Genomic DNA, 60,948 nt, shown 5'->3' on the forward strand with positions numbered 1-60,948 from the left:
GGCATTGCCTTCCTACAGCAAGCTCAGTGCAGAGCTTGACCCACATTGCCCTCTTACGACTCCCAGCAAGCTCAACGCGGAACTTACTAATGACAGTGCTGACTGGATGAACAATAGATATCTGATGATCAAGTTCCATAGAGCCTAATGATCAGGCATGTTAATGGAAAGCTTTTTAGAAAAGTTACTGAATGTAAGAATGTAAAATCCAAAATAAATGATGTAGCGTTTTAGATGGACCTAGTGGACAGGTCTAAACATTTTTATTTCTATTTTTTAAATCTGTCCTAGTCACTTCCATTTAATTGGTGGGCCCATCTAAGCAAAGCCTACACATTTAAGCACAATGGGCCTGTTCCCAGCCTCCAACGTGCCTTGATACAAAATTCCGCATAACTGTACCCGACTCCGCCCATTTATCAATCCAAATTACAAACCATAGCTGGGCCCGAGACATGAAACTTTATTAAAGGCCTGGGACTAACCCTGACTTGGCTGGGACTGAAACCACAGTGCTGACCTGGCCGGTTGCTAGCCATGGATACACTATCTGGATCACCAAACCATGGGATGCCCTTTGTAGACCTACCAAAAATCTGGGCTTGGGTTGGCTTTCAGCTCGGATTCTAAAAAATTTTGGCCCAGTTCCAAATGGAATTTTCCTCTGCCGAGGCCCAGCTACAGCCCACGATCCAGCATGCGGGGGGCGGGGTGGCTTCAGTGGATACCCGGATCCACCGAGGTCGGTGGTCCCTGACTGTGGGGCCCACCTTGACGTCGTATATTCCTTACATTTATGCTATCCATATGTTTTGACAACTCATTTTAGGTTATTTTACCAAAACGGAAGCAGATCCAAATATTAAGTGGACCATGCTGCAGAAATAGTAATGATTAAATACTTACCATTAAAAACTTCTTTTATGCCACTGGAATGTTTATTTACCATCCAACCTGTTGATAAGGATACAGAGACCTGGATGAGGGACCACACAAATCTCAGCTTGATCCAAAACTTTTGTGGCCCCCGATAAGTTTTTAACGGTCAATCACTACTGTTTCCTGTGGTGTCGTCCACCTGAGAATTTTGTTTTCTTCATTTTTTATGATCATGCTGTGAACTAAGCTGTCAAAATGGATGCACGGAGTGGATGTAAGCTACATACATCAAAGTGGGCCCCACATTAAGGGATCCACAGACCTCGGTGGAAGCCGCGCCCCGTTGGGGGCACCCAATCCCAGCCTGAGAGACTAGGAATGGGAGATCGAGAGTGGCCATTTCTAAGGGAACCGGGAATTTGGTAGAGCTATCTCTCCACGGCACGTGCCAAGGTGATCCGGACCGTCCATCCAGCAACCCTACTAGAGATGTAAAATGGCTCGAAAAGAGTATCTGTCCATTTTATGTATCTGGTCCTGATCGTGTCTTGAAAGCGAAAGTCGAATAAGTGTATTTAGGACGCGGATTCCCTGCGAAAGCGTCTGGAAGGAAGTTCCTGCGCTGGGATGTAAGGTGGGCGTACTGTGATGTTTGTGAGAAATCCATCCGTCCATCTTTCTCCTCATTCTAGTATGTGCCACCGAAAATGAGGTAGATCCAAAACTCAAGTGGGCCATACAAGAGGAAACAGTGGGAATTCAGTTGCCACCGTTGAAACATATGTACGGCCACAAAAGTTTTATATTAGGTTAATTCTTGGGTGTTTTCACTTCATCCCAGTGGGAATTACCTTATAAACGGTTTGGATGGCATATAAAAATTAAGGTGGAGCTTAGGAAGTTTCCAACATTAGGAGTTTCTTTTCCCAATTTCCCCTCTCGCGGGGCTACTTTAGTTTTAGATCTGCCCCATTTTCAGTGGCACGTCCTCGCAAAATGGACGAAGGGATAGATTTCTCACAAAAATCACGGTGGGCCACTGGGCCTCACCTTGCATACCAGCGCAGGAACTTCTTCCTGCCAGAGGCTTTCTTTGGGAATCTGTGTCTGCGTGTTTCCAAAACTATGGACCCTTCACGATGGTGGCTGCTAGATGTCCGGTCCTGAATTGTATGGCTCTCTGCTAGTAGTACAGTGGAATAATGGGTATGAGATACTCTACAGTATCATCTTCCCGTCAAATTTTCTGGTGTATGCTAAATCAAGGGTGGACTATTCTCTCCCAACTGTTTCCTTTGATGTGGCCCACCAGATTCAAAGGTGACCTTAATATTTTGTATTTGAGCCTAATATCAGACTAAATATCTAACGGTCTGAGTGGATCTAACATAAAATGTGTGCATTGGGCGCATCACCACCATCTTTTAAAAGGCGAGAAAGGTAAGAGTCTATGGGCGCGGATTGGGTACTCACTAAAACTAGCTATAGACGGCTTTTCACCCTACAAAATGGTGGTGACTCATCCTCCCACATGTGGCCCTGATTTATAGTTATCCGGGCCATCGAAACTTGTGAATCCCATTGTGATGGAGCATGTCACATTGATTAAGCAAACCCAACCGTCCAATCAAGGAACATAAAAAGGGATGGTTAAGAGTAAATCAAATGAATGATGGGTTTGGGGGTGGCTAACATGGAGTGTGTGTACTGACATGGGTGGTGTGTACAAACTAGCTAACAAAAAAATAAATAAATAAAATTTGATGATGGCTCACTATTTTTCATTTGTATTAGAAGTAAGGAAATTTGGTAGCGCTGCCCGGTTTTTGGTCTGAATATCTGTAGTTAGAATAGAATCCATGCAAAGAAGGCGTCGCTACATGAACGGTCAGGATTTAAGTCCACGTGGTCCAAGGTATGGTACGGTCTTCCTGCAAGGTGGCTACTCGACAGTGCCCTGTGGGCCCACCATGGTGTATTAATTTTATCCACTGTTCATTTATTTTTTAAGATCACTTTAATGCACAGTACCAAAAGTGAGGAAGATCCAAATCTCTAGTGGATCACAGTGCAAGAAAACCGTGGTGATTGAGATTCCACCTTTAAAACTTCTTAAGCCCACTGTGATGTTTATATTCCATCCAACCCATTGATTATGTTACACAGACATGGAAAAAATAAGAAAATACAAATATCAACCTCATCCAAAACTTGTGTGGCCCTTTAAAAAGTTTTTAACGGTAAACATTTAATCACCACTATGTCGTGTGGTGTGGTCTACCTAAGACTTAAAATCTACCTTATTTTTTGGCCAATAGCCTAAAATGGCATGAAAAAAATGTGTGAACGGAGTGGATAAAAAACATACATCATGGTGGTGCCCATAGACGACCGTCTAGTCGCTAATGGCTGCTAAAAGCATCCGCAAGCAATCCCTGTCGTGGTATGGACAGCCATTAGAGCTTTACACGAGCTAAGCTAGCTCGTAAAGCTCATTCGATGTTAGATCTAGCTGGGCTTGAGTGATGACTCGAGTCGTGCCAAGCTTCATATGGCCCAACTTGTTTTGAAAACAAATCAAGTTCGATAATAGTGGATCTTGAATTGACTTTACTCGAACTCGGATTGGTTCGACTTGAATATATATTATAATTTTTATATATATTTAAATAAATAAATAAAACTTAAACCCTACTTTAATCATCTATCCTTTTCTTACCATTTTCATTCCTTACCAAACTCGCCGCGCCTAAACTCCACAGTCTCTCTCTCAACACCAACAAAAAGGTACCTCTATGGCTTTATTTTATATATATATAATTGACTATTTGATTTGGGATTTGGGTCGGGTGTGGGTTGGGTCAGTTGGGTCGGGGGCTAGGTTGGGTTGGATAGCTAGGTTGAATCAGGTGTGGGTTGAGTCGGGTGTCGGTTGGGTTAGGTTGGAAGCAAGCTCGGCTCAACTTGAGGTAAGCTCACCTCGACTCGATCTACCAGCTCGCCTTGAGCTCGACTTGAAAGGTTTGGCAAACAAACCAAGCTCTAATGGTAAGCTCGAGGCAGAGCTCGAGATTGAGGAGACCACGGACGAGTCAAGCTAAGCTTGGCTCACATCGACTCAACTCGGCTCAATGTACAGCTAGAGCTGGGCATTGGTCCGAATCAGATCGGATTGGGTTCAACTCGATCCGATCCGAAATGTCAATGGCTTAACCCGAACTTGATCCGATCCGGGACCAAGTCCTGGTCACCTAACTCGAACTGATCCAATACATGGTTGGCCTGACCCAAATCGAGTCCGACTCGGTCAAAGAAACCGAGTCAGATCGAGTTGGGTGCGATTCGGATCGTATGAATTTAATCCAACTATTTCATGTGGTGTAGTCCACTTCAGCCATTAATATACCGCCTTTTTGTGCTCAACACCTAAAATGATATGTCAAAATGGATGAACGGCTTAGATAAAACATATACATCAAGGTGGGCCCCACATGACTCTGAAAGAGTTTTCCATCTACCGTATTCATGATATTACCGGACTGTTGACATGCATAGCACAAAACCAGTGACTTGCTTTTCAAGCAAGCACAGCTTGCAGCCTTGCACAGTGTGACTTTGTAATTTGTATTGACATTAGTGAGTTATGTGGGTCTAATCATGGGGTATGTGTTATATCCAAATCACTCATCCATTTGGCGAGCTCGTATTAAGGCTTGAGATAAAAAATAAGACAGATCTAACTATTAAGTGGACCACACGAATTATTTAACGGTGAAAATCATTCTTTACTACTATTTGTGGTGTGGTAGAGATGATCTTTGGATATTATTCATTTTTTGGATAATGTTCTATAATGATCTCTAAAAATATATGAACGGTGTAAATATAATAAATTGTAACATCCTGAATTTTCACTGTTTTGAATTTTTAAAAATCCTTGAATATTTATTTTATTTTTATTTTTTATTATTAATTAACTTATTATATCACTTAAATGATCAATAGCACTTAATGTTAGTCTATACAGGGTGTACCAGTGAAGAACCGCATAAGTCCGGTTAATCATGTAACGTCCCATCCAACCAGAACAGTGTACTGAGGCGTTCTCGTAGGATTTGCCGCAGGACCGTTCGTTTAAACTACTCATGGTTTGGTGTCATAACTAAATTAAGTTAGGATTAGCCCATTAGAGTAGACCAGCCGGGTTGTGATTAGGCCAAGTGCGGGCCGTCAAACTAAATGGCCATTTACACTTGGCACCAGCCCGTGCGGGTTATACCGCGACATGGGAAGGTCAGAAAATTATAAAAATTCAAGGGAGCATAGATCTCACTGGGCTTGGAGACCATTGCGGACTACGGACCCAGTGGACACCCAGAAGTGTAATCTGGCACTTGCCAGATGCGCCCCACCAATGCTAAAATTAGAATCTGGCACGTGTAAATAAAAACTGAAATGTAAGACATTTCAGCCATCAGATTCTTTCATAATTTACGATGAGTGTCTAATATATTTTTCTACACCCGCCCACAAAATCTGGGTCCCGATCGTGGCACGGTGACAGTTGATCGCAAATCAGACCCGTGCGACCAAACCCCATATCCGATCATCTCTAAATTTTGCATGGCCCTTCATTGGGCCATGGAGCATCTATCCTATAAGTTTCATGGCCAGAGGACCACCAGAACTGCCTTAGTTATCTAAACAAACTCTAGACCGCTCGTTGGTGGACCACTAGTTCCAAAACTATAGAATAATGTTCGTCTCATTGGGCTTGACGTCTATTGCGGGAATCGGACCTGGGTACGGTCCAGAACCGGTCAACTTGAGCCGAAGGACGAGTGCATGAGAAGTCCAAATACCCTAAAGGAAGGAGTTGGAACTTAAGTGAATTGAGTCGTCCACTCTTATGCAAAGTTGAGGATTTCGGACCGTCAGTTTGCGACCAAACTTTACCCATGGAGTAAGGATATTTCCCTGCTCATATCCGTATAGCCGCGGCCCTGATCAACTATCAGTGACCGTTGAACAGACTTCTTATCATATATGTCGATCGGCGCATCCAAATGGCGGGCCGATCATATCCATACGTAGATCATCACTAGGGCTAGCTATCCTACGGTGTATATTGACTTGTACACCCCATAGTGGGCCCTAGAGGCTAAAAAGACCCTCTCATAGGTCTAGTATAGTGAAAACACATCTCTTAGGGTCATTTACACCAAACCTGAGACTATATAAAGGCCTCATTTGAAGCACCCCTCTCCCCATACGAATTTGCCCTAGAGAAAGGAAAGAGAGAAGGGAGAAAAGAGAGAAAGGGAGAAGAGGAAGAGGAGAAAGGAGGAGAAAGAGAGAGGAAGAAGAAATGAAAAGAGTATGTGGTAGGAGGTGGGGCCCAAGGAAGCTCAAACTTGCAAACTCTCTACCCATTCTCCAAGGAAACCTCCACCAAACCCACCCATGCCAATAAGAGGAGGTAAGAATGGTATATTTTTCTTCAATAGAGCAACTTAGTGTAGATTTATAGGCATTAATGTTGTCTTTTTTATTTTGATTTAGGAAATGGTGGTTTTACCCAAATCCCCAAACCCTAAGATCTCAAAGAATGGAAATCTCCTCTTAAGGTGCGGACTATTACTCTTAGGGACCTAGCACCAATTTTAATACAAGATTAATGATTTTGATTGCTTGGATGTTATTTTTGAAAGCCTAGGAAATCCTAGGAATTGTATGTTGGTTGATATGATATGGATTTATATGTTTTGACTCTCTCTGTCATGATGTCGTTTATGTTTCTCACATGATTTGATGTATGGATGATCATATGCTCATGCCGTGTTGATTTTTTTATACGTTGTTGCTTCATATTTCGTATGATTTCATTACTCTTGTGTGTATGATTTCTCAACATGGAGGAAGTGTTAACTTCCCCAATAACCCACACCACACACCTACACTTTATTCATGATATTAATAGTTTACTTGCTAGAGAAGTTTGGATTGTATGTTGAGTAACATGAGAACATGGTGTTGAATACGTTTGATGTTACATTGGTAGTTGGCATGCTATGAGTCACAATTCCTACCCTTGGGTTGGTCAGGAACATGAGGAGAGCGAAGGTGGTTCCGTTGGTAGGACCACCTTGAGGCTAAACCCATGGGTTTGGGTGAGTACGTGTGGGCGGCAGTAGTTAGACTACATGGGTCGCTTGTACCCGATGTCGTTCCGCTACATACTTGCCTGGGCTTGTGCAGTTTAGTCCACTAGCTGACCCACCTGGTTTGTTAACCTTGTTTGCTCACATATGTATGGAAACTGGAACACCCTACTACCATTGTAGCCTATCGATACCGGATGGAATATTGATCCACAGTCTCGTGAGCCAGGCATGGTGGAATGGGACACTATGTCCGAGCTGTCGGCCTATGCTGGGGTGACGCGCCTCCCCGTAGTGACCGCGAGCGACCCCACATTCAGCACCCCCATGTGCTTGAAGTCGGGGATGGGGGAAACCCGACGGGGTCAAGGATCGTGGGGTCTCGGCCTCACACATTGAGGGGTCTTGGCCTCGCAACTAGTTCAGGGCATTTGATACGTGGGGTGTATCAGATTCTCAAATCTGCTGGATGAATGGACTTAACTAAGAACCTGGTTAACATCATCATTGCATGGCATTAGCTAGGTTGGCGACTCGGCAGTCGAGGTCGCACTGAGGGAGTGTTGCATTGGCGATCGTTAGATGTTGTCGCACGAGGGAGCGTTGTGGTGAGGGCATACATCATATCATCCTGCATCCATGCACATTAACAAGACTAGATAGATGTTTATGATTGATTGTTTTTCATTAAATTCTTATTATAATTAATGCTTGTTGCGACTTAAGGCTAATAGCACCCACTGAGTTGATCACTCACTCCCACTCTGGGACGGTGTTTTAAAACACCAACCAGACCCGTTCATAGATGCAGTGATACAGACTTCGTGGAGCCTGGCGATGCGAGCCTTGAGGAGGAGGACCGGTTCTCTTCTTCCAGCTGATGAACGGGTCCTCATCGGACCTGTAGATGGGTTGTTGAATCGCTGCGCAGAGGGCTCAGCTTTATTCCTTTTTAACATATTATTCTTTTGTGAATTTGTTGGGCGTCACCTTATGCGCCCGTTTGTATTCTTTTAGGCATGTATATATAAGTATAAATGATCTATTTTTCATTTCAGCAGACTAGTTGTGATTGTGCTTCATGTTTCAAGTAATTCCATGCGCGCCTTTTAACCTGGATTAATCGCATATTAATGAAAACCGATTATAAGTGACCCCGGGAACTCGGGTGTCGAGGGTATGCACGACCCCCGATTTTCAGGGTGTTACATAAATACATCACTGTGAGGCCCATATAACTTTGATCTCCTTTGAACCGTTTGTACAACTCGGAGTTTGAGGAGCGCCAGACGCCCTACTGGAAACGGATTGGCTACTCCCCCTGCCACCAGCCAATGGCCGGTGGTCGATGCTCTGTGGGCCGCACCATGATGTATGTGTTTCATTCATGCCCTCCATCTATTTTTATAAATCATCTTATGTTATTATATAAAAAAAAATGAGGTATATAAAAATCTCAAGTATACCACATTATAGGAAACAGTGTTGAATGAACGTTGACCATTAAAGACATTTTGGAGGCTATAAAAGTTTTTGATTAAGCTAATATTTATTGTTTCCCTTCATCTGGGTCCTTATGACCCAATCAACAGATTAGATGTCAAATAAACAGTACAGTGGGCCTTAGGAGGATTATAATGGTGGATATCCAATCATTATTGTTTTCCTGTGGTGTGGTTGACCTGAGATTTATATCACTATCATTTTTTTTGTATGAGGCCCTGAAATGATCTGTAAAATGGATGAACGGAATGGATGAAACACATACATCATAATGGGGCCAGATCGGATCTGATTGGATGCAATCGGATCAGATTCCGGATCGGATCGGTTTGAGTAGGTATGGATCCGAACTCGACCCGAAAATCTTTTGGATTTGGACTGCCCTACTCGATCCGCACCGATCTAGGCCGTCGGATCGGGTCGGATTTAGTCAAATCAGGTTGAATTCACTAGATCGAGTCAGGATTGCCCAGCTCTATGTACAGCCCTAATGGCCATATGGAAGCAGATTTCCTGGTGGTACGTCACTGGGTGTACACCTAAGGGTAGGTCTCATGGGCTAGTATATCTACACCGTTTATCTGCTTTATTGGCTCAAAAATGAAAGAGATCTGAAACTCAAATGGACCACACAACATGAAACACTAAGAATAATGACACACACCGTTAAACCTTCCTAGGTCCACCATGATGTTTATTAGTCATAAGACATTTTTTTAGCGAAGGGTGTTCAATCACCATTGTTTTCGATGGGGTGGTCCACTTGAGCTTTGGATCTACTTCATTGTTTTTGCATCATCGCCTAAGATGAGCTGGAAAATGGATGGATGGCGTGGATAAAACAATTTCATCGCGATGGATCGCATAGTGTCTGCAACTGGGGTATCCCTGGTGGCAGGGTCACCAGCCAGTTCGCTTACGGCCATACTCTGCTACGTGTGGAAACTTTTTCTTACTGAGAAATGCTCCGGTGCTCTCACAGCAGTATAAGTTATAGTGCTCCTACTTGCACTGGGCCACTTGAACTGTTCAATCCGTTCATCTAGACTGTTCATTAGGTCCAATGTGTACATCAAAGGAAGTCGTGTACGCATCAAAACAATATGAGAAATATTATCCATTCAATCAGTTGTCTTTTAATATTATAATGAGCGGTTCTGATTTCGATCAAGCAATCAGCAAATGGATAACGTCAAAACCCAAAAACCTGTACTCGTTCTGATTGCGACTCCTGCTGACGCTGATTGCGTACTGAATAACCCAGCACGCGAGTAAACTCCCTGGGGCCCACCGTGATGAATGTGTCTTATCCACTCCGCACATACGTTTTTTGGGATCATTTTAGATATGTTTGCAAAATTGAAGCATATCCATAGCTCAAGTCGGCCACTTCACAGGAAACGGTAGAAATAATGAGATCCACCGTTGAAATCGTCCTAGGGCCTATATTGATGTTTTTTTGTCATCCAATCCGTTCATATGGTCAGACAGACATGTATTAACTATTAAGGTAAAAAACAAATATCAGACCGATTCAAAACTTATGTAGCTCCGAGAAATTTTCAACGGTAGGAGTGCGAATATTCCAACCGTTTCCTTTTATGTGGTCCATTTGAGATTTTACTATAATTCAAATTTTGGATTATGTAATATTATCATATGTAAAAACCGATGGACGGCATGGATAATACACATACATCACGGTGGGTCCCACGGAGTTTACTTAGCGTGGACGCAATTTGCGTCCATGCGTTTCAGAAAAAAAAAATGGATACTTTGGCAGAGTTAAATCTTCTGTAATCACGCAATTGAAAATTACCGAGTGACCTTCATGCAACTCAACATAAATTCCAAGAATCATATAACCTACGTAAATAAAACTTATCGTAATGTAATTATACACTGATATGATGTACATTCGCCGATTGATGGACATATCTAATGAATGGCTATGATGGAAACTTTCCAATGCCTGATTCTAGCAAAGTGATCTCCATCATCAGATATGATCTTTGTTCGGTAAATATAACTATACAGAAAAAAATCTAAAGATGGGCCCACAATTTTAACGGTTTAAATTGAGTTACACGTGATATCACGTAGGGTGAATGAGTACAAAAAATCAATACTCCGACGCGTAAAGAAGCATACAATTCACGGTGCACTCCTTCCCTCCTTCAGTGACCAGAGGCCTCTCTCTCTCTCCACGGTTTATGCACGGAAACCTTTCTCTCCCAGCGCCGAATGCAGCAGCAAAAGCCAAGCGTCCTCTCTTCAAAGCCAAATGTCAATTCCTCCATTTGTCGTTACCAAACAGCTGAGGCGGTGTTGTGCATCTCCACCTCAAAAGCTTACCCACCAAGAAACGAATATTACTAAAACTTATCGACGAAGCATCATGCGTATAAAACCCATCTCAGTCTCCTCCTACTCGGCCCATTTTCGCTGCTTTCCATGGCTTTAGACCCAAGTTCCACCTCATTCCAGTCCTTCTTCGAGGAATGGCTCGTCCATCAGGAGCATTTTCTCGAACAGATTCTCTCCGCCCAGAACTCCTCTTCCACCCTACCCGATTCTCAGCTCAAGGACCTCATCTCCCGCGTCTTCCAGCACTACCGGTCCTACTACGAGAAGAAATGAAAGACCGCGAGATCCGACGTCCTTCTCGACTTCTCCCCCACATGGCTGACCTCGTTCGAGAAGGGTTTCTCTGGATCGCGGGATGGAAGCCGTCCTTGATGTTCAGGCTCGTGGAGTCCTCAATCGGGGAGCTGCTCGGCCCTGACCAGGCGGAGAGGATGGAGCGGCTGAAGGCGGACACTAGCAGGGAGGAACGGGAGCTGGCGGAGGAGATGGCGAAACTGCAGGAGACGGTGGCGGCTCCGACGGTGGTGGAGATGGCGAGGAATGCGGGGAGGGTGAGGAATGGAGAGAGGAGGGAGGAGAACTCTGTGGTGGAGGCGCTACTGGTATCGCTGGAGGTGATGTTGGAGGGCGCTGATTCGTTGAGGGCGAAGACGCTGAGGAAGGTCTTGGAGATCCTCAGCCCCAGCCAGACAGTGGGTTTCCTTGTAGCGGCCGCGCAGCTCCAGCTTCGGATCCGACGGTATGGATTGGAAAGGGACGCTGCCGCTGCGACAGATGCGCAGCAGTGAGTGACGGGGAAATGTAGGGTCTTGTGGGGCCCACCTAAACACGACCGTTGGCTGAGGCTCCAGTAAACCGTAGGTGTGGGGCGCGCGATTCGGTGGCATGGAAAGAAATTTGAGTGATTGCCCGGGAGAGAAATGCGATGTAGTGCTGCTCGAGTGCACTGTGGGAGAGTATACTCGCTTCGTACGTGTCTCAGAAGTTAATCTACACCGTGCATATGACATGACCTACAGATCTGGCAGATCTGGTCGTCAGTTCGGCTGCGCGTCTATTGCTTTTTGTTCATTTTGTCCACGCGTGGCCCAGCTTATTATGATTATATAGGCCTGATATTCGAGGCATGGTATCTGCACGGTGGGGATTGCCGATGAATGGCTGAGGCACGTGTGAGGCAAGTTCACTTACAAAGTGCACTTCTCATCGCCCAAAGTGTCCCAGATGGGGAGCTCAGGAGCTTCGTGTCTTTCAACCCTTTCGCTGATTGTGGTCTTGTGCAACTTTTCTGTTATTCGTAAGCGATCAAACGGTCAAGATCCTGTAATCGGGGAGAATTTGTGGGGGCATCCCTCAATGGACGGCAGGACAAGCAGGATCACGGTCTAGATCAGCGAATCATGGGTCCCACATTGATGGAATTGTTAGGCTCGGCGAACAGTTATTTTTGTGCGGCTCAAGAACCAAGCATTTTTCCGTTTATTTATAGCATTACTAGTAGAAGGAAGATTATAGCGGCATATGTAGCCGAGTATCTATCGGTCTATCACGACTCTATGATAAAATAAAAATGAATTGATGTAGTACCTAAATTAACGGTTGCGGAGTGTTGGGCACAAATAATCCAGTGAAGGCCCATGCCCAGGGATGATTGGAACCGTCCAAGAGGTAGGTCCCAATGAATAGCCCGACAACGAAGTTGGCTTGTCCGTTCAAGAGTTGTTTTGAAGCTTCTACAACAAGGGAACGGATTGGGTGGAAGCGGATTGCCTGTGACCCCGGGCACAGAGATATTCCTGTGACCGGGCTTGTATGGAGCCCGCGTAGATGTCTTTGATAAATCCACTCCATCCATCTGTTTTAAAAGACCACAATATGACATGATTCTAAAAATCAGGCCGATCCAACGCTCAGGTGGGCCATACCACACGAAACAGTGAACGGTTTGGATGTGGCTGACAGAAGTTGTGTCAGTATATTTGTTCCTACAGAACCCAATGAACGGTTTGGATGGCATAAAAACATCATGGTCAGCCCCGGGAAGGTTTCAACGGTGGACGTTTCTGTTCTCACTGTTTCGTTGGTGTGGCCCACCTGAGTTTTGGATCTGCTGTGACCGAATCCGGAAGCGGATTGCCTGTGACCTGGGGCACAGCGATATACCTATGCCCGGGGCCGTCTCGGCCCACATAGATGTCTGTAACAGATATAGTGGGGCCACCAGCACCTACTTAGAGGCAGACGGTCCTTGCAGAGGCTCTGTGAGGCCCACCGTGATGTATGTGATCCCAAAAAAGTGGCAGATTGAAGGCTTTTGAGAGGACCACACCACAGAAAGCAATGGTGACGATGACACCCACCATTGAAACTTTACGAGGGCCCACCTTGATATGTATTTCATCCAATTTGTTCATAAGATCACACTGACATGGATGAAGGATGTTTACAAGGTCACACAGATCTGCATGAGGCCAAAACATGACACCCACATTTGAAACCTTACTAAGGCCCACCTTATGTTTATTTGCCATCCGACTTGTTCATAAGGTCACACGGACGTTGAAGTGAAAACATAAATATTAACTTTATCCAGCTTTCAATCACCAATGTTTTCTGTGGTATAGTCCACTTGAGCCTTCAATTTACCTTCCTTTTGAGCTCAAAAATAACCTATCAAAATGAATGGATAGCACAAATAAAACAGATACAAAATAACCTGTCAAAATGAATGGATAACACAGATAAAACAGATACATGAGGTGGGCCCACATAGCCTTATCCAGGACTGTCGGCCTGTATCTAGGTCCTGGTGGGGTAGTACTCAATCCCGTACACTACGAAGACTGTCAAAATGAGTTGTCCATTCATTTTGGCAGCTCATTTTACGGCCCAAAGGTAGATCCAAAAATCAGGTAGACCACACCACAGGAGAGAGCAGTGATTGAGCGCGCACCTTTGAAAAGCTCTCAACCCCAAAAAGCTTTTATCTTATAATGGTAGGTGTTCAATAGCCGCTGTTTGCTGTTTCCTGTGGCGTGGTGTGCCAACTGGAATTTGGATCCGCATAATTTTTTGGTCTTATCTTTGATCTTATGGCTTAAAATGAAGTGGAAATTTTGATGGGCGGTATAGATAAACACATATACATCATGGTCGGGCTCACAGTACACCACTATCTCTCACCTCATTAAAGAGTTTGATGATAGGACCATATGCTATGATACTATGTCAAACAACCATTTACTCTACAAGCTTAAGCTATCAAGTGTGGTGTATTAATGTATATCAAGGGACATTCCAACAATCCCATCCCATAGTTCCCCGTGAGTTAAAAGTTCTGGCTGATATTTATCTTCGCTGCAATTATCATTCCTGCCCTGGGAGCAAATGGATTGTTGGCTTGGGTTGGCCTCACCATGAATTTTATGTATAATCCACCCTAATCACCAAATGCTCCAAACCATGTTATGCAGGGCGCCCAAAAATTATCTCCTTTTTTTTTTTTTTTTTTTTTGATGGACTACATTATTGGAAACAGTGTACAGGCATCACTCGTCATCCAAATTGTTTCCATTACTGTGGCCCACATGAATAATGTATGGGTATGTCCTTTTAGCACACAACTAAATATTTGCATGAAATCTAATGGTTGAAGTTGATTTTATATAATTATCGTAGTGGGCTTTATAAAAATCACCAGTGGATATTTCTTTCACAACTATTTCCTTTAAGTGTGGTCCACCAGATTCACAGGTGAGCCAGATATTTTGTATATATCTGGGCCTAATATGAGACTAAATATCTAATGGTCAAGTTAATCTTACATAAACATCAAGGTGGGCCCATTGAAATCAAAAATAGCATACAATGCAATTTCATTTCTTTTTTCTAAATAATCTCTCCATACACAGACCGAAGCCCCCACTCAATTTTTGGCAGGGCACATCATGATGTGTTTGCAACATTCAGTGTGACCATTAGATGCACAATCTCAATTTAGGCCTAGAGACAAAATGAAGCTGACTTGTGATTAGGGGCCCCCATCAAAGATGGTAGTTGGGAGAGAGATGTCCACACTTGAATTGTATGGAGGTCTCCCTGAATATTAGGGGTCATTTGGATGGTGGTAAATCATTTACAACTAACATTTGGATGCCCTAAAGTACTTGTAAATCGTTCAGTAGTTGTAAAACATTTATCACATTTTTCTCATTCTCATTTGTACGTTTAAAGGTGGAATTTCATTTACTAGCAAATGGTTTGGTAACGAGAACCTTCAAACAGCTCTTTTCTTCTTCTTTTTTTCTTTTAAAGCTGGGAAACATGCACCTCCCTCCCGCTATTGTATTAAGAACTCCAAAGGCTGTGAGGTCCCCCCTATTCCCCTGCGTTGTGCTTGTGGCATCTACTCGGTCCATCAGTAGATCCTTCTCATGTTCAGAGTACAACAAAAAATTCACTTGATCCAAAACTTTAAATAAATAAATAAATAAAAGGGCAACAGCATGAGTAAAAATGTAAAAGCAATATAAAAAAAAATTAAGTAAGCCACACCATGGAAAATTGCTATAACTAGATTTATGTGGATGTTAATTGCATGGCGACCCTAACACCATGTAGGTTGTGGCTCCACCATAATGCATGTTTTTTTATGGACTCTATTTTTTTTTGCTAGCTCATTTTAGGGCATGAGCTCAAGATGATGCATATCTAAAGCCCAAGTAGGCCTCACCATGGGAAAGAGGGGATAGTGACTTCCACTGTGGAATCCTTCCTAGGGCTCGAAGAGATGAGCTTGATTGACTAAATAACTTTGAAACATGTTTTGTGTGGACTCTATTAACTAGGACAGTGGCAGGTGGCTTAATCAAATCCTTTCACGTCCTGGCACCACTGACCTAACGTGTTATTAGATTCACCATGCAATCATGTCACGTCCTGGCACCACTGACCTAACGTTGTGCTAGATTCACCATGCAATCTGTGTTTGATTCCTATAACCACAAAAGTAAGTGACATGCTCAGGTGATTTGCAATTTTTATTACGCCACATCAGGTATGGCTCCTTAAGTTTTGGATCAGGCTGCTTTTGAAGGTGCTGTTCATCCCTTGGCTGGTGTCCCCCACAAAGGAACACATGGCTGGCATCCTCTTCCAATTGTTCCCTGTGGTGTGTCTCAATTGAGTTCTTTGACTCCACATCTTAACTATGATTGATGCACCATAGTATAAATGTCACAAAAAGTAACTCGTTGGACCTGCAGAGCTCGGGTTCAGCAGGCGCTGGGAGTTGTTCGCCAGGGCTGGAAGTCAGGCAGGTTGGTGATCAACCCCAGCGCAACTCAAGGTTTCTATAATTCAACCCTAGCCCAACCCAAGGTTTCTATACCTCAACCCTAACTCAACACAACTACCTCAGGTTAGGAATTCTCGACCCAAGCCCAATCCATGCGGGCTCGGCCGGGTTGGTCCTTGGATATATGCTAATATTTTCATTATTACATTAGTCTATTATATTTAATACACATCTTATTTTTTGTACCCATAATTTTATTAATTATATACATAATTATTTATAAAAACGAATTTCATTTTTTCTAAACAAACAAGCTAAAATAAAGGACAACTACTCCTTTAAAAGTCGTGTTGTGTAGCACGCGATCTATTTGGTAGAGAGAAATCTGGCATATCTTGTTAGCTTGAGCCATCGGAAATGACATAGACCAATGAGACCCGACGACACTGGAATTTCTTGTGCCTTCAACAAAGACCATCCGCACTCAATTATAATTTAGAAGTAATTTATATATTGGTTGGGTTGGGTTGGGTTGGGTTGGGTTGGGTCGGGTCGGGTCGGGCAACCTGAGACCTCAACCGGAGCCTGACCCAAGTTTTATCGTGTTGGTGTTTATATAGCCCAAGCTTGAGACGAAACCCGATACATCCTGCCCAAGCCCCACCCAATGTTGGGTCTGTCGGGTTGAACCCGCCCAACTTTCAGCCCTATTGTTTGCACATGTTTGCAAGGGCCAATCATTTGGTGATCTTAGACCATTCATCAGTTGGGCCATGCCATGCATGAACAAAACTCTTCAAGCTTCGGATACCTGCATGTGGTCATGTGCCATGTGACATCAGGCCATTTTTTGCATGATGCCAAAATTCAGACCTTTTAAGGCATGCAAAATCTGGCAGGTCTGCTGATCAGGTGGTCCACGCATTAATAAGAAAATGGTAGGAAAAATAAAATAAAATTTGTGAATAGGCTATATTCGATGCAGTTGTGGCCCAGTTGATAAGTGACCTTTTTGGTTTTTCCTGAAACAGAAGAATTGAAAATCCGCAGACAGTGAATTTCCACGCAACTGTAACTTATAAGCTGCTCTGGCTCGGCGAACCTTTTAGTGCAGCCCACTCATGGCCGTATTTTCACACGATATCGAAGCCCATGGGTTGGACACGAGTCTAACGTTTGCCCAACAACTAGTGAAGTTGGCCAAATCTTACATCTGTGAATAGCCCAGAGTTAGGCCGGCACAACCCAGGCAAGCAAGACCCATAGTGAATAATGGCAGGTGAGTTTTGGACAAAGGAGTCACTTGGTCTGATCAAATGGCTGAGCTCTCGCCTTCTCAGTTTCTAAGACAATCGGTTGGAATTGGGCATTTTTCATCCTGGCCCACGGGCACTTCTTTCCTAGTTTTTCATGTGGTATGAGTATGACCAACTTGAATAGCGCTCAACCTTATTGTTGGGCTTACGTGACCGGTTCAGATGACCGACGGAAAGGGGATCCCACCCATCGGTATGGCCCACCGAGCTTCCTTCTCGAAAACATTTCTGGGTCTTACTTTCGCTGAGGATATTTTAGTCATTTTCTAGAAAGGTCTCGAGCTTCTGGTCTTTTCTGCGGCTTACGAGTCGGGTCCAGAAGGTTCGAAAAGGCATCTCCCGAAACATCAACCCACTCTCTCTCCTCCCTATAAATATCCAACCACTGCAAGCGTCTCTCCCAACAATCAGCAGCATTCGATACCAAACGACTATTCGCTAATCAGCGCAGCTCAATATCCGCTCTCGCTCCTTGCATAACTTTTTTACTTTCCTATCCCTCCCTAAGACGAAAGATGTCGATCATTCCATCATTCTTCGGTCGCCGAAGCTACGATCCCTTCTCTCTTGATCTATGGGATCCTTTCGATGGCTTTCCCTTCAACTCCCTTGCAACAGCGAACCGAAACAGCGAGACTGCTGCATTTGCAAATACCCAAATAGACTGGAAAGAGACGCCAGAAGCCCATGTATTCAAGGCAGATCTTCCAGGGCTGAAGAAAGAGGAAGTCAAGGTGGAGGTTGAAGAGGGCAAGGTCCTCCAGATCAGCGGAGAGAGGAGCAAAGAATCGGAAGAGAAGAACGACAAGTGGCACCGTATAGAGAGGAGTAGCGGCAAGTTCCTGAGGCGATTCCGGCTGCCGGAGAATTCCAAGGTGGAAGAGGTGAAGGCAGCAATGGAGAACGGGGTGCTGACGGTAACGGTGCCGAAGCAGGAAGTGAAGAAGCCCGATGTGAAGGGCATTGAAATTTCTGGTTGAGAATGTGTGATCTTGTTGTTTTACCCAAATAGCCTTCTTTCTTCTCTTTTGTGTGTATGTTGGTTGTCTTTGTATTCGTGTCGTGGAAGTATGTTGGAAATACAAGTTGATTGTTATGAAATCGGATACTGACGGTACAATATTTGTACTTTAATACAGAATATAAATGTTAGCTTATTTTCTTGAACCTTCAGGGATGTAAATGTCAGTTTATTTTATAGTCTGGGATACAACCGTTGGATTACTAGAATGCCATATGAGGACAGATGATAGTGACTATCTGTCTGATGGACCCTCTGTTTTGGAAATTGGAAGTGGTTTGGATGCCACTAGCTTTTCTTCATTTTCTTCCGCTTTCAAAGGAATTAAAAAGTAGTTAAATAGAGCTTGTGGCTCACTTTTATGGGTTCAAGAAAGTTTGTGTGTAAAAACCACCTGTGATAAATTACCTATAATAAATCCTTTACAACTAAGAAAATTTAAACACAAGCATATTTATCGAACCAACGGACGGTTTACATGGAGAAAGGACAATGGTACAGCACCTCTCCCAATCGATTATGAAAGAGTTTTTTTTTTTTAAGAGTTGTTTAGGATCGGAATAGTCTAACAGCATTGATAGCAGCACATCATTTCCCTCTTCAAGAGTGGCAAAAACGGCAGCTGGGGACGCGGATTAGCTGGCGAGACTCTCAGCTATTGAAGTGACGTCACCAAGATCTGTGGGGCCCACCATGATGTATGTGTTGTATCTACACTGTCCATCCATTTGGAGAGATCATTTTAGGGCATGATCAAAAGAATGAGGAAGATCAAAAGCTGGAGTGGAACCCACCAAAGAAAACAGTGGGGAGAGTGATGCTGACCGTTGAAACCTTCTAAGGTACACCGTGATGTTTATTTGATATCCAGCCTGTTCATAAGTTAACACATATATTAAAGAAAGGAAAACACAAATAACAGCTTGATCCAAAACTTTTGTGGCCCTTATGAGTTTTTAATGATGGACGTAACTCTCTCCACTTTTTTCTGTGGTGGGGTCCACTCAAGCTTTTGATCTGATTCATTACTTAGCTTATGCCTTAAAATGATCTCTCCAAACGAACGGAGGGTGTGGATACAGAACATACATAATCATGGGATCCACCGAACTAGGTGACGTCACTTCAGTAGCGAGTGGCGAGTCTCGCTACTCAACCTATCAGTGGCTAATCCGCGTCCCGCAGCCAGTAAGACACGTGTGCATTTTAGGTCCCCCGTGCCGTGCTTGTAGCATTCACAATACAGTCCAGGAATTTACCTGAGCCAAAACTGAGGAGGGCCACACAACGGGAAGACTGTAAGTTCCAAAAATAAATGAATAAACTTATGTGAGCCACACCCTGAGAAATTGCTATAACCGGATCCCCTTGGACGCCGATTGCGTGGTGAACCAACAGATGCAGATTGCATGCTGTCTCAATACCACTTAGTCTGTAGGGTCCACCGTGATGTATGTGTTTTTCCCACACCCTTGATCCGTTTTGCCATCTCATTTTGGGGCATGACCCAAATTGAAGCATATTTAAAGCCCAAGTGGGCCACACCACAGCAAGCAGAAGGGATAACAATGTCTACTGTTGAAACCTTCCTAGGGAATGAAGTAATGTTTATTTGTCATCCAAGCTCACATAGACTTGGATGAAGGAAAAATACAGATATCAACTTTATCCAAAACTTGTATGACCAAAGAAGTTTTCAACCATAGGCTTTCAATCTTCACTGTTTCCTATGGTGTGGTCCACTTGAACTTTGGACATACTTCAATTTTCAGCTCATGTTCTAAAATGAGCTAGTGTGGTGGATGGACAATGTGGTTAAAATTTATACATCACAGTTATTGCGGGGAAATTTGACCCGGGCAAGTCAGGGTGATTGGCGAAGGCTTGGAACTCGGAAGGAAAACATCACTCCGGGCCTGAGTAGACCCTTAAGTTACAGAAGTTTGGCTAAACCGAGCTCTTCCTTGAAGAGTCATGACTCCGGGCTGGAATCCTCATCCGAAGACCCACGCCTGTGAATTAGCTGAGGAGAGCTTACCTCCTACCCAAAGGCCGAGGACTAAGGTCAGGGATAAGCACATCTGACAAACTCCGATCCTGATACCCCGAATACGAACTCCGACTACGGAAGCCTAGCTGTAGACTCGGATAGGATGAGTCTGAGTCTGGATGAAAGCGTTCCGATTATGGGCTCCGAGTATCGAGCTGGGAAATCAGCCCAAGTATGGACGTAGGCCGAAGATCACGCCCAGTGATACGTCCCATTAAGACACGATGCAATACACAATCCAAAGATTGTGGAGGATATTTCCACGATTGCAATATTCGCTTGAATGAGTAAATCATGTCGAGATTGACGGACATGATTCACCCGACCCACAGGTATAAATACCAAGGGACCCCCATTGCAGCAGGTATGCAATATCTTACACTCTCTCTCTACACCACGCAACTTAGACCCAAATTCCTTACCCTGACTTAGGCATCGGAGGGTACCCTGTTTAAGCCAGGGTCTCCTTTGCTCGCCTTTCTGCATTGGACTAGGGTCCGTTTCAAGTTCGTAGCATTGAGTGGAGGGTAGTTCAAATTTTAACCTCAACAATAGTGGCCCCCATGGAGTCATGACACTAATTACCTGTATGGTGTTAGCTCAAAACTCAATCCTCATCCATCCAAACCACATTACCGTGTGGCTCTCGGTAGCTTTGGGACATGGTGGGGTTTGATTGGGCTGCATTTAAACTTTGTGAGGCCCACTGTGATATATGTATTTTATCCCCTCCATCCATCTGAAGCTCAGGTAATTTTAGGCCTTGATTTTTAAAAAATGACATACATTCAAAGCTCAAATAGATCACACCATAAGAAATAGTATGAATTGAATGTCTATTATTGAAAATTTTCTGGGGGCACAAAAGTTTCGGATCAAGCTGATTTTGTGGTTTCCCTCCATCCATGTCTGTGTGATCTTAATAAATATCATTGTGAGCCTAGGAAGGTTTCAACCATCAAAATCATTATTCCCACTATTTCTTATGGTGTGGTTCACTTGATCTTTGGATATGTTTCAGTTTTGGGATCAACCCCTAAAATGATTTGGAAAAATGGATGGATGGCATGGATAAACCACATGCATTCAAGGTAGACCCAACAAAGTCTACTCAGTACAATAAAAGTGTACTAAGTTACACAATCTACTTTTCTTTCAAGTATGTTTTGTGTGGACCCATTAAGGACAGTAGGACTTGACATAATCAAATCTTGTCATGTCACTTCCAATACGACCGAGCCACCTGGTGTCCGGTTCACCTTGCAATCTACGTTCAACTCCTATAACCGCTAACAATGGCCCAGTGTGAAAGTGGCACGGCTAGATGATTTTGGCTTGTGTGAAATGATGATTTTGCTACCCAACTGACTGGTTTAAAGGAATCTCATGTAATCACATCCAACGTTACGTTGATGAGAGGCATCGCTCCTGAAAAATAGTATAGGCCTACTTGTGCCATGTCAGCATGTGTATCACCAAGAATGGACGGGTCGAAACAGAAGAAATGAATTTCCCGCAGATGGTGAAATTTCAAGCCACCGTGAATAATAAGCTGGGCTGGCTCGGCCTTACCTTAGTGCAGCCCACTCATGGCTGGATTTGCACTCCATCTCGAAGCCCATGGATTGGACACAAGCCTAGTTTTTGGGTCCAACGGCTAATCAAGATGGCTAGATATTGATCTGCGAATAGCCCACAACTTGCCCCGCATAGCCCAGGCAGGCGAGACCTATATTAAATAATGGTGGGTGAGTTTTGGACAGTGGGGGTGACCTTGTTTGATCACATGGTTGAGCTCTAGCCTTCTCAAGCTCCAAGCTCATGTGTTAGAATTGGGCATTCTTTGTCTTGGCCCATAGGCAGTGCAATCCTGGTTTTCCATGTGATGTGGCCCACTCATATCTAAATCAACATTATTTTTGGGCTTACGTAGCCGGCTCAGATAATGGACGGAGGAAGCCAATTGCGTCCGAACCCTAGTTGGACAATAACCAACCTGACCAGAGATCCTGTAGAGTTCACTATGATGTATCTGTCTATCCACTATGCTGTCTGTTGATGCAGAAATCTGGCTCACTTTCACCGAGCTCCGAGCTCTTGTGCCGAGCCCTGTATGCTTGCACAGGAAAAGGATAAAAGAAACCCTAGCTAGGGCAGGGGACCCTCCGATGCCAAAGTCCAGCTAGGAATCTAGGTCTAAGTTTTGTGGATGGGTTTCGAGTGAGAGATTTTGTGTACCTGCCTCCATTGAATGATCCTGTATTTATAGTGTGAGTAACATGCCGTGGTTCCGTCATCTTCGGCACAATCTCAGCCACTAGGCAAGGCGTAAGGAAGCGATCGGCGGGCGAGGTGGTTGTTCCCATCTTGCGCTACTGGAGTGGGTTCAGCCCCCTTATCAGGTTGTCATTTATTCGGGTCAAACTCTTTTGGTTGACCAAAGAATGTCCAAACCAAGCCTAGGTCACCCGAGCCGAGCCTAAAATAAATTGAGCTCGATGACCAGTTGACAATGACCTGTTCCATGCAGAATTCAGAGCAGATCACAACTTGGCGCGGCTCCTTGCTTAATCTAATCAGTTATACATTCAGTTTATATCAAGCTATACGCATTGGCTCCAAATAGGAGAACTTTCATGAACATCCCTCTAAGGTTGGAGTTCAATGTTACGCTCATCCTACCGGGCTGTCTAAGTAGGGTCGACCACATTTCCCATACCATTCTTTTTCTCGTGTCATTTGGAGGCAGGAGTCTAAAAATGAAGTACGTCCAACGCTCAAGTGGACTGCACCAAATAGCAAGCTTGCATTGCATTAAATGCAAAAGTCATCTTTGATGTGGTTCAGTTGAACGTTGGATCTACTTCATTTTTGGGCTCATATCTTAAAATGATATGAGAAATGAATGGATGGCTTGGATAAATAGGTATATCATGATGGCCCACAAGAGCTCTAGTCCAACGGCTTATCGTGCATTCCGCATGCAGGTTGCGTCCAACCCCGCTTGGATAATAAGCTGTCCGACCAGGTGCGTCGGTCTCGCCGTGAAGTGTCTATTTATCCATGCCGTTCATCCCTTTTTAGATCATGTTAAGGTATTTGACTTAAAATGAGGTGGATCCAACACTCAAGTGGATCACATATATAATGAGCTTGGGTTGCATTAAATGTAAGAGTTATCTTTAGTATGGTATACTTGGGCGTTGAATCTTGTTATGAGAAAATCTTAACCAAGTCCAACAAGGGCCGACCTGGAGAAATTGGTGGGCAAAGTCTCGGCCCAATAGCATCATGTCCGACGCAACCACACTTCCAAACTACGGTCCCAAAGCTAGGGTTGTGAAAGAGAGGCAGGTCGGATCACACCAACGTCCGGAACTCTCATCCGAAGAACTACGGCCCTGGATCGGAGCCCCGAGCCCTGACTTCAGCCTGGAAGCCGAAAATCAAAATGTGCAAGACTCGCGACTTCCAACCCATCAAAATGCACAAGACTCACGACCTCCAACCATGGGCTCTGAGGGCTACAGGTCGAGTCCGAGGTCCGAGTAAGGGTAATTTCATCATGAGCTCAGAGAGTCATGGGTCGAGTTCGGCTCGGATAGGTACGTGGCCGAAGATAACGTTCAAAGAAGAAGCCCAATAAGGCATGTTGGAGAGTAATCCGGTGCACGATATAAAGATAACGGTCGACGTCCGTGCACGCGCAATGCCCACTTGATGGAAGAAATTGTGTCGAGATTAACGGCCACGACTTATTCGATCCACATGTATAAATAGGAAAGGAATCCATTGAGAAAGGTACACAACATATGGCACTTTAAACTCCTAGCTACATTACTTGGACCCGAATTCCTAGCGTGACTTAGGCATTGGAAGGTCCCTTGCTCATAGTCAGGCTCTTCTTTATCCTTCTCTTGTGCAGGTTTACAGAGCTCGGATCTAACCATCAGGGCACGGTTGGAGTTGCCATACTCATTTTTTTAGCCAATACCTTGTTAACATGACCTGAGGAAATAAATGAGCCGCAGGGATAAACAAATACATTATGGTGGTCCCATACAGATCTAGTCGGACCACTTAATTCTTCGAGCGGGATCGACGGCAATCGGCTTCCGAACGGAGAAGGGGTCACACACATCACGATGGACCCGTAGCTTTTCGTTGCCCCTGACTCCCTGCGAAAACTCTAGTGCCTTCCGGAATCTATCGTCACGCACCTGATGGTTCTCGGTCTTTCGGTGCGGACATTATAGTCATTTTCTGGAAAGGTCTCGAACTTCTAGTCTTTTCCACGGATTAAGAGATGGGTCGAGAAGGTTAAAGACATCTTCTGAAACATCAACCCACTCACTCTCCTCCCTATAAATATCCAACCACTGCCAATTTCTCTCCCAACAACCAGCAGCATTCGATAGCCAAACGACTATCTGCCAATCAGCTCAGCCCAATTCCCGCTCTCGTTCCTTACAAAACCACTATACTTTCCCACCCCTCCCTGAAACGAAAGATGTCGATCATTCCATCAATCTTCGGTCGCCGAAGCTACGATGCCTTCTCTCTTGATCTATGGGATCCTTTCGATCGCTTTCCCTTCAACTCCCTTGCAACAGCGAACCGAAACAGCGAGACTGCTGCATTTGCAAATACCCAAATAGACTGGAAAGAGACGCCAGAAGCCCATGTATTCAAGGCAGATCTTCCAGGGCTGAAGAAAGAGGAAGTCAAGGTGGAGGTTGAAGAGGGCAAGGTCCTCCAGATCAGCGGAGAGAGGAGCAAAGAATCGGAAGAGAAGAACGACAAGTGGCACCGTATAGAGAGGAGTAGCGGCAAGTTCCTGAGGCGATTCCGGCTGCCGGAGAATTCCAAGGTGGAAGAGGTGAAGGCAGCAATGGAGAACGGGGTGCTGACGGTAACGGTGCCGAAGCAGGAAGTGAAGAAGCCCGATGTGAAGGGCATTGAAATTTCTGGTTGAGAATGTGTGATCTTGTTGTTTTACCCAAATAGCCTTCTTTCTTCTCTTTTGTGTGTATGTTGGTTGTCTTTGTATTCGTGTCGCTGGAAGTATGTTGGAAATACAAGTTGATTGTTATGAAATCCGATGATGTCTTTACATTTGTAATAAGCAGAACACATCAATGTCAGTTTTTTCCTTAAACTATTTAAGTTGCTGTGCCTATATTTGTAATCCGAGATACTTACCTTGGATGACTTGAATGCCATATGAAGGCAGATGATCCAGACAGTCCATCCGATGGACCCTCCGGTTTTGTAAATTAGGGATCGCCTGGATGTCCGTTAGGGAGGAAAGTGTTAATAGTGTAGAATTGTTTAGAGCCGTGTAACTCTTGAATGGCTCAAATTTTTGGACCTTATATCTAGAGATGGCCACTAAGTTGTAGGTCAGCATGGATAGAGAATAGGATGCATATGTATAATTGTATATGCTAAGGCAAGGCATATTTGGAAATTACGGTGGCCGACTTGCATTCATATGCATTGCATTCATATGTATTAGGTGATTGTGGTGACAGTAAGGAGCTCATTGATCATGATTGGTACTGGCCAATCTCGTGTCCTATAGAGATGTCTGATCTAATCTCTTTTCTTTAGACAATCCATTTTTAGCTATAACCATTTTTAGCCATAACCGTTAGCCTTCCTACTTTCAAGCTCGCACAATAGGCTTGGAAAATTAATTTTGGTGAGGTTGGACATTTTAACCAAGTAGGAGCGGTAGTGAGTGTTTGGGTGAGCTTTTGAGCTCTTCCTTTTATTTGGGGAATTCTGTTTTTGTCAAACAGATGAGTTAGCAGCAATAATAACTTCATGAAGGGCTAATTTCATGAGGGGCCAAGCAGTTTACTTAAAGGGATTATTTTTCCCTTGCATTAAGAGATCATTGTATATCGTGCGATCCGAGTGGCATTACCAATTAAGGGATAGACTTCTTCTTTAAAAGTCGGGCGATTGGTTGGACTGTTTTTCCCTTGCACTAAGGGAAGTCCCCGTACTTGGTCGTATGGTTCTAATAAGAGGGACTTTCTTCCCTTTAATTAAGGGAAGTCCCGGTAGCTCGGATCGTCAATACATTTAAAAGAAATTCTCTTCTCCTAACTGGGAAAAGTTCTTTTATTGTAGAAATCGTCGAACTGTAGAAAACACAATAGTAGAATCATGAAGGCATTTTTTCCTTTTAAAAAGGGAAGCCGATCTTAGTCGAGTAGGTTGGGGTTGGCCGACGAGTCTTAGTACTGAGCTCGGTTGATTGGTTCAGCTCGGTCGTCAAGTTTCCTTACTCAACTCGACTTCTTTCCGTCCTTGCTCCGGCTTGGCATTCAAGGTAATGTACCGATGGAAACGACTTTTTAAATGTCGGTTGGTATGCTGGTTTTGGTCTTGGTCGTCCTCTTTCTTTCTTTTGGCATTAACGGTAGAATGTTCCCCCTTTTCCCTTCGCTTCCTATCCTCAGTCGAGTTATTTCTTCTTCGAACAGTTTTTCGTGAACTAAAGAGCTCCTCGACATTGGAATATTTTTTAGCTCGGTTAAGTAGGTCAACGAGGGTATTCGGAGAGTTCTTACCAATAGAGAAGAGGAACTTTCCTTGTTTAAGGCCAGCCACTATGGCGGTCAGAGCTATCTGGTCGGAATAATCATCGACCTGGACAACTTCGGCATTGAAATAGATGAGGTGGTCTCTTAATAGCTCGTCCTCCCTCTGCTTGATCGTGAGAAGATGAGCTAATGGCTTTCTTCTGTCTCTCCCACTAATGAAATGTGTGAGGACGGCTTTGCTGAGCCGCAAGAAGGAACCGATGAATCTCGGCTTCAGCTGCCTGAACCACTGCCGAGCAACTCCTGATAAGGTCGAGGAGAATGCTCGGCATATTACGGGGGCCGAGACGCCATGAAGCTCCATCAAAGCTTTGAAGGACTCAAGATGCTCGGCTGGGTTGGCAGTTCCAGAGTAGGTGATTATTTGCAGCATTTAGAACTTGAGTGGAAGCAAAGATGTCATAATGTCATCAATAAATGGCGGTTCGGTTTCTCCTAACATGGCCTATAATGAGGTTGGCACTCGGGCATAGTAGGCATGTCTGATGTCGTTGATTTGTCATCGATTTTTCCTGAACTCTGCCTCTCAAGGGCCCTCGTTCTCAGCCACTGCTTCAAGAGCTTTTCCATGGCTCTTCCTCTCTGTTGCGGGGCGCAAGTCGGAGTATGCGAGTGTGGTTGCTCCTGAAGTGTAGGAAAGAGCCTGGGCTGGCAGCTCAGGAGGTTGCTTGTTTCTCTACGAGTTAACCGGTGCTTAAGGTGGTGCAGTGGTTGCACCCTCTTCTGTATCGCGACCAAGGGGTAGATTTTGTCTCTCTAGGAGTTGCATGAGTCAATCCGTGTTTTTATTCAGAGCTTCGACTCAATTCTCAAAGGAGACTAATTGACCACCCCAGGTGCGAGATTGAGGAGTGGGCGCAGCGGGAGTAGAGTCGGCCTACTGCTGGTAAGGCTGAGCACCATACTCGCTTATGATACAGGAAGAGCCGGGATGGCCGCACTAATGGCAGCTAGAGCTTTCTTATTTCCTTTTGCCATTGTAGTTTCCTGGTAAAGCAGGAATGACTTTGATGTCGTTTCCACAGACGGTGCCAAACTGTTGATGCAAAAATTTGGTCCACTCTTTTTAAACCTTCGAGTACCTACACAGGAAGAAGACAAAGGAGACCCTCACTAGAGAAGAGGACCCTCTGATGCCAAAGGCAGGCTAGGAATCTAGGTTTAGCAGTATCGAGGGGTTTTGGGTGAGAGATTTTGCATACCTTTCACCATTAGAGGTGCTCCCGTTTACAAGTGAGGAGAGACGGTGACGGGGAGGAGATCTCCCTGTTTAGTAGGGACGTGTTGTAGTAAGATTCGAATCTCAAACGCATGGATGAATATCCCAAAATCCTTAGCAAAGATCTCGAAATTCCGAGCATGTCGCGGATATCCTCTGAAATCTTTCGAGAAGATCTCAGGCGGATCTTTCTTAGATAAGATCTGCCTCTTACTGCAGAGATGTGCAGTAAGAAGCCGAGGTAGCCTTGGCCGACCTAACCTGGGGATAGTATAATGACTTGAATTCTTTAACGAGCCTTGACCCTTCTTTTAGTGTCGTGTAGATTGCCAACCTACCCTTTTACTTCGTGTTTAAAGCAGTGAGGCCAAGCTCATTTCCTTATTAGAATTCTGATAATATATGTTGTGAGGGGTCGAGCTCAAGAGTTTGAAGTGGTTAGAATTCTGATAATATATGTTGTGAGGGGTCGAGCTCAAGAATTTGAAGTGGTCTTAGCCAACCTGAATACTCACATGAGCTTCAAGCCTACGACCTGCCTTAAGAGTCCGAGATGGTCTTAGCCCACCTGGATACTTGAATAAATTTTGAACTTCCCCTTATTATTGGGTAGATGGCCGACCTGCCTTCATATGTAGTAAGTGACCGACCTCTCTTCCTTTGCCATTGAGGAGCTCAATGGTCATGACCAGCACTAACCGACCTTGTGTCCTGCAGAGATGTCCAAGCTGACATATTCTCTTTAACCAGTTCATTTTTACCCATAACAATAACCATTGAGACCCACCGTGAATGGTAGCATCAGCCGATCCTCACCATGCAGGCGCCACACCAACAAAATTAATGGATGGTTAGTGGTCTCGCAACTAATGAGCCTGATTTTTCACGACAGGCCTTCATGATGGGCCCCATAGTTTACTTGACCCAGATGAGCCGACCATTTGTGGGGTGATCGGTTCTCTAGAGACTTGTCATCCCTCTGACAATTGAACTTGGTAATAAAACAAGGATATGAGACAGCCAAACGCACAAATGAGAGATTGAAGAGATAATCACGCACGTGTAAGTGCATCTTTTAGATGGGACCCATCATAAAAACGCTTTGTTCAAAATCAAGCACGATACCCATCGGATGGTTTTTTTTTTAATTTTTTGTATGAATGCTCTTGATCTCACACGGGTTTCAACCTCTGGCAAATGCAATTAAAAAAAAAAAAAAATCTTGCTAACGTCTCAAACCTTTTACATGGCAACCGCACAACCTGAACCATTCATACATCTACGAGCAAGCCATGGTGCAAGAATCAAGCTGATCGGACGTTCCTGACCAGCCAATTTGGTACATAGCCAGAAATCACGTGGTTAGAACCATCAGTGTTATTTCAAAATCATAAGAAATACGAAGTGGGATCTATTTACTAGATGTTTCAAAATGATGATTGGACATATTTTGTTTCTCCAGTCAATCTTCACTGTCCATTTTCATGCTATTGATTGGAGGCCTAGGATCACCTGATTGGCATCTTGCTCATGGTGGTATGAATGAATGAACTGTTCAGATGGACAATAGGTGTGTCATTTAAAAGGTTTGGGGAAGAAGTTGCAATCTCATTTTTTGCTTATGGCCATAATCAAATTCTGCATTTGCTAGCTCAAGCAAACCCGCAATGCAAACGCTGGCCAGAAGCCAACGGACACTTCAACAAGTGCTTCCTACAATCAAGCTTAACTTGGAGAAATAGCGTTTTGTTAGTCCTACAATCAAAGCATAATTTTGAGAAATAGTAAACTTTCTACCCATTAAACCAAACTAATCAAAGCTAAAACCAAATTAAGCTACTGGAAAAAGAGCTAAGGATTTCTCTCCCAGGCACAATCCAGCCCATGGTAGACTACCTCTAGATAGAGAAAACAGCAAGGTCTTTGATGTTATAGAACTCGGAATTTCAAGATCCTGCATTCCCACATTCAGAAGCTGTAGGAGACCTGGCTATAGGAGTTGTAGGAGACCTGGTGGTATGAAAGCTAGAACAGCTGCCTACCTTTGATGTTGGCTTGCGATGCTTCACGAGAGGGACCAGTGACTGCACCACGTCTGCCATTAGAGGCCTGTAATCTGCTTCCGCTTGTACACACATTGCCGCAATGGCTGCCACCTGAATAACCTCCTTCATCGAATACTGACCTTCCAATGATGGATCCATGATCTGTACAACCTTTTCTCTATCCGTGAGCCGAGGCAATGCCTTTTAGCATACAAAGAGGAATAAGGCAAAAGGATAATTAATATAATTATAAATTCAGGGTCACAATTCAGCCAGGAAAAAAAAATGACATGATAAACTGATAAAACTGTCACCCAACAACCAAGATATAGCATCATATAATGTTAACAGGATTGCAGAGCCTCAATTGACAGTGAGATAAAAACCATTCTGGTGAATTTATCACACTTACAAACTGTGACTTGGTGCAGAGACGTGGAAAATGCCCATTTCCATTTTAGACACTCCCCAAAGGCACATAGAGGACTGTTAATCCATCCCAATTTGCAGGCACATCAAAATCATTACTCCAACTATTAAACAGCATCCTAGTATTACAGCTAACAGAGCCAAAAATGTTTTGGGTGTTTACTAGAACTTAGTGACCTTCCATCATTGAGCATCATGAACTTAATTCCAGCAGGAAACAAATGAACCTGAATTTCAGGACCGAACCTAGGACATTTTAGGAGTGAACCTTGCACATTTTAGGAGTGATCTACACATACAAGGATTTCTACCAAGAGAAGTTATAAGAAGAGTGCTCTGAAGTGTCCCGACTGAGAAACCATGCAAGTGGGGAGCATTCTTAGCTGATCCACTCTGATGATCTGATGGGTCCAATCATTGATAGGAGATACCCCAAAAATCTCGAAAGTTGAAACATTATACTCCTTTCAGTGGCCCTACGGTTAAGAAAATACAGATCCATTGGAGAGAGAATGCTGGAAATTTCTCGAACATTTTTTGAGCCTCCACCACCCATGGTGGATCCCATCAGGTCAAACAGTCTGGAGCACCAACCATGGGCCCCACTTCAACAACAAGGCGCATCAGCACACTATTCAGGTAAGGAGGCATCAATTATGCAATCTTCCGTAGGCTTGGATAGGCTATAGATCAACAGCAAGGATATAATTTCTGCAGTTTTCTTTGTAATTGGTGTCTGGAACATGAAATCTAAACTAATTAGTTGTGGCAGCAGATATTACTTGCAGGGAAATTAATTGGAAAAAGGAAACAGGATTCCCTACCCATGATACAAGAACACCTTCCCCAGGAGCCCTCTTCATGTCAACTGGAACCCTGCCTGTGAGCAGCTCCAAGAGCACAACCCCATAGCTGTATACATCTGATTTGGTGGTCAAATGTCCAGTTAATGCGTATCTGTGTGGGAAAGAGACCTTCATAGTTAGAGTTAAATCATATCGTCTATTATCTTTTGCCTTAAAATTTGAAAAATAGAGAGCATGGTTATTTCATTTATAAGCATGCTACTGTAAGTGGCAGCAGCAGGTAATAATATTTCTGTTGATCTTCCAGGAAAAAAAAAAGTAAGCTACTGTCAGTAGCAGCCATGGTATTCTGTAACGATAACGGTTACCGTGATACCCACCACCATTACCATTACAATATGGGCCATAACGGCCATTACAGTCCCCATAATGGTTGTTACAGTCTTCTTTTTGTTTTTTAGATAAACATGTATCAGCCCCCTAACGACTGTTATGGGTCCATTATGAGGGCCATTACGAGTTTTTATATATATATATAGTAGCCGTTATGACCCCGTAACACATAACAGTTGCCACCGTTACTGTTATGAATGGCTATTATGGTCCCATAACGGCCGTTACGGCACACCTTGGTGGCACCTTCCCTAGCAGTCAACAAATATATGAGTAATTCTTATTTTAAGAACAAATAGTAGAAGTTGTAGTTCTTACTCGGGAGCGACGTATCCTTGGGTGCCCAATACACGGGTGGAGACATGCCCTCCAGCTTTCTCTGATCCAAGCTTGGCCAAGCCAAAATCTGAAACTTTGGCATGGAAGTTCTTGTCCAAGAGGATGTTGCTACTCTTGAAATCTCTGTGAATCACTGGGGGGCTGACATGTTCATGTAGGTATTCCAGACCTCTGGCTGCTTCCAGAGCTATTCTCATTCGGGTCTCCCAGTCCAACTTCGAAACGCCACCATGGGAACCTGTGAATCTAGAATCACACCAATAAATTCATCTTGAAGGGACATGTAGCCAACATGTATACATTTGCTTAATTGTGTATATCTGAGAGACTTGCGGATAAGTGCATGCTTTGACCAAAAATTAAAAATAAATAAAGTAGCACAGCCGTCCAATGAAGGTATGTTCACCAGTAAAGGTTGAATGGTATATGACAGAGCAGGCTTCAAGGCTAACCATGTATACTATAGAAAAAGCAGATGATTAGATAGAGGATTTCCACATGAGTGATGATAACAAGGATAATGCTTACAACTTTAATATGGAGTCCTTTCAAAAAAAAAAAACAAACAAACAAACAAACAAACAAACAAACAAAAAAATAAAAAGTAAGAAAGAAAAAGAAAACCATGGATACGTAAGTTTCTTGTGTTACTTTTCTTGGGCGTCATTCATAAATGAGGCTAAGATATACAAGTTTAATATGGAGCCTACACCCATTTGCAAATCAAATGTCAACAAAAAAGTTTGTCCTCCTATCTTTTCATTTTTAATAAAACCACACACACACAACTAGAGGGAATAGAACATGAATGTGCACACACAACTAGAGTGAATAGAACATGAATTAGGTGGCGCGTGCACAACAATCTAGGCTGCATAGAACATGAACTAGGTGGCATGCATACACACTCGCGCACACACCAATCTAGAGTGAAGAGAACATGAATTGGGTGGCTACAGCCTTATGGTACTGCCTTTGGATACGGCTATTGAATCCTCAATAACAGCATGCCTGTGCTTCTTTCCTTTTTCCCATTTCTGAAATACTAGAGCAACTCCTGCATCATTGACTGACAGTTCTGACAGTCTATCAACAGCTTAATTCAGCATTAGGTCTCCCGCAATCCTTCTGCTTAAAAGTTAGATCCATCTGTTAGAAATAAAATGCTTGTGCATATTTTGTACTTCATGGGGATTATGATTCAGTCATCTAATTATTGTTTAGTGTTCCAAGGACATCTTAGTGTAAGGCATTTCAACCACATACCATCTCCCTTCCCCTGACAAATAGCATATGATCTTATATAATTAACACTAGCAGTAGCACTATCAACGTTGTCAATTGATATATGCATTTGTTCAGAATTTCAAAATGAGGCTTATGATCAATATGGAACCTCACCCAACCTTCTAGTTGCAAAGAACACTAATTCTCAATATATCCAGAGATCCCAAATGCTCAATCAACATATTCTCAAACCGAGAAGGGACCACCCATTTGGAACAAAGCATTGTGATTGTTTTGAAAATAAAAGAGTTTATGTTTTAGAATCAACAATCAGAAAGTGAACCACAACATGCGCATGCATGCACATACTCGGACCGAACCACATTTCTAGAGAGAGATACATGCTAATGTGCAGCCCACATTGTATGCTGCTTTTGGACGGAACTAAATAGGTGTTTTTCTTTTCTTTTATGATTTACAGCACCAATTACAGTTGTGAAGGAAAGAACTTAAGGGGCTGTTTGGGGTGAGGGATTTGGGCAATTTGTGAAATCCATAGATTTCAAATATCCCCTGCTTGTGTTTTGTTGAGGATTTGTCAAATTCGTAGATTTCTCAAATCCACAACCCCGTAAATACATGGATTTGGGGCAAACCCAAATCCCCAAAAGAACTAAAGACTTCACAAATCTACAAAATGAAGGACTTGTTTAAGCAATAAAAGTTGTTGCATATCAATATATGCTTCCAAATCCAATAATTTGTAGCTTGCTTCCAAAGAGTGGACTTTGAGATTTGCCAAATCCAAAGCATTGAATTTCTTAAGTTTATGAAATTATCAAATCCATAGTTTCATTTCCTCAATCCCAAACAGGACCTAAACGACAAGATCGACACTTATGTACTGCCAATCTACCACATACAGAAACCAAGTGCTGCACAAGATGTCAACATCACCTCTGTTCATGCAGATAGAAAGAAAGACAAAAATTCTCAACAGAACCAAAGCAACATGCCTGGTGGTATCCCTAATTAATATTTCCTTTAAAGAAGGCGAGTTGTGGGGTCATCAGAAATTAGAAGAGACTAGTAGCACTTTTGCATCTCTGATTAAACAAGAGTATCTGAAGGAACAAGTGGTTCCCTAAATCACCCAGCAAATGCATAGCAAGCAAGTTCTTCCCATCTAGAAAAAAACAACAACCAGGAATATATTCAAGCAAAAACCAAAGAACTGTCAAGAAAAACCAGACAATGGGCATACCACTCTCAGGATAAAGGTGCTCTTGCAGACCTCCATTTGACATATACTCATAAACCAACAATTTATGGTCATTATCTGTACAGTAACCCAGCAATGCCAGCAGATACGGAGAAAGAAGACGGCTAAGCAACTCCACCTATCATCCAACAACTAATTAGAGAGTAAAAAGGACATTCACCTATCCAAATAGCAAATACTCGCCATCCAGAAACAACAAAGAAGAGCTTTGCTAGCAAGGCTTGCCCAATGTGCTTGCCCCTATTGCTGACAATGTGATTACACAAACCATTCATCTAGGAGGCAACCATATATAGCCTGGATGGATTAAAACTGACTAATCAGATATCCTCGTCATATATAGGAAAGTGATCTAGAAATTCCTCTTCAAGACCACTGTCAGTAAGATTTTTCCAGGTCAGCCATTGATGGTGAGACCCAATAGATGACTACTCTTGATATCACATGGTGAGGGAGAAAGGTCGAGCAGAGTGGACGAACCTTGTCACACACACACAAGGACAGCCGGTTACAAAAAGCATTGATTGGCAGAACGAACCTCCATTTTGAACTCCTCTTCCCCCTGCTTTCCGGATCGATCCATTAACTTAACAGCGATCTTCCTCCCATCAGGAAGGACGCCCCTGTAGACCGAGCCAAAACCGCCATGCCCAATAACATTAGCCTTGCTGAATCCACCAGTCGCAGAATGAAGCTGCTTGAAATTGAAGACCTGTACTCCTTTCTCTGTAACAACTTGCATCTTTGAGGTACCATCTCTATCGCTGGTATTCCCTTTCAAATTCAAAAAGGGGAAAGGGGGAAAAATAAGGAATTCACATGAATCAGTCTCAGAATATCAAAAGATGTTGAGGCATTATAGGATACACACGAACAAAACAAAACCACGTTTCTTGTTCACGCCTGGTAATTATATAGGCGGACCCCTCTCATTCGGTGATGTGGAGCATTCATCTGATGGTTCCCTTCACAAATGGGCCACAAAAGAACACCAACTCCGATCTTGACAAATGGGGACCTACTAATGGACAGTTTAGCCCAAAGGTCAACATTCAGCTGGAAGGAAATCCACATTGTTGTAATTTTCCGATGGGAAACCAGGGTAACATGACCCATCCGTGATGGGCCCACCAAATGAACGATCTGGAACACAGAAAGGTGGGGCTCACCAGTAAACTTGCCGGCAGATATAATATAAAAAAAAAGGCCATTTTCTAGACTGAACATTGTATATTGTTTAGAAACTGTTTTGACATTTTCTTTTTCCATCATAGCTCCCTCCTTTCCTACTTTTGGCGTAGAACAAAAGGCATATGATTCGAGTACCAAAAGCAGGAAAAAGGGGGTGCATGCATCAAAAAAGTGGGCGGCGGGAGTAAAATGTGAATTACAAAAAGAAAGTAAAACCAGCAGAAAACCCTGAAGAAAGTATACAACCAGAACAGCAACAACATTTAAAAATCTCTAAAAATGAAAAACAAAAATCAACCGAATCGAAATAAAACCCTAGAAAAACTCACTGGAATGTTTAGTCTTGAAGCGCTTGGAGACCTTGTTCCTGATGTAGCAGTAATAGCTGAAGGCAACGATCAAAGAAACCACAGCCAAGGCAGCGACTACAACGATCACCACAAGAACAACAACCTCCTTCTTCGCATCTCTACCTATAGCTTCCATCCTCTCTATAAGAACTTGAACTTCCAAACCCTAAACGTAGGAAATGAAACTAGGAGAGGAAGGAGATGGCAGAGAGGAGGAAGGTCATGGCATCTCACTCTCTCTCTCTCTACTGCCGTTTCGCCAGCTTTCAGCTGGAAGGTATTTATAGGGATGCTGAGGAAATGGCAGTGGTGGAGGTTTTGAACTGACTGATTGGACCCTCATTACGGAGAGGAGAGAAAACAACAAAAGAGCGTGCAGTGCTTTTCTCTATGCAGAGAGAGAGAGAGAGAGAGAGAGAGAGGTGTGAGAGAGAGAGAGAGGGCGCCAGGATCTGAAATTGAACGGACGCAATTAGAGGTCCCTTTCTCGTACATGCGCATAGGTATTTGTTCGGGGGAGCTATTTGATACTCTGGCTGCGTATGAAGCTTGATACGTAGGAACTGAAAAAATACACATGCGGGATATATGAACTCAGATAAAACAGACTATTGAGATAAATCCCAAGATCATATTGGTTGAAAAACCTGAGCCGCTGATTCGTCGACACATGTTTTTTGAAAGAAAATCATTGATGTCTACCAATTTATAGTTAGATGATCAAATTTTATTAAATCATATTAACTGGGACCCATAATTTGGACGGTTTAAGTTGAGTTTTGTATTCCATGCGTGTGATTTTTTAGTGCTTTCAAAATGCCTGCGTATCATCCGTCGACACTCTGTAGAGTGTCGAAGTTTTTCTCAAATGTAAGTGGGTTTAGCTATTCCCACACGCACCTCTCTACACGCATTTTGTACGTTTTGGACCGGAATCGCCTACCAAAACGTTTTGGGTCCCACGGAGGTGTATATGTGAAATCCACCCGGCACATCAGGTGATGACCCTTATGTTCACCGTACATAAAAAAGATTAGCCTGATAAAAGAACTATAATGGACCAGAGAAATGGGAACAATGTAACATTACGCTAAATTCTCTGATTTACGCTGGGCCACTTGAGTTTTGGATCTGGCTTATTTTTGTATCTTCCATGCATTTTGGTGAATCTCACCTGATGAACGGTTTTGATGAAAGATACCCACCATGTTGGCACCACACATAAATTTATGGTTGGCATACTACTAACATTATTCACTCTGGTGTGCAAGACCTGATGTTTAGATCTATCTAAATTTTGACCCCAGGGTCTATCATCAAGCGACCCACCTGATGCACGGAGTGGATTTCACATATACAATAGGGTGGGACCCAAAGATACCGATTCTTTCACGCTATGCCTAAAACAGGTGTGATAGACAACTCCGGTCCGGGGCCTGGTTCAGCCCTTGCATAGCAGACGTGTGATCGATGTGGCATTCATTATTTAATAAGCGCTATAAACAGCCCTTGCACGGGGAGCGGATTGTGAGGCTCTTACTGTGGAGCACCTTTATGTATGTATTCTACTTCCATGCTCTCTGTCCGTTTTTTCATTTCATCTCATGCATGATCCAAAAAATGATGCATATTCGAATCTAAGTAGAATGCAGCATAGGAAATAGTTGTGATTGAACGCCCCACCATTATAAATTTCTAGGGCCAATCTCAATGTTTTCGTAATATTTATTTGCCACCTAAAGTTTTGGTTATGTTTATTTGTCATCCAACCTATTGGGAGTGTCACAAATACCGACCCCTTCAAAGAAGAAAAGAAGAAGAAGAAGATGGACGCAAAATGCTGGTGGCTCCTAAAAAGTTTATAATGGTCAATCACTACTATTTCTTATGGTAACTAGAGATTAGGATTTGTATAATTTTTACAAAATACCTTAAAATGATTTAACATATCAGATGAATGACATAGATATATGATACATATATCAAGGTGGCCTCATGGTAAGTGCGGACTGAATTGGCTCCCCATTGCACCAAAGAGAAACGATATATTGGACCCCTATACGAAACCTTCCGTGCACCAAGATGCAGACTATTGTCGTCACCTCCAATCTTCTCCCGTGAGTGGAATGCAGCCTTAAGCTGAAGGGGGTGAAGGAGTGGGTTCTTAGTACAGCAAAAAACGGGTAAGTTATGGGGGCATCACCGCGTTATAACCACATTGTTTATCTATTCGAAGATTCCATTTTAATTTTATTGCATTAGCCGAAGAATGAGGTAGATCCAAAGCTCAAGTGAACCCACCACTTAAAATAGTGGGACATTGATACCTACTGTTCAAACCTTTCTGAACCCATCATAATGTTCTTTTTTGAGATCCAACCTCCTTGTAAGTTCACATAGACATGTACAGCTTTAAGAAGTTTTAAATGGTAGAAGTTTAATCTCCATTTCTGTGGTGGATCTGCTTGAACTTTAAATCTGACTCATTATTTGGCTCATGCTCTGAAATGATCTCTCCAAATAGATAGATAGTGTGGATGCAACACATACATAATAGTGGGGCTACAGAACATGGTGACTTCACTTCAGCAGCCAAGTCGCTACTGATTATGTCAATAACTAATCCTCATCCCCATTCACCTATCTTCAGCATGCGCATCATTTACATTCCGTCAGCTAGTCTACAAAAACCCAAATCAATCCAGTGGTCCTATCACATGAGAATAATTTTAACCATCCATTTTTGCTCACCACTAAGTTTACAATTCTTTATCATTTCTGTTGATGTAGAAATATGGTTAGCCTTTCCTAAACTCACGAACCTGCACAAAGGATAGATAAGGAAGACTGTCTCATGTAGAGAACCCTTTGATGCCTAAGTCAGGAAGAGAATTTGGGTTTAGTTGAATATTGATGGTTTAAGGCTAAAGATTGTGCGTACCTTTCACTTTAGGGGTTTTCTTATTTATAGGTGAGGAGAGGCGGTGTCGTACAGAGCACCTATCCTTGTTTGACATGAATTTATTATAGTAGGATTTGGACTCCTGTGCGGTGGATCTTTCTAGATCCTTGGCTAGAATCTCAGGGTAATCTATGTGGGAGTCCATTTCTATGATCTTAAAATGAGATCGCTGACAAACCTGATTGAGGTTAAGTCGGATCCTACAGAGAGCATGTTCAGCTGTCCTGAAGTAGTCTGACCTATTTCACAACTAAGGTTGGTGTTGCTTTCGTTGAAGGATGGGTCTTGCCGACTTTTTTTTTTTTTTTTTTTTTTTGGCGGAGCTTGTTAGTACACCCCCCATCAGTTCACACTTCACTGTTAACCACCCCCACTAGGGAATTGATACCAACACCACATTGTTGAAACGTGGTATCTTTCACTCAGTCTACCACTTGACCTATGGATCAAGGTGTGGGTCTTGTTGACCTGAGATGAGTTACCTTACTTCAGATCATAGTCAATTAATAACTATCTTCACCTTGTGCCTAGAGGTCGGGCTCAACCTTTCTCCATACTTAGCATTGGAGGTCGAGCTCAGCTTTTTTTGTTACCGGGTTGAGGAGAAGGAGGTTGGATCATCACTCCAATTGTTGCTTTAAGAGCTGACCAGGCCCGTTTAACAGTAGGCCGGGCTATTTTCCTCGTAACAATTTTATCGGTATATTTTTTTTAAGTAGTCTAAAAAAAGAGAAGACTGGTCCTAATTGACGGATGAGATCGATGCAAAGATTCTAAATGCAACTATAAGTGTATGGAAAGTGGATACACTTGCCTCGCCAGGTCAGTCCTCCACACAGAAGTAAAGAATTTGGACGGTTGGACTTTTTCAACAGCTCTCCTTATTTTGTAAAGGCTTTTCATTTTTTTCTTGTGTGTGTTCATTATTTAGTAATATCCGCAAGGTATGATTACCTGATCCGCGGACGAATATAGCTAGGACAATGACCATATACTCCGGCGGAGTGTGATGGCCGATACGCACGTACTCATAAATTGTTCACAAATTGCAGAAGTGGCATACAAATTAAACTTTTCCAGATTATGGATCTAATTTGTATGTATCATCAAACAAAAATTACACTTATTTGATCATCTGAATATTAGATCAGTGGACATCTAATATCAAGTGGTCCTACTTCATCCAAGTGTCCAGAAACCAGAGTTTAAGATTTCTCAACCAATATTATTTTGGGATGTCACTTTCATACAGTAAATTTCACAATATATTCGGTTTGATTGGAGCTAATGCTGCCACGTGCCCAATCTCTACTCACCTGTGCATCAAGCGTCAGTCTCTGGCAAGTATCAATTAGTCACGGATGGCAACAGCGACTCCTATCTTGGCGATTCCACGTCATCATCTCGGGAGAGTGATGAGCGCTCCTACCTAGAGAGTCATGCAATCCGCAGACCGGCGAAGAGAACCGTTGACACGGTCCCCGCCAGGCGTTCTTGAAGATGCAATTAGCGGCACATGTGTAAGATATCAAGCCCGTTCATCCTATCGGGCCCACGTCGATCAATCTAGAAGCTTTTTTATCATATTGTACTCGCCACATGTATGCAAAGAATCGAAGAAGAGCTGTTTCTAGGCTAGAGAATGTTCTCAATGGGACCCACTTGATGATTGGATCAGTGTTTCACACACGTGCCACTGACTGCTTCGATCTCTCCTCATTCATCTACGACTGCCTAAATGTGCAAGCGTGGCACGCGGAAGGGAAATCGCCGCAGAATCTGTATGTTTGCTGGGACGCGACAAATGGCAATCGGTATCGCTGCTGGTACGGTACAAGCGCGCACAGATATCGCTTGGTATACATGCGCGGGGTGGGCTCCAGTTGGCGGGTTGATTGGAGGGAAAGCAGTTGACCGGAAGTGCTCCACTTGTTCTAAACATATGGTTAGGACCCCCCTCCAATGTATGCTTGCACGTGTCACACGTGTGCAAAATCCAAGCCGTTCATCGGACATAGCCGCCTGTGTACGATCAACAGTCTAAATTCAATGTAAAGGCACTGCTGGTATGATGATCATATCAACCTGATTAACAAGACAGAATTTAGACGGTTGGATTTGCGTGATGATCAGCTTGTGTCTTTGACATGTGCCCTACGTACGTTGCTACTTGAAAGAGGTGAGTGGGAATGGAAATGAAGTATGTGCAGATCCAAGCAAATTCTTGGGTGGTCCCACATCGAATCAGAAAGGTAGGAATTAGAGGAGAGCGGATTAGGTGAGACCCCGGCCTCACCCAAGACGGTGCGGCCGTTACCGTGGGGCCCACCTTGATGTATGTATTATGCATCCACGCCGGCCATCCTTTTTTTTACGGATCATTTTAGGGAATTGTCCTAAAAATGAAGCATATCTAATTATCAAGTGGACCATACCATAAGAAACAGTGGTGATTGACCATCCTACCATTAAAAACTTCTTAGGGCCCACCTTAATGCTTCCTTAGTGTTTATTTACCATCCAAACTGTTGATAAGGTCACCTAAGCGTGGATGAAGGGAGAAAAAACAAATATTAGCTCGATCCAAAACTTTTGTGGTCCATTAATGGTCAATCACCACTGTTTCTTATGGTATTGTCCACTGATAATTAGATCAGTTTCATTTTTGGAATAATGTCATAAAATGATTTATAAAAACTGATGGACGGTAAATACATCAAGGTGGGGGCCGTACCGTCTTGGGTGAGGCCGGGGTCTCACCTAATCCCCCGTGGAAATGAAGTGCGCGGATAAAAGAAGCAAACCATAGCTACTTTTTTCAAGAGCTGCTAATCTCATCAGTTTTCTAACTTCCAAAGCCTTCATTGCCATTCTAATCAACTCATTGAGCCCTCTCATCCATTGCAGATGGGAGATGGTACAATAAGCCCTGGTGCATTATAATAAGGTAATCCACCCATATCTGTATGGCATGTGATATCTTAAAAGCTAGTACTAAAAAAAGTGATGGTGTTTTTATCTGTCAATTGGTCCACGGGGATTTGGGCGGTGACCCCATCGCTTATTGTTGGGATGTGGGCGGATCTGATTTGGCCCCCACTGGGACCTAGACATAGATGACAGCCATGTCAGGGGCTCCTTAGAGCCGGCTGTAATGTATATAAAAAAGGCAAATTGAAGGCTGAGTGCACCACACCACATGAAGCATGAAAACTTCCTAGTGCGCACTGTTATGTTTCTTTACCATAACTTGATCATAAATATCAGCTTGATTCAAAACTTTTGGTGGGTCCTAAGAAGTTTTCAACAATAGGCTATCTCTCACTGCTTCCTGATAGTAAATTTACTATTTATAGTAATTGTTCTATCTGGTTTAATCAAACTAAACTTTAATGTAAATAATAAAAACGGAATATAAAGAATTTTCAACCATAGATTTGATGAAATCTTGCAAATTCAGTATGGGTAACCTGGCGTAGCCAGGTTGGTTGGCTAAAGTAGCCTCTCCTACCTCAAAATTATATATGGTAGGTCAACTCATTCCAGTTTGCATGACACACCTGTTGTAAGGTTTTGACGCTCCAGATCACTGTCGCATCCGATCAAGCCTTTTCTGGTCCATCCCAGACATGAAAGTGTCCTCTCCTACCTCAAAATTATATATGGTAGGTCAACTCATTCCAGTTTGCGTGATACACCTGTTGTAAGGTTTTGACAGTCCAGATCACTGCCGCATCCGATCAGGCCTTCCCTGGTCCATCCCAAACATGAAAGTGTCCACAACCCACTCTACATCACCCACTGTAATGTTTATATTCCATCCAATCCATTCATTTTAGCAACCCACCAGGGTCACGAATTGCCTGTGCACCCCCAGGAAGATATGTGGTCTGAAGCTGTAGTGCTCACAGATGCCCACGAGAAATCCACTCCATCCATCAGTTTCTCAAGCTCACAATAGGACAGGATTCCAATTAAGGCAGATCCAAAACACAGTTGGAAAACAACATCACACGAAACAGCAGGGATCGAACACTCACAATTGGACACTTTGTGGGGGCCACGTAAGATTTGATCAGGATGATACCTGTGATTAAAGCTCGTCACACTGGTAATAACCTCATGAACGGTTTGGATGGCATATAAACATCATGGTCAGCTATAGAAAGGTTTCAACGGTGCATGTTCCCGTTCTCACTCAATCCCACCGAGTTTTGGATCAGCCTGATTATAGTATTCCTATCCTATTGTGAGCTTGAGAAACCAATGGAGTGGATTTCTCACAGAAATACGTGGGCCCCACAGCTTCCGACGACAAGAACTTCCAGTGGGGGCTTGAGTGCCGTATGAGCTTGCTTTTTAGGACAAATGGTAGAAACGGGGTAACACGTGTACGGACTGGGTGGATCTGACATATATAAAGTTATTCCCCCTATGTTGAGGGTAGGGGTGCCCTGTATACCTACCGGCTTAGGTTAGCGTTCCTCCTCGACCAACTCTACCAATCTCGAATCCCCGATTCTGCCGCCCATACCTCGGAAAATCCACAGGCAATGCGCAAACAAAGGCAGCCAAGATGCAGGTCTTGGTGTTCTTCTAAGGTGGGCCACCCATTAAAAAATAACTGAATTAAAAAGATACCCCATAAAACAAAGACAAGCCCTGTTTATTTTAAGATACGCACACCTCCATTAAACACCCCCACCCCGGTTTTTTTTTCGTTTTGCACACCCTCTTTTTTTCTACTATGAGTAGAACCAACTACTATTTCTGCACTACTTAGTACCAATAGTTTAAAAAAGAGGGGTGTGAATCAGAACAGGGAGGTGTATAAATTAGTCCCCTTCCAGAATATTACTCCCATCATCCCAAAGAAATGGTTATTAATTTTCCTAGAAATTTGTTTTCATGGGAAATGACATTAGAGAATAAACAAATGGAAACAAATTCCAATTTGAGACCGTATAAAATGCCAACTCATCATTTAAACAATTGGCCAGGTAGGAATGGATATTTTTAAATTTTAAATGACGTTGAATATTTTTTAGAATGGAGAGAAAAACCAAAAATAAAAAAAAAAAAAAAATACAATAACAGGATTCAAACGACATAAGATCAAATCAACAGCTAAGAATCCTCCATTAGATTCTGACAGGAACAACTGCTTCTCCAGAAAATTAAAGGAACACGGCATCCATTAGCCAAAATAATGTCACTTGGGAATTTTATCATTTATCAAAATTGTTGCTTTTACCAATGACTCTTCGATGGGCTTCTTGGTAGCCAACGGAAAACATCATTGTCTAAAAAGATGTATGCTGCTCTAGTCCAAGTACAATGGGATCACCCGGCCATCATTTGAGTTGTTGCTGCTTGCTATAGTTGTCTGCCGCTATTGATAATGATTGTATTGAAACGGGGAATCCCGGACCCATCTGCATGAAGGCCATTAATAGAGAAGCTTTAAAAATTAAAACAAAAAAGATACCTATGCATAGAGATGTGAATGGCAGGCTCTAGTGCCTTGTAAGGTCCAACAGGTGAGATACTACAATACCATGTTTGCACATGACAACACATTATTTAAGCACATCAATATGAGGACTGAGCCTTATGAAGAGCAAATCACAAGTTAGTTATGAATGGGTTAAATTCGACAGTACTACATTTCAGCTCATTAGATGAGCTAGGCAGTTAGGAAAAATACAGGTGCAAATTGGGCGGGTTGGGTAAGGTTGAGGGTCAACCCAAGCCCAACACAAACCTCGAGAGGACCCAACCTGCAACCTGACACAAACAAATTCCAACTTGAGGTCCTCTATGCACAACCCAACCCAAATACATGTGATTATTATTACTATTCCCAACCAGACCCGAATTTGCCCAACCCAAGGATGGGTTGGGTCCATTGGGTTCATGTTGACCAAAACCCAAGTTGCAGCACTATGGAAAAAGGATGCAATTTGATTTGTAATGGGCCCGGACAATTTAAGAATATATGATAAATGCTGGTCAGTATCGGCATAACCAGGTTGGTATCTGCATTTAAGCCCATGAGGAATCCTAATATGTAAGTCATTGAATAAAGGTTCTATGCAGTTCCCTCCCTTACAGTACACGTGGCAACAAGTCTGGTGATTGAGGCTTTTGCTCTGGTCAGCCACAATGTCAATAATCCATATCAAGAGAGGCAAGCAGACCGGAAAATCATAGCTATCCAATATATTGTCTGCAAATGAATGGTTACTGCAGCACTCCACATTCAACTGGCAAAACTTGCAACAAACATGATGGTCACGGTAGTCCAAGTGACATTTCGCATCTTGCCGGTTCACAAGGCAGCCCACCAGACCGAGAGTTCCAGTCACCAGATATACTTGCCATGTGTACCTTGAGAATTCAATAGAACACAATACGCAGCATCCTAAATGTCAGCCTTTGGTTTAGATGGCCTTCATACTGGAGTGTGGAGCCTTGGCTTCTGATTTTGGCAGGGGCCATTAAGGTTCCTGTTTTCTTTTGTTCTTTTTGTGGTGCTAAATTATCATTAGCAAAAAAGAGCCTAAGAATGTGAAAACAAGAAGGTTTGCAAGATTACCGTGCTGCACAAGCTGAAGGACTTCACGTACCCAGCATATTTAGAAGCTGCAAGAAGATAAAATCAGTCATGAGTGATGAAACGTTTGACAAGCAATGACAAGTTTCCACCAGTGTTTTCGGTAGCGCTCGTAGCGTAGCTCCCTGGTAGCGGAAGCTGGAGGGCACATACAGTGTAGCACAGGTAGCTAGCTGGAGGGCACATACAGTGTAGCACAGGTAGTGTATGCTACCTGAAATCTCTCTCTCTCTCTCTTTTAGTTTTTCTTCTATTCTAGTTCAACACCTATTTTAAAATAGTGGTGATTCCTCCGCATCATAAGTGGCAGTACATTAGATTAATGTGGACCATCTAAATTGTTCTCCATATCGTGGATAGAGCACTTAGATCAATCCGGACCATCCAAATTGTGATCCATATTGTGAATTTGTGATGTTTCAATAAATAAAAGGGTCGCAATTAGAGATGTCTGAAGGCAAATAAACAGATTTTGCATGGAAATATGCAGTCGATGATCCAAATCCGCAGTCAAACACTCATAGGAAATATGCATTTTGTAAATTTTATCACATATATATTTTTTTATTATTTTAATAAAAAATATTAGGTATCATGTAGCTTACGCTATACGCTATGTAGTTTACGCTACAAGCTATAGAGGGCCAAACGCTATGCCATACGCTACATGTTATTTAAAACACTGGTTTCCACCAAGAACAAGACAATTTTGGGTGAACTTAGCAAAAATCTGCAAAAGATGGCTATCTTTGCAGCCTACGCATATTTGTTTGAAGGTATGAATCCAATTCCCACAAAAGTACAAATAGAATAATAATGGACCCCATAAATGTGTTTTTTCAACAGTTGCCCATAAATGTATTTGGGAAATTTTCTTATTCTTTGTTTACTTATTTCAAGATGACTTTCATTGAAAAAGCAAAAAAAACAGAGGATGGTGGAAGGTTACCCAATTAATCATAACGCCATGAAACACACAAAAAGGCAAAACAGAAAAGCAAAAGAACAAGTCCAGCAGAGGAGCATCCCAACCCTTAATTGGCTCGAACTACCCAAGAACAAGTGCTTCTCAATCTTTTCTCAGCGTATCAAAGGAAATCCCTGCAAACTCAGAGAGAACTAAGAGCCCACCCCATAACACAACAAACAATTGAGATGGCAAGGGAAACAAGAGAAGAAAACTTGTCCTCAAATATCTTAGGGTTCCTCAGTCCAAATGCCCCATAGGATTGCATAAGGGCTTGTTTGGTCCGCGGGATTAAATGGTATGGAATTGCATTAGATGGGATTAACACCATTATCGTACAATGATTGCATGTCTGGAAATTCCATGATATTTTGACCACCCAATCGCCATGTTTGGGATCAGATTCTTCCTTAGGCAAAAACACTGGATTAAGAAAAACCCCTGTTTCGTGGATCATGGAATTGCAATCAACAGATCAGATTCATAATTGATGTCAGTCACTTGCACACATATACAACTCGAATGTCAGGTGCACAGGATGCATATGGATGGACCACATGGATAAAACACATGCATCAATGTGGGCCCCACAGATGTAGTGGATTTCAAAATCCACCATAAATCCCGCATGGGAACAAATGCAAATTCATTCCACCTAATCCCATTCCTTCATGTGGTCTCCAAACCTAGGATGGAATTTGCACGGAACCAAATACACTTCCATCCCACTTAATCCCTTTTAAGCCCACCTACCAAAAAGGCGGGAATATGAAATAAATCCACTTTCCTCAATCCAAGAAAGGGCCATTAGTCCATCCCACTATAACATCAGAGGTCTCTCCGCTGCTCATCTGACTTTGAATAGCTCAAGAAAATGGTTCCAACATTTCTAGCAGACTCACTGAAAGAAAGGTGGCCAACCAATTCCTCATCACTCCTAAACAAAGCACATGTTGGCCGTCACCATATTTTTCTTCTTGAGATGTATTTGGGAACTATCACATATACCATTTTGCTTTATGGTCCACTAATATATGGCAATATATTTTATTTTAAAAATGCATCAATTGTAGTACATAAATAAGAAATGCTCAAAATGGCAAACTTAAAATTTTGTTTATGTTGCATTAATTTTTGAAAACAGAACTAATGCTGTAAAATGCCTGAAATGTAACCTACCACTGAATCTCGAACCACAATAATGTAAATTTTCCAGCTTTTGGTTTTTGTACTCTTTGTTTTTAATAAAATTTACACTAATAAAAATAAAATAGAATGTTGAAAGACCCATACACAAAATAAATAAATAAAATAAAAGGCCAGTGTTCGTGGTCAATGAACTCATGATTGTTGGGGGCTCATTTGGATGCACCCTCAAAGGAGTGTTTGATACCTCAATGCTGTTTTGAACCAAACCCCTTTTCATGTTGTGTGTTAGGATGCAATTTCGCAAACTTTGTTTGATCCCACATGTCAAAATAGGCACTAAAAACCCACCCGCCAAAAACCAATCAGATTCGTTTTCAGAAAATTGACCTACATAGTCAATATGGACCTGCTTTTGCAGGAAAACCCTTTCACATGAGTTATTTCTAATTATCCTAGCATCCGGATTATGTGTACACACATCCGGAGCATATTTTTCATGTGATCTAGCAAATGAATTGCCATCGGATGCACAACACCATTTGTTCTTTTGTTGTCATTGTGTGTGCAATCTGCCCTCCAGTCACTATTGTGCGTGTCCAGGTCTGAGACTGTTGTTCATGTTAGTCCTGCAACTGAATAGTGGGAAAGGCGCCATGAATACCACTTACTCTTCTTTAGGCCAACAGGTTTTGCAACCAAAAGAGCATTCACAAATGCTGCAACATTTTCACGTAGAGCCTCCTCGGAAAAGCCCACCTGTAATTCATGATCCATGTTCCCATATTAGAATCATACACATCATGTCCGCATACATTGCTATCCAAATAATAATTCATGTATTAACATGCATGAGGCAGGGGTCTGGAACATTCATGTATAGTATGTACAACTGATGGAGTGGATGAGAAAGGAAGAGAAGAACATATTTTTGCAAAAAACACAATTCTACAAGGTTGATTTTTAGGGCCTGTTTGGGAGCATGGATTTGAAACCCCCTGGATTCAGAACCCCCTGGATTTGAAATCCTCTTGTTGTGTTTGGCACCCTAGATTGAGAATCAACTTTAATCCAAAAGTAGCTATTTATAGTATATTTGTAGGGGTTTGAATTTAATTACTAAATCAACTTTAATATCTCTAATTAGTTAACTTCGGTAATTTTTAACACAATGGTTGTAATAAGCCCGCTGACAGATATACTTTGACAAGAAATGATGAAATTCCAAGTCTCGGATGGGCCACAAGCACAAGATCATGTCCGAGTGACTAACCAACGATTTTTAACCGTTGATTTACATGGACAATGTGTGGACGGTGTTGATCATCGTAGTAAAGTATAGTGATGCAATTGATAATCTAATTATTTTAGAATATCATTAGTGGGCCATGTGTCCAATAGATTAATAGTCTAGTGATACACATGTTACACATGCAACTATGGGAATGATTTTAGATGTAATCCAAGGTCTCACCTTGGATTTCAAACCCCCTGATTGAGGGGATTTGAAACCCCCAGTTACTTTATGGTGCCAAACAACCCAAGGGATTTGAAATCCCCTCAAATCCATGGTGCCAAACGACCCCTTAGGGTTTTACCCCTATACAAGAGGGTTGCTTGAGAAGATGACTAATATCATGAAAGAAGCTGAAATGAAAACAAAAGACAACCTCCAAATGTCAGCAACCTTCTTTTTACTACAAAAGAAGTGAAGCCAAGAGGAAAAGCTCCCAAAAAAGAGAGAAATAGACAATACAATACAATGTATCGTGCTTAGTTCTGTGGTTTGAAAATACCATATCATATTGACTGATATGGCTGTGTCATATTGGCATCAACACGATAATATACCTGATATGGGTCCGTATCGGGTCCAAGTTAAAAGCCAACACTGTATTGACCCGTATTGGCACAAATACACATCCGTGTATCAGTCGCAACCAATACAGGTGTTTAAATGCACTAGACAGCCCTTTTTTTCATTTTCTTCTCCTCTTTTCCTACTATCTAAACTTTCTTGTTTGGGATTGTTCTAACGTGATTTTTTACCACATTTTGGGAAGATCAAAACGCACAATTGGGCTTGAATCAAAGAATCGAAGGTCCAGAGGCAGTTTTAGGGAAAAACAAAGAAATGGGTAAAAAGAATTTAAAAAAATAAAATAAAATCTTGCTGTAATGTCAAATTGACTTGGTAATAACCCCAAATCAACCAAGTCATGGTTAATTTCAGTTCGCTTTGGGGATATTTGCATAATTTTTTATTTTTCGATTTTTGTAGGGTTTTTTTTTTTTTTTTTTTTGAAAATTTCAACAATTTTATTTCATTTTTAAAAAATTCAAATAATTTTGACAATGCTTCATGAATACCATGTTACTAGTATAGATCTACAGAATGCATGCCTTAGATCAGATTATTAGAAAAATGCCTTTTTTAAAAATAAATTTTCGGGCCATTTTCAACCAATTTTGGGCCATTTTCCAAAATGTTGTTTTATTTTTTTACTAAGTTTCAGGGGAAGAATAGATCTAGGTATATCTATGTTTTTTTTTTATTTTAAAAAAAATAGATCTAACATCTATGTGCACAATTTTAATCGTGTACCTTTGGGCCATTTTTGAAATTTTTTTATCTTTCCAAAATCGATTTGGGGAAATTGTAGATCTATGATATATGGTCTTTGCACATAGATCTACCAACTATATGTTGATTTTGCTCGATTTTAATTTCGTGTGTATTTTCGGGTCATTTTTACCATTTTTGGGCTATCTCTCAAAATTTTATTATTTTCCAAAACTAGTTTAGGGGAATGGTAAAGAACATAGATATACCATCTATGTTTATAGCCAAAAGAGTCAACATCACAGCTTACAACAGGTCAACCTGACAGATAGCATTCTTACAAAAGAACGGTCCGATACACCATTGAATGCATGTTTAAAACAAAAAAATAAAATGATAGAATCTGGGATAATATCAATTTTTTTTTTCTTTTTTAGATATTTTCCATAAAATTTTGGCTGATTTTGTGTGTGTGTGTGTGTGTCCAATATAATCCAATACTGATACAAGAAACATATCGTATGGGTATAGGTTTCCAGCCAGGCTGATATTACATTCAGAACCATGCTCACTGTCATACTAGACACGCATGTGCGCTGGGTCTGCATGCACCACTATCACATGTGGGGCCCATTAGAAAGGTGAACATACCAATCTGATCATAGCCCAATAGGGTTACATCAATTCCTCTTAATTGGGAAGATCTGGATCTGCATGAATCACTATCACGTGGGGCCCATTGGATGGGCGAACAACATACCAATCTGATCATAGCCCAATTGGGCCACACCAATCCCTCTCAATTAGGAGGTAATCGCTGTCAAGTTCTAGGCCCACTAACTCGTAAAAAAAGTTCTAGGCCCACTCAACGAATTCCTATAATCCTCAAAGACCTACTTATCAGTAATTACATTTGGGGGCCCTCTTTTTCTTCTTTGAAGGTAATTCCTATTCTTCTTTTCTGTTTCTTCTTCTTTGAAGGAATTCCTATACAAAACTCTTTTATCTGGATCTCATTTAGAGAATGAATCTGCTGCAAACTATATTTGTATATTCCATTAGAAAATGCAAGAATTTCTTGATTATCATACCTTCCCAAGGCCTACATGCACGATGGCAGTTTTGTCAATTTTAAAATCGATACGACCACGTTTTGCCTCTTGCACTGCGCCAGCAACATCACTTGTCACAGATCCAAGCTATATGGCAGAATAAACAAATGTGAGTGTCATGCTCCAGCTAACTGTTTATAACAGTTAATAGTAAAAATAAGTGAGGGAACTTACCTTGGGGTTTGGCATCATACCACGAGGGCCAAGGATCCTTGCTATCTGATGAGGGAAAAAGTAGAAGAAATTATATGAAAAGTTATGCTAATTAACCAACATATGCCAGAAGATCAGTCCAGATCTCAGACCTTTCCAAGACGTGGCATGAAAGTAGGAGTTGATATGCACTTGTCAAAATTGAGTTTGCCACCTCCTGCGGGGTTTTCAATTCAAGAATTTAAAATTGAATATACAGTAAACCAGATGCATGTTATGAGTTTTTTTTTTTTTTTTCCTTTTTCTTTTTTAAATGGATTTTTTTAATTTTTTTTACAGTGAGATAACATAATATTATGCAATATCATTCTAGACTATCAGATAGCGCTTGATTGCAAATTTGTAATCAACCCATGTAATAGCCTATTACATTGAACCTGTGGGAGTTTCTGTCATGAATCCGAACAATATGGCATTCCAAACGCATGCTAGGGTGTAGACTTGATGAACTCTAGTCTAACTGAAGGTCTAACACTTGGAGTGGAATGGCAGAACAGGAGCCAACCCATTAATTGGGATATGGCTGATATGATGATATGATGATGAATAATGAGGGCCCGGATACATATCCTACAAGAGGCAGGAATCGTGGCCTGGTCGAGCATGTTCTAGGCCAGAACTACACTATGGAGCAAATAAAGTGTTTGGACAATGCAAACAGCATGAAGATTTTTTATTTTTTTTGAAAGATGAAGCACTTTATTAGGGCCCAAAAAAAAAGAACAAAAAACAAAGCAAAACAAAAGATTTGCTGAGCATTTTATTAGGGAAAAAAGAATGTTCATAAAAAGGAAAGGGGGAAAAAAAGACAGAGTCCATAATCAAGAGCCACGAACTGAATTTCATTGGCGTTGCACATTGTCACAACAACAATCAAGAATATATTCCTTGAGACAGAAGTCGATCCTTTGCATGTGATATTTGTTACCACGATGAGATTTGCAAGATCAGTGGAACATCAACTTATCGGGTGCCATATCACAAATCAATGGTTCTTGCATCATGATAGAAATTGAACTTCCTTTGAAGATAGTATTCATGACACTTCTTAAATACAGAATCATGGAAGATGGCATATTACCTTTCTTGATTTCCTCAATGAGTTCATCTCCACCAACTATATCAGCTCCCGCAGCTCTGGCTTCATCTGCTGCAGCCCCTTCCGCAAATACAGCTACTCTGACAGTCTAAAGAAATAATATCTCATGAAATAAGAAAAATTGCAACATGACCTAGTGAAATTACATGATTTTGCCAATCATCTGCTGCCAATAGAAAGGAAGAGTACCTTTCCGGTACCATGAGGCAGAGTTGCAGCACCACGGACCATCTGGAATGCAATTCAGAATTTCAGATACCAGTGAACTGGAAAGGAGATCTCCTGGAAGAAGCCCTTACATTAAAATATTAAGGAAACTGATGAATCAATCATAAAAGCACTTCAAAAGGCCTCATCCCCGAAGGTATACCTATTATCCGTGGGTCGTTTGTTGTTTTTTATCCAATTTGGTGTGTTATGGGGAATTTGGAAAGAGAAGAATATGTGCATTTTTCAAATGAGGCTCTATTGACAAAGTGTTTTTTGAAAAATATAAAAGACCTCTTTTTAAGAGAGATTAATGGGTGACTCAGGCAAGGAGAGGCTGAAAAGGTGATTCGCAGCAAATGTGCCAATGCTGCCTACTTATCCTTTCATCAGGGGAGCTGCCATATATATTCCCCAGAACTCATATCAGGCTGGTCCACTCATCAAATGAGTAAATGAGTATGCAAAAAGTGGATGGTTGGAGAAAAGATTACAACTAGATTATACTGAAAGTACGTGTGGTTGACCTACTGACTAAACCTTCCCTATCCAAGCTAATGGTGACCTAGCCCCCACCTGATGAATAGCTCAGATCACATACACATGCACGTGCAACATTGAGTTAAGCATCGGAACTAGATCTATAGAGGTTCGAGGGCGGCTCATGCAAGGAGAGACAGAAAAGGCTATTTGCAACATATGTGCCAATACCACATGCACATCCATTCGCCAGGGAAGCCACCGTGAATAATCCCTAGATCACATACCAGGCTGGTCCACTCATCAGAATGAGCACATAGGTATGCACAAAGTGGGTGGTTAGAGAAAAGATTAAAACTAGCCAATACTCATAGTCATAGTACATGTGTGGTTGACCTAATGATTAAACCTTTCTTACTTTTAGGCTAAGCCAAGCTAATGGTGGCCTAACCCTGACCTAAAGAGTGGCTAAGATCACGTGCACATGCAACATTGGGACCAAGGCATTCAATAATGATAATAGTGGCGGTAATGGCCACCACCATTACCGTTATGATATGGGAGGCAATGGCCGTTACGGCCTTTCTTTTCTTTTCTTTTCTTTTTTTTTGAAAAAAAAAATGTATCGACCCCGTAATAGGTCATTATAAGCCATTTTTCCGTAATGGCTGTTACAGCCCCATAACGCGTAATGGTACCGTTACCATTATGTAACAGCCATAATGGCCATTACACAACCGTTTTTTAATACCTTGATTGGGATGTGTCATATACTCATGTTGGCATGTGTGTCGAAGATCACCTCTCCAGTCTCGTGTGAGTCCCCTAGACATTTTTCAATCGAAAGAGCCATACAATTGAAAAGTTCTATAGTTAGGGTCATGCCATTTTCCTAAAACTAATCTTAAATGTTTTAACATTGCCTGCAAAATTGATTTCATTATCTCCGAGCATTGACTTGTCAAGGGTATTAAAGTCATTGCATAAAAGGGGAAGAAAATGAGTGAACACAAGAAATTCATGTTTTCATATTAAACCCTGAGCTTCTATCCAACTTCTTGTAATATTAAATAGACTATCATGAAAAACATATGCTGTAACCTTTTGAGAGTAATGATTCCATTCCACCATGGTGGGAGGAGAAGAGAAACCAAAATGGAGCAAGAGAAAAACCACACCACTTTGCTTACAGTATAGATCATTTTAATAGGCAGACTATCATGATCTCTAAAGCATGCATACCATTATCTCCTCCATCATGGATCCATTAACATTCTCAAGAAATAATGCGCTGATCATGCATGAACCTCCCCACCATCGGCATCTTCAATACTTTTTCCTACATTTTGACATTTCCAATGATGTTTATGTTGGTTATTGCCTAGAGAGAGTGAGCTTCATGGGAAATTGTCCAGCCTGGCCAACTTTTTCTTTCTTTCTTTCTTTCTTTTTTCTCATAGGCAAAGATGAAATTTAGAAAAGTTTCTTTCTTTTTTTCTCGTAGGCAAAGATGAAATTCAGAAAAGGGCAAGTACAAACAAAGATCCACCAAGGAAACCAATAGGATTCACCAATCTGAAGATGACCTATGAACCACCCTTATTAGCTAAGGAGTGAGTAAAAATTTGTCCCATCATCACCATTATTGCAACCACTGTCGTCACCATCACCATCACAATGGATCTCTCACTAAATTGATTCTAGCATGGTATTGTAGTCCTCTAAAAGGCTTGAAGGGAGATTCTGTGGAGGATGGTGAACTTTAGAGCTATGTGTTTGTGGAAGGAGAGAAATTAAAAAATTCGAGAGCAAAATGCCTTCAAATGAAAATCTGAAGTGAAGAATTTTGTCTATGGTTTTGCAGAGACTTGAATTCCAGCAGCATTCCTTCTTGGATCTTGTGAAGAGTTAATACATTGTTAGTGAATTCTTTGCAGCTTGTCTCATGTTCCGTGTATGGTTTAGAGCTTTGTTGTCGAGGTGGCCGATGGTCCAGCTCTTGATGAAGTGACATGATGGTCACTTGTGGCTCACCAAGTTGCCATCAGCCATCCGATGTTCACTGTAATTTTGTCTCTGGTTTAATAAATTTTTTTGTCATCAAAGAGGAAAGAAAAGATGCTTGGTGCAAGCTATATTTTACCTTTTTATCGGGAGAATATTCTATAGGTGCACTAAGTGTGAATTGAAGTGGTAACAGATTTGGCTGTGGAAGCAGGCAACATAATTTTTCTCTTCTTCAAAAGGTATGAACCGGTAGGAACTGGAAGCACGAGTTTGAGGCATGATTCAAAGTAGAAGCAGTGCCTGGCTCGAAGTATCATGCAACTAAGGAATACTCTTAACCACAAAACATGTTGAAGATTTGAGGTAGCAGAGTTTTTTTTTTTTTTTAGGTAGCAGAGTTATTACAAAGTAAGCAATAAAAAATAATGTGCATCAAATTATTATGTATGGATTACAAGTCCTTGTATCATAATCATTGCATTTCATAGGCAGATGAATACTTGAAATATTCCAAAAAAAAAAAAAGGAACAATAACAGGTCTCGAATTAGCAAACTACACCTGGTCACCTCGACGAGGATCAACACCCAAGTTCACATGTGCTTCAACAGTTTCGACGAACTTCTGCTTGGCATTAGCCTGAACAATGACTAGAAATTATACAAAGAAATTAACAAGAACTGAATTTTCAAACAAAAAAAGAAAGAAAGAAAACACACACACACACACACAGAGAGAGAGAGAGAGAGAGAGAGAGAGAGAGAGAAACAATTCAAGGTTGATCAAAGGAAAAGGACAATGAACAAATCCTATATAAATGAGATGGTTCTTTGTGCCCTTGCATCATTCGAAATAAGAAATACAGTGGAAAGAATTGAATGCCAACAAAGCTTCTCATGCATAACAGTGAGAGAGAGAGAGAGAGAGAGAGAGAGAGAGTTAAAACCAACACTAAAACAATATTTGCTTAACACAATGCATGCCCAAGGCCAAGAGACTCCAATGGGCTGCCCATAATACAAAAGAATCACTTGAAAGGGTATCGATTTGGGAAAGGCAAATGCACCATGGAATCAAATCAAAACTGGATAATAGGTCCTTGAGGTGTTGCTATTAATAAAGTTTTTATTGTCCATGGCAAGAGTTCTTAACAACGTTGCCACAAGTTAAACCTTCAAAAGTTTGTGAATGTAACCTACCAGAGTCAGCATACCAAATACCAGGAAATGCATAATTTGTCCATGGTTGAGATGGTCTTGTAGCTCTTAGTCTCACAAAAGGTAGCACTAGGAATGAATGGTGAATATGCTAAAACTAAATTTTCTAGATTCCTTTAGCCAAATGAATCTCAAAAAAAAAAAAGCACATGGCTTGTTGTCATCACAAATGTTCCTAAAAACAGATACACCATATGCCAAGAAGGTATATCTTGGTACAGAGAACATAAAAACACATTAAGTCGGCATTACACAATGCTCCAGCTGAGAGATTTCAGGCTCTCAGTTTCAATGAGTGTGGCCAACGGTTCAGTGATCCAAAATGTTGATATGATGGCACTCACTGTGGATCATAGTTTAAAAACTCGACACACTAAGCTGATGTCAACTTGACTCACTTGGAAAGGGGCCATCTCAATTGTCCATCAAATTTTTCATCGAAAAGACTCATTGAGTCATGTAGAAAAGTCGGTCAAACCTAGTCGACTGGGAAAGCTCGAGCAGGTCACGCTTTTAAACATCAATATAATCCTCTCATTCTCAAATCCTATTCATTTTGTTCCCCATTCCCCTTTCTACTTCATTCATTTCCTGAACAGTGTGTATGTGAAATCAGGATTGAATATTATCAACAGTTCATATCACTGAAAAATGGGCCCACGTGTACAAAATGAAATCCTGATGAGTACTTTACAATATCTCCTTTTCTAGTGATAACAAAGTACAGTACAATCTCTCCACCAAGCATGTCATAATACCACCTAAATTGAGATGCTAAGGACGATCCCTCATGTCATGTCCTCTCAGGCAACCAGGGACCAACAAGCATGAGCCACCTAGCATCCAAGGTGCAGCTTAAGAGCCCATTTGGATACCACCAAATAAGTTACTTTTTCTACTTACAGCAGTAGATAGGTCAATTGTTTCAGATAAGTAAGTTTGGTTTAGGATTAGTTATAAGTAACTTTTTAACTTAAAAGTACATGCATAATCACTTCAGCTAATTTTTTTTTTTAGCTTTTCCACTTTTCATAAGTTGCTGAAGAGAAGCATCAGGACAGATGAAAGAGACGAGAAGCTAATAAGTATGTTGTTTGCCAAACATACTCATCTTCTAAATAAGTAGAAACTAAGATAAGCTACTTGTGGGATAAGTAGCCCATCTTAAGCAAGTTAAGATCCAAATGCCCCCTAAATGAAAGGAGAACGCCCCTAAAAGGAATAGTGCAGGAGCAGCATTTCCAGATTATTTAAGGTTTTTTCTGTCATGTTTTCTAATCCCAAAAACCCACTCAAATGTATTAGATTCTAGTGAGAGTGAGCTTTTAAATCTATGCAAATGAATAATCAACGGCTAAGAATTCCTGAAGAAGATAATGAAGAATTAAAAATCTAAAAATAGAAATAACTAACAAAGAACATACTGACCTTGACTTGTTTAATGGCGTCCTGTAGATCAAGAATGGCCTTTGGCAGCTTCTTCTCGACCTTGATAAGTGTTGGAAAAGGCACAACCTCCTCTTCCGGCTTAAGAACCCTCCGCAAACGGAAATCCGCTTCAATCCTCCTCCTCTCCCACTCCAACAGCTCATTGCTGTCTTTTTGCTCCTCCTCCACCTTTGGCGCTTCCTCCGCGACTACCCTGTCTTCCGGAAGCGGCGCTACTCTCGCCGGATAAGAAGTTGGGGATATAGACGGAACGTCCTTCACATAGCGGATGTCTTCGCGGGACCATGGGCGGGGCTCTGCACCCGTCGCGGGTTCCGTGTCAGTTTCCGATTGCCGGAAAGCGGATCTTCCGGCGGTCTCTCGCGGTCGTCGCGGTGGTGGGGCAGTCGGCGGTTCCTCGGCCGAAGAAGTATCTATCGGCTTTGTAGGGTAAGAAACGGGTCTGATCGTTGACGAAGGAGATGGGTTTTTGGGGGGATCGACGGTTTGGATCTCTGGTTGGGGATCGGACGGTGGAGACGGAGGCGATGAGAAGGGTCTTGAGAACGCTGGAAGAAGGAACCTGGAGGGAGGGGTTTGGGGAGAGAGGAGGGGAAGTGAGCGTTTGAAAACCCCTAGATTTGTGATGGAGAGAGATGGGGGAGAGGGTTTAAAGCAATGACGACAAGCGTGATGTAAGAGAGATTCAAAGGCCGACATGGTCACTTCAGAGGTTTCTGAAGAAATGGGAGGGTTTTGGAGCTCATGCTCTTGAGGTGGTGAGCTGGAAATGCGAGGGTTTTTGGCAAAGTACGAAAATGCCCCTGTCTGTTTGGGAGAGCAATTGGATCGCGAGAAATGGGAAGTGGGCTCGCGCAGCTGCGCAGGAATGATCGTTTCTTCAACTTGCCGCTTCACAAGCGGCAACGGTGCACACGTGTGCCGGATAAAGGCTGCTCCTCAGGTGGCCCCCCAATTTAGATTCTAAAGGTGACATTTTACCAGAGGGGGAAACGGATTCGCTCCTCCCCCTGCTACCAGCCAATGGCTGGTGATCGGTGCTCCATGGGCCCTACCATGATGTATGTGTTTCATCCATGCCGTCCATCTATTTTTCTATATCATTTAATGGTATGAGATAAGAAATGAGGTATATCCCAATCTCAAGTGGACCACATTACATGAAACAGTGTTGAATGAACGTCGACCATTAAAAACTTCCTGGTGCCATAAAAGTTTTGGATCAAGCTGTTCTTTGTTTTTTCCCTTCATCTAAGTCTGTATGACCTGATTGGATGTCAAATAAACAGTACAGTGGGCATTAGGAGGATCTTAACGGTGGATATCTAAACACTATCGTTTTCCTGTGGTGTGGTCCAGCCGAGATTTATATCCCCTCATTTTTTGGAATCAAACCCTAACATGATCTGTAAAATGGATAAACGGAATGGATGAAATATTATACATCATGGTGGGGCTCATAGAGCACCGACCACCAGCGACGGGCTGGTGGCAGTGGTGGTAGCCAATCTGTTTCCACCATAGGGAAGGGAGCTCCCTCGTCATTGACGGCTAAAGTTCGTATCCGAACCCATATTAGTTAGATACATGTAGGGGTGTACATCGAGTCAAACGAAGTCAAGTTAGCCTCAGCTCGACTCAACTCAAACTTGGCTTGGCTCGGTCCTCGAGCCTGACTGGCCAACTCGGCTCGGTTCGGTCAACAGCTCGGGCTAATTTGAGTTGAGTTCGAGCTAAGATCGAGCTGAGTTTACCTATGCATCATTTTCACCAACACTTGGACTGCACCTTCAAAATCTCACTGTATTTAAGATAACAGCAAACATTTTACATGTATTTTATCAAACACCTTCAATATAACATAAAAATCAAGAAAAAAATGGTATTAGTTTCATATACATACCCTCCTTGTCACCAACCACACTTCGTTGAATCATTTCATCAAATATTTGGTGAGCAACATCAATATCAAAGTAACCGAGTCACCGAACTGGTTCGATTTGAGTTTGCTTCGAGCTGGGTTCAATCCAAGTCGAGTTGAGCTGGGGCTAGCTCGAACGCGGCTCAAACTCATTTTTGAGCTCAAAAAATCAGCTCAACTCAGCTCGAACTCAACTTCGAACCGAGTCAAATAGAGCCTCTTCGAGTCGAGTCGAGCGAGCTAACCGAGCTAGCTCAGTTCCTATACACATCTAATATGGGTAAAGAGTTTGATTTTGGGTTGGGCAGACTGTTTGATGCATAGATGAATGGTGATGAAGTCGATCATCATCTTCCTTAAGGATAACTACTCTGAATTGATGGAGCTTCTTTGGACTGGAATCCTCACACTGATCAAAATCTCAAGTGGGCCTCACCATAGGATACAATGTAAAATTATGCCTAGAACCTAGTATGTCCCACCTGAGTTTCAGAACAAT

At 42.2% G+C, this 60,948-nt stretch overlaps 5 protein-coding genes across 5 annotated transcripts; 2 read left to right on the top strand and 3 right to left on the bottom strand.

The window, feature by feature from the left end:
* The first annotated feature begins 17,927 nt into the window (after positions 1-17,927).
* On the top strand, positions 17,928-18,689 carry LOC131245406 (17.8 kDa class I heat shock protein-like). The gene has a single exon (XM_058244856.1). The coding sequence runs from the start codon at positions 18,038-18,040 to the stop codon at positions 18,500-18,502; it is 465 nt and encodes a 154-aa protein (XP_058100839.1). The 5' UTR covers positions 17,928-18,037; the 3' UTR covers positions 18,503-18,689.
* A 6,291-nt stretch (positions 18,690-24,980) lies between these two features.
* Positions 24,981-25,644, top strand: LOC131245407 (17.8 kDa class I heat shock protein-like). Its single transcript, XM_058244857.1, has one exon. The coding sequence runs from the start codon at positions 25,104-25,106 to the stop codon at positions 25,566-25,568; it is 465 nt and encodes a 154-aa protein (XP_058100840.1). The 5' UTR covers positions 24,981-25,103; the 3' UTR covers positions 25,569-25,644.
* Positions 25,645-26,878: 1,234 nt separating this feature from the next.
* Positions 26,879-27,583, bottom strand: LOC131246924 (uncharacterized). The gene has a single exon (XM_058247387.1). The coding sequence runs from the start codon at positions 27,581-27,583 to the stop codon at positions 26,879-26,881; it is 705 nt and encodes a 234-aa protein (XP_058103370.1).
* A 2,510-nt stretch (positions 27,584-30,093) lies between these two features.
* Positions 30,094-36,888, bottom strand: LOC131245408 (probable serine/threonine-protein kinase PBL7). The gene is made up of 6 exons (XM_058244858.1): positions 36,471-36,888; positions 35,489-35,724; positions 34,933-35,068; positions 32,421-32,679; positions 31,728-31,860; positions 30,094-30,675 (listed from the first exon to the last, which is right to left on the bottom strand). The coding sequence occupies exons 1-6, from the start codon at positions 36,625-36,627 to the stop codon at positions 30,376-30,378; spliced, it is 1,221 nt and encodes a 406-aa protein (XP_058100841.1). The 5' UTR covers positions 36,628-36,888; the 3' UTR covers positions 30,094-30,375.
* Positions 36,889-44,563: 7,675 nt separating this feature from the next.
* On the bottom strand, positions 44,564-60,073 carry LOC131246926 (uncharacterized). Its single transcript, XM_058247389.1, has 11 exons — positions 60,001-60,073; positions 58,508-59,460; positions 56,424-56,501; positions 53,359-53,400; positions 53,152-53,257; positions 52,163-52,227; positions 52,032-52,076; positions 51,837-51,944; positions 48,854-48,941; positions 46,052-46,098; positions 44,564-44,888 (listed from the first exon to the last, which is right to left on the bottom strand). The coding sequence occupies exons 1-11, from the start codon at positions 60,071-60,073 to the stop codon at positions 44,808-44,810; spliced, it is 1,686 nt and encodes a 561-aa protein (XP_058103372.1). The 3' UTR covers positions 44,564-44,807.
* Positions 60,074-60,948: the final 875 nt, after the last annotated feature.

The sequence above is a fragment of the Magnolia sinica genome, chromosome 5 (assembly GCF_029962835.1).
Source record: "Magnolia sinica isolate HGM2019 chromosome 5, MsV1, whole genome shotgun sequence".
Classification (NCBI taxonomy): domain Eukaryota; kingdom Viridiplantae; phylum Streptophyta; class Magnoliopsida; order Magnoliales; family Magnoliaceae; genus Magnolia; species Magnolia sinica.

Bases quoted from the DNA above. Each gene is read 5' to 3' on its own strand.
- LOC131245406 (XM_058244856.1), top strand. From the start codon at position 18,038: ATGTCGATCATTCCATCATTCTTCGGTCGCCGAAGCTACGATCCCTTC.
- LOC131245407 (XM_058244857.1), top strand. From the start codon at position 25,104: ATGTCGATCATTCCATCAATCTTCGGTCGCCGAAGCTACGATGCCTTC.
- LOC131246924 (XM_058247387.1), bottom strand. From the start codon at position 27,583: ATGCTGCAAATAATCACCTACTCTGGAACTGCCAACCCAGCCGAGCAT.
- LOC131245408 (XM_058244858.1), bottom strand. From the start codon at position 36,627: ATGGAAGCTATAGGTAGAGATGCGAAGAAGGAGGTTGTTGTTCTTGTG. The intron at 32,680-34,932 runs GTATGCCCATTG...CTAGATTCACAG, and splicing joins GCACCTTTATCCTGAGAGTG to GTTCCCATGGTGGCGTTTCG. The intron at 31,861-32,420 runs GTAAGAACTACA...TTTCCCACACAG, and splicing joins CAAGGATACGTCGCTCCCGA to ATACGCATTAACTGGACATT.
- LOC131246926 (XM_058247389.1), bottom strand. From the start codon at position 60,073: ATGACGAGGGAGCTCCCTTCCCTATGGTGGAAACAGATTGGCTACCAC. The intron at 51,945-52,031 runs GTAAGTTCCCTC...TCTGCCATATAG, and splicing joins GTATGATGCCAAACCCCAAG to CTTGGATCTGTGACAAGTGA. The intron at 48,942-51,836 runs GTATGATAATCA...CATGAATTACAG, and splicing joins TGCATGTAGGCCTTGGGAAG to GTGGGCTTTTCCGAGGAGGC.